This window comes from Salmo trutta, chromosome 33 (assembly GCF_901001165.1).
Source record: "Salmo trutta chromosome 33, fSalTru1.1, whole genome shotgun sequence".
Classification (NCBI taxonomy): domain Eukaryota; kingdom Metazoa; phylum Chordata; class Actinopteri; order Salmoniformes; family Salmonidae; genus Salmo; species Salmo trutta.
The window spans coordinates 29,551,145-29,612,092 of NC_042989.1; the positions used below are offsets into that span (position 1 = coordinate 29,551,145).

The 60,948-nt window shown below is 45.3% G+C and overlaps 1 protein-coding gene across 6 annotated transcripts; it reads left to right on the plus strand.

Moving 5' to 3' along the window:
* Positions 1 to 13,154: 13,154 nt before the first annotated feature.
* Positions 13,155 to 46,016, plus strand: LOC115172803 (phosphatidate phosphatase LPIN1). 6 transcript variants are annotated; one of them, XM_029730567.1, is made up of 21 exons: positions 13,155 to 13,858; positions 19,127 to 19,327; positions 20,061 to 20,156; positions 31,873 to 32,186; positions 32,876 to 32,992; positions 33,774 to 33,866; positions 34,210 to 34,324; positions 34,729 to 35,119; positions 36,480 to 36,573; positions 38,498 to 38,685; positions 39,044 to 39,137; positions 39,410 to 39,479; positions 41,221 to 41,313; positions 41,518 to 41,585; positions 42,858 to 42,996; positions 43,156 to 43,304; positions 43,476 to 43,562; positions 44,146 to 44,298; positions 44,498 to 44,612; positions 44,838 to 44,941; positions 45,104 to 46,016. In XM_029730567.1, the coding sequence occupies exons 2-21, from the start codon at positions 19,136 to 19,138 to the stop codon at positions 45,363 to 45,365; spliced, it is 2,934 nt and encodes a 977-aa protein (XP_029586427.1). In that variant the 5' UTR covers positions 13,155 to 13,858; positions 19,127 to 19,135; the 3' UTR covers positions 45,366 to 46,016. The 6 variants fall into 6 exon arrangements, with proteins under 6 accessions (XP_029586427.1, XP_029586429.1, XP_029586430.1 ...); XM_029730569.1 differs by having other exon boundaries at positions 33,810 to 33,866; XM_029730570.1 differs by having other exon boundaries at positions 33,810 to 33,866; positions 34,213 to 34,324.
* The last annotated feature ends 14,932 nt before the right edge of the window (positions 46,017 to 60,948 follow it).

The following is a 60,948-nucleotide window of genomic DNA, read 5'->3' on the forward strand; positions in this document are numbered from 1 at the left end:
TTTGTTATGCTGTACATCCGTCCAGGTTGGTGCTCTTCTGAATGATGTTTTTTACCATCAGGTCCTAGAGAGCCACTCGGAGTGCAGGCTTTCATTCCAGCCCAGCACTAACACACCTGTTTCAAATAATCAACTAATCACAGGCTGTAGTCTGGACCAGGAATAGTTGATGCAGGGCTGGAACAAAAGTTTATGCACCCATTTGCTGTCCATCGTGCTGGAGTCATAAAACCCTGCTCTAAACATTGACTCACTGCACTTCACACATCTCTCACTGCAACTCTTGTTTCCCACCACTAGGGGGTGGTGTCTCCCTCTTTATTCCCCCCTTGGAATTATTTTTTGTGACACATAGGAGACTCGACACTATCTGTGGCCAGCAGAGGGCAGCACACACTATACATTTAAACTGACAGTCAACGGAAGCTATTGCCACTGGGCTCAAGTTGAGGACAGATAAGAACAATAAATCAAGTCCAATTGAAATGTGCCTTACTGACACCTAACAGTGTTACCTTACACCTACGTTTTCCTCTTAGCGAATCACTAAGAGAATCTGTCATTATGTAAGAGTCTTGTGGCCTACTGTAGTTATACAGTATTATACAACGGGTGGGTCTAATCCTGAATGCTGATAGGTTAAAACCGCATTCCAGCCGGTGTCTATTCCACAAATTGCCACTGGCTAAATCTATGACTTTAAAATGCCTTTTTACTCTGTTCCATCTGACTGCGCAATCCATTGTCTCATCAACCCAGCCAAGCAATTTATGAACTTTATTTCCAGTACAAAAAGCATCTAGACATTATCTCACATTTCTTTTAGACTAACATTTAGTTTTCAACACCAGAGATTTGTATAAACCTTGCTGTCTGTCTCTCTGACATTTGCAACATTGTTTCAATATTCAAATACGATATCCTGCTGTCCCATAGTAATGAACGTGTTGGGAGTCAGGATGAGACAGACAGGCAGGCAGTGTTTCTCAACCAGTCAAAATCATGAATCAGCTGGCATCATTTTTATGAATATAAATATATATATATATACACAAAAATATAAATTGAAAAAAGGTCAAATGAAACGCAACTAATTTCCAGTCTTTCCAACCTCAGGTTGAAGTGATTGTGTTACTGTAGTTGTCTTGTTGGCTAGCTCCTATGAACAACAGTGTCCATACCTAAGTTTTTCCTCTTAGCGAATCACTAAGAGAATCTGTCATTATGTAAGAGTCTTGTGTCCTACTGTAGCTATACAGTAGTGTACCCCTGCAGTAGATAGTGGTGAGACATGGTGCAGTTCTGTACTAGCTAGGGCAGGAGGGGGGGGGGGGTGGACAGGGGTTCCAAGGGTGCAGATAGGGACATCTATGGCCATTCAATTGAGCTGTGTATCCTGGATTGGAGGGACATGTTGAGTTGACCTACCCGTCTAGCAGCCTTTGATCCAGGGGGCATAGAGCAGGGATTGAGCAGCCAGGTCACCTGTGGTACAAGATCGTATTAGACGTCTATCCAAGTTAGAGGATGTTGGGAGATGACATGGAAACCGACCAATAGGGGCAACATTTATTGCTGTTGCCTTCAAGTAAGTTTCAGTTTTAAACATCTGCCTCTGGTGCTAAAAGTTGCATGTTCGAATCCAGCTGTCAAGGCGGGTGCTCAAGGAAGCAGGAGGGGTCAAGTCAGGCGCAGGAGACAAATGTCCGTGAACACACGTTTAATGAGCGTAATCCTCAAACAGCCAAAAACAGGCAAGGCAGGGCAGCAATACAAAATACACAGTATGAGCCCGAAAACAAAGTAGGGGCGCAGCCCAAAACTCATCAGCCTTACACAGGCACAGGCAGAGGAAAAACACCGAACCCCAGCCTAACCAACCTGACGAAAACAATCACGCACAAAAAACAAACGTAAACAGAAAGCCTAAATAACCCCCCCACTAATGAACTAATACAACACAGGTGCAAACCTAAACTAGACCTAACAAAAGGAAAAAAGGAAAAAGAACAGTTAGTAGGCCTGCGACGACGACGGCCGCCCGAACGGGGAGAAGCGCCACACCTTCAGTCGACGTTGTGACAGTACCCCCCCCCCCGCACGGCTCCTGCAGCGTGCCGAAGCCCGCCTCGAGGACGACCTGGAGGGCGAGGCGCAGGGCGATCCGGGTGGAGGCGGTGGAACTCCCGCAAGATGTCCTCCACCGGTACCCAGCACCTCTCCTCCGGACCGTACCCCTCCCAGTCCACGAGGTACTGCAGGCCCCTCAACCGGCGCCTGGAGTCCAAGATGGACCGGACTGTGTACGCCGGGGCCCCCCCGATGTCCAGGGGGGGCGGAGGGACCTCCTGTACCCTAGCGTCTTGCAGTGGACCAGCTACCACCGGCCTGAGGAGAGACACATGAAACGAGGGGTTAATACGATAATAAGAGGGAAGCTGTAACCTGTAACACACCTCGTTTATTCTCCTCAGGTCTTTAAATGGCCCCACAAACCACGGACCCAGCTTCCGGCTGGGCAGGCGGAGGGCAGGTTCCGGGTTGAGAGCCAGACTCTCTTCCCCGGGGTAAACACGGGGGCCTCACTGCGGCGGCGGTCAGCGCTCTCCTTTTGTCGTCCCCTGGCCTGTTCAAGGGATTCCTTAACGGCGTACCAGGTCTCTTTGGAGCACTGGACCCAGTCCTCCACCGCAGGGGCCTCCGTCTGGCTCTGATGCCAGGGCACCAGGACCGGCTGGTAACCCAACACACACTGGAAAGGCGACAGGTTGTTAGAGGAGTGGCGGAGAGAGTTCTGCGCCATCTCGGCCCATGGCACGAACCTCGCCCACTCCCCTGGCCGGTCCCGGCAATAGGACCGCAAGAATCTGCCCACATCCTGATTAATCCTCTCTACCTGCCCATTACTCTCGGGGTGAAAACCTGAGGTCAAACTGACCGAAACCCCCAGCCGCTCCATAAACGCCCGCCACACCCTGGACGTGAACTGGGGGCCTCGATCAGAGACGATGTCCTCAGGCACCCCGTAGTGCCGAAAAACGTGGGTGAACAGGGCCTCTGCGGTCTGCAGGGCCATAGGAAGACCGGGTAAAGGGAGCAGACGGCAGGACTTAGAGAACCGATCCACAACGACCAGGATCGTGGTGTTCCCCTGAGACGGCGGGAGGTCTGTGAGGAAATCCACCGACAGTTGGGACCATGGTCGCTGTGGAACGGGGAGGGGCTGTAATTTCTCTCTAGGCAGGTGCCTAGGAGCCTTACACTGGGCGTACACCGAACAGGAGGAGACATAACGCCTCACATCCTTCACCAAGGTGGGCCACCAGTATTTCCCACTAAGACCCCGCACCATCCGCTCAATCCCAGGATGACCCGAGGAGGGTAGCGTGTGCGCCCACCGAATCAACCGAATCAACCGGACGTACTTACGACCCACGAGACATTGAGGGGGAGTAGGTTCCGCCTGTAGTGCCCGCTCGATGTCCGCATCCACCTCCCAGACCACCGGTGCCACCAGGCAGGAGGCTGTAAGTATGGGAGTGGGATCGGTGGACCGTTCCTCGGTGTCATGGAGATGAGACAGTGCGTCGGCCTTAGTGTTCCGGAAACCTGGGATGTACGAGATTGTGAACTGAAATCTCATAAAGAACATCGCCCTACCTGGCCTGACGAGAGTTTAGTCTCCTCGCCGCCCGGATGTACTCCAGATTACGGTGGTCAGTCCAGATGAGAAAAGGGTGTCGCGCCCCCTCAAGCCAATGTCTCCACACCTTCAGGGCTCTTACCACAGCCAGCAACTCCCTGTTCCCCACATCATAGTTGCGCTCCGCCGGACTCAGCTTCCTAGAGAAGAAAGCACAGGGGCGAAGCTTCGGGGGCGCGCCCGAGCGCTGTGAGAGCACGGCTCCCACCCCAGCCTCGGATGCGTCCACCTCCACTATGAATGGCAAAGAGGGATCTGGATGCGCCAGCACTGGAGCATCGGTAAACAGAGCCTTCAGCCGACTAAAAGCCCGGTCCGCCGACCACCGCAACCGCACCGGCCCCCCCTTCATCAGTGAGGTAATGGGAGCCGCCACCTGCCCAAAGCCCCGGATAAACCTCCAGTAGTAATTGGCAAACCACAAGAACCTCTGCACCTCCTTCACCGTGGTGGGAGTCGGCCAATTACGCACGGCCGAAATGCGGTCACATTCCATCACCACCCCGGATGTGGAAATGCGATACCCCAGAAAAGAGACGGCTTGTTTGGAGAACTCACATCTCTCAGCCTTGACGTACAGGTCATTCTCCAACAGTCGGCCAAGCACTTTGCACACCAGAGACACATGCGCGGCGCATGTGGCGGAGTATATCAGAATATCGTCGATGTACACTACCACACCCTGACCGAGCAGGTCCCAGAAAATCTCGTCCACAAAGGATTGGAAGACTGCGGGAGCATTCTTTAACCCATACGGCATGACGAGGTACTCATAATGGCCAGATGTGGTACTAAATGCAGTTTTCCACTCGTCCCCCTCTCGGATACGCACCAAATTGTACGCGCTCCTGAGATCCAGTTTTGTGAAGAAGCGCGCCCCGTGAAATGACTCCACCGCCGTGGCGATGAGAGGTAGCGGGTAAGTGAAACCCACCGTGATGGAATTAAGACCTCTATAGTCAACGCACGGGCGCAAACCCCTCTCCTTCTTCTTCACAAAAAAGAAGCTCGAGGAGACAGGTGATTTGGATAGCCGAATGTATCCCTGCCTCAAGGACTCAGTGACGTATGTTTCCATAGCCACTGTCTCCTCCTGAGACAGGGGATACACGTGACTCCGGGGAAGTGCAGCGCCAACCTGGAGGTTTATCGCACAGTCTCCTCGTCGATGAGGTGGTAATTGAGTCGCCTTCATTTTACTGAAGGCGATAGCCAAATCAGCATACTCTGAGGGAATGTGCACGGTAGAGACTTGGTCTGGACTCCCCACCGTAGTTGCACCGATGGAAACACCTATACATCTGCCCGCGCACTCCTTCGACCACCCCTTGAGAGCCCTCTGTCTCCACGTAATCTTAGGGTTATGATTGGCTAGCCAGGGGATCCCTAGTACCACTGGAAATGCCGGGGAATCAATAAGAAAGAGACTAATCCTCTCCTCATGACCCCCCCTCGCATTACAATGACCAGTGGCACAGTGATCTCCCTGACCAGCCCTGACCCTAGTGGTCGACTGTCTAAGGCGTGCATAGGGAAGGGTTGGTCCAACTGAGCCAGGGGAATCCCTAACTTAGTGGCGACCCCACGGTCCATAAAACTCCCCGCCGCGCCTGAATCGACTAGCGCCTTAAGCCGGGAGTGAGGGGAAAAGTTAGGAAAGGAAACTAACACATGCATATGGCCGACAGGGGGCTCTGGGTGAGGCTGGTGCGGACTCACCTGAGATGTCGAAGGAGTGCTCTGCCTGCCCTCTGGACTCCCGGGCGAGCTCCTCCAGCACCGGTCGGCAGTGTGCCCTCTTCGACCACAGTGGGTGCAGGAGAAGGCTCCCCCTCCAGTCTTCCTGGCTGCAGCCCCCCCCTATCTCCATGGGCGTTGGAGCAGGAGGGCTGGGAGGTGGAATGATCAGGGCCCGGTTCAGACGCCCGTGGGCGGCCAGCAGGTTGTCCATTCGGATGGACAGATCAGCTGGTCCAGGGTGATGGTGGTGTCCCGACAAGCTAACTCCCGGCGGACGTCCTCCCTCAGACTACAACGGTAGTGATCTATCAGGGCCCTCTCATTCCACCCCACTCCAGCGGCCAGGGTCCGGAACTCTAATGCAAAGTCCTCCGCGCTTCTCGTTTCCTGTCTCAGGTGAAATAATCGCTCAACCGCCGCTCTACCCTGAGGTGGATGATCGAATACCGCCCGGAAGCGGCGGGTGAACTCCGGGTAGTGATCCCTGGCCGAGTCCGGACTGTCCCAAACGGCGTTGGCCCATTCCAGAGCTCTACCCGTGAGACACGAGACGAGGACGCTGACGCTCTCCTCTCCCGAGGGAGGGGGACGGACGGTCACCAGCTATAGCTCCAGCTGGAGTAGGAACCCCTTACACCCAGCGGCCGCCCCATCGTACTCCCTCGGGGGCGCGAGCTGAACCCCACTGGTACTGGGTGCTGACGGTGCTGGTAGAGGCGCAGGTGGTTGGACAGCCGCGTTAGCGGGGGAGGGAGCGCTTCTGTCCCAGCTCTCCAGGCGCGCCAACACCTGGTCCATGGTGGTGCCCAGACGATGGAGGATGGTGGAGTGTTGGGCAACTCTTTCCTCCATGGACAGGGTTGGCGCTGCAGCTCCTGCTGACTCCATCATTCAGGTGCGTGATTCTGTCAAGGCGAGTAGTCAAGGAAGCAGGAGGGGTGAAGTCAGGCGCAGGAGACAAATGTCAGTGAACACACGTTTAATGAGCGTAATCCTCAAACAGCCAAAAACAGGCAAGGCAGGGCAGCAATATAAAATACACAGTATGAGCCCGAAAACAAAATAGGGGCGCAGCCCAAAACTCAACAGCCTTACACAGGCACAGGCAGAGTAAAAACACCGAACCCCAGCCTAACCAACCTGACGAAAACAATCACGCACAAAAAACAAACCTAAACAGAAAGCCTAAATAACCCCCCCACTAATGAACTAATACAACACAGGTGCAAACCTAAACTAGACCTAACAAAAGGAAAAAGAACAGAGGATCGGTGGCAGCTAGTAGGCCGGCGACGACGACCGCCGAGCGCCGCCCGAACGGGTGGAGGCGCTACCTTCAGTCGACATTGTGACACCAGCAATAGAAAGTTGTTTTTGAGATTTTTATTGTAAGCCGATCCCAAACCTTAACCCTTACCTTAACCATTCTTAGTTCATGCCTAACCTTAGTATTACAGAGTTGATGCCTAAACTTAACCCTAACCGATTGACATTTGAGAAACATGGATAAGCGTCTAATTGTGGCGTGAGACTGTGAGATCTTGTAGGATATAGGAGGGGGTGTAGAGCAGAGGGCAGCACTTAGGGGACCGGGTCTCTCTCCCAAGTGGCTCTGATGATGTCACTGAGAGAGCTGAGAGTTAGGTAGCAAACCAGTTCCAGGAGTTACTGCCCCAATAGATGTCTCACTCATGACGGGCCTGTGTGTGTGTTTGTGTGTGTGTTTGTGTGTGTGTGTACTTGCATGTGTGTGCTTGTGTGTGTGTGCTGTCCTAGCCTTTTCAAGGAGCTGGGATAAGATCTGGTGGGTCCTTTAAAGTTTAGCTTTGGAACGCGGTTCTCAGAACACGCTGGGTAAAATTAGTCCCACAACATCTCCAGAAACACTATATAGACAGTTTGACAAGTGAGAAGGAACACAGTATTACAGTCTTACACAGAATTGCTGGGATCACTACGTGCTTTAAATGTTTTTATTTTTTTTATTTAACCTTTATTTAACTAATGTCTGAACACACTTGTCCGTCTGAACACACTTCTACCGTCTGAACACACTTGTCTGTCGGATCACCAAGTATCTAAAACACACACTTCAGTCGGATCACCCAGTTTTTAACACAGAAAAACACCTTTTGGATCGTATACCTGAGTGGGGATCAAGCCGTGTCATGGAATCATGACCCCAGAGGAACATCTGGAAAAATTCTGCAACAACGCCAGTCCCAACTGGTCCTGGGTACGGTGGCCTGTCTGTCTGCCTGTCTGTACGTCTGTATCTGTCTGCCTGTCTGTGTATGTCTGCCTGTCTGTCTGTCTTCAGTCACTCACTCTCTCTCTCTCTCTCTCTTTCTGTTTCTCTCCCTCTCATCTCTCTCTATCATATCATGGACAGACGGTCATATAATGACCTAATACAGTTGTTAACCAACCATACTCTCTCTGAGTATGTCACAATCTGAGATAGACTACTACTATAACCTTTGTCTAGACAGACTGTTCTGTTGCTGAATATCCGTCTGTAGACAGCCAGTGGCGGCAGTTGAGACTATGTGATTCTGAGAAAGTGAGGGAGAGGCAGGGAGAGAGGGAGAGAGAGAGGGAGAGAGTGGGATGAGGGAGGAGAGAGGAGGGCTGTTGGAACATCTCAAATTGCACTGTGCACTCAAAAGGCTTCCTTGGCCACAAATAACAATATGGGCGGCGATGACGTGGACGATGTCGATTAAGGCAGTCCCCCAGCTCTCTGTTTTAGAGGGCTGGGTTAAATGACAAATACACATTTCAGTTGAACGCATTCAGTTGTGCAACTGACTAGGTATCCCCTTTCCCTATACTGATGGTACTGAAAGTATAACTCTGGGTATGAACCCAAGTCATCTGTGTACCACAAGATTGTGGTAACCCAGTGTGCCAAAGTCTAGGCTTTAGCTGGGGGAGCAAATGCCAGTCCGATTGGCCAACCTGACGTGTACCATGCTGGCTCAGATATCTTCTTTCCAACATGGTTCCAGCAACTATGGTGGATGCGTAACCAGGCCAGCCCAGTTCAGCTTGGTTCAGTTTGGCCCTATAGTGTGAATCAGTCCTCAGGTTTCAGGCAAGGTGACTCATGCCCTATCCCATCTGGACAAAAGGAATACCTATGTAAGAATGCTGTTCATTGACTACAGCTCAGCATTCAACATGATAGTACCCTCCAAGCTCATCATCAAGCTGGAGGCCCTGGGTCTCAACCCTGCCCTGTGCAATTGGGTCCTGGACTTTCTGATGGGCCGCCCCCAGGTTGTGAAGGTAGGAAACAACATCTTAACTTTGCTGACCCTCAACACTGGGGCCCCACAAGGGTGCCCCCTCTGGTACTCCCTGTTCAACCACGACTGTGTGGCCATGCACGCCTCCAACTCAATCATCAAGTTTGCAGACGGCACAACAGTAGTGGGCTTGATTACCAACAACAACGAGACGGCCTACAGAGAGGAGGTGAGGGTACTCAGAGTGTGGTGTCAGGAAAACAACCACTCACTCAACGTCAACAAAACAAAGGAGATGATCGTGGACTTCAGGAAACAGCAGAGGGAGCATCCCCCCTATCCACATCGAAGGGACACCAGTGGAGAAAGTGGAAAGTTTTAAGTTCCTCAGCGTACAGATCACAGACAAACTGAAATGTTCCACCCACACAAACAGTGTGGTGAAGAAGGCGCAGCAGCGCCTCTTCAACCTCAGGAGGCTGAAGAAATTTGGCTTGTCACCCAAAACCCTGACAAACATTTACAGATGCACAATTGAGAGAATCCTGTCAGGCTGTATCACAGCCTGGTACGGCAACTGCACCACCCTCAACTGCAAGGCTCTCCAAAGGGTGGTGCGGTCTGCACAACACATCACCGGGTGCAAACTACCTGCCCTCCATGACACCTACAACACCCGATGTCACAGGAAGGCCAAAAAGATCATCAAGGACATCAACCACCCGAGCCACTGCCTGTTCACACCGCTACCATCCAGAAGGCGAGGTCAGTACAGGTGCATCAAAGCAGGGACCGAGAGACTTGAAAAACAGCTTCTATCTCAAGGCCATCAGACTGCTAAACAGCAATCACTAACTCAGAGAGGCTGCTGCCTACATTGAGACTCAATCACTGGCCACTTTAATAAATGGATCACTAGACACTTTATTAAAAGCCACACTATATAATGCCACTTTAATGTTTACATATCTTACATTACTCATACCACATGTATATACTGTATTTTATACCATCTACTGCGCCTTGCCTATGCCGCTCAGCCATCGCTCATCCATATACTTACATGTAAATATTCTCATTCACCCATTTACACTTGTGTGTGTAAGGTAGTTGTTGGGGAATTTTTAGATTACTTGTTAGATATTACTGCACTGTCGGAACTAGAAGCACAAGCATTTCGCTACACTCGCATTAACATCTGCTAACCATGTGTACGTGACAAATAATCACTGAACACTCTAATAGTTCCTAGAAACACTGAACATGAGTATTACTGTCTGTTCCAGGCCGTGTCCCATGGGCTGCTTATGTACCTAGGTGAATGAAATAACTGTTACGAAATTAGGAGTCAAGAGGCTGGGGGTGTGTGTGTGTATGTCTGTGTGCGTGTATGTGCGCGTGTGTCTGTGTGTCTGTGTGTCTGTGTGCGTGTGTACCCAGAACGTCTGTACAGACAGGGACGCATTTGGCAAGAGAGGCACACACACAGCCCTCCGCTGAGTTATCTGTTTACATTGGGCCCCTATTCCTGGAGAAACAACATTCCTACAGTGGCCTCTGCTACTACTTCTGTAACAGCAGTCACATGCTGCAATAGATACTGTTCTCACTCTGCTGCTTTCTATATTTCCCTCTGGCAGCCCAGCCCTCACGACGCCCAGGGTGACTCCAGGACGCAATGGGTGGAAAACGTTCTGTAATATCATAATGAGTGGAATTCTGGGGCTGTTCTTGGAATTCTTGAGCAATAACAAACAGTTTGCTGAATTTGGACAGGATGTGCAGAAATCAATCTGTGTGTGAAATCAATGTGTGGTATGCCAAGAGAGAGAGAGTGTGTGTGTGTGTGACCATAGATAACAGTGACCTGCACTTCAAGGTGTCCCGGGACCGTTACAGCGCGTCATCCCTCACAATACATTTTACACTTATTTTAATGTACATTCCCTTATGTCTAAGCTTCTAAGGTCAATCAGGCTTGACAAATTATTGTGAAGAAGTGTATCAGTGAAGTGTATTCTGTAATTAGCTACAAAACAATAGAAATACAGTTGTGTATTGCTGCAGTTTGTCTGATATCCAGCAGTGCATGATCAGCTCTGTTGACCATAAGAGCATTTTGCAGAGAAAGTGGGGTGAAGCATACTATTTAGGCTGGAATGACATTGTTTACCTGGTCATCAATGACATGTGGCCCATTGTTTACCTGGTCATCAATGACATGTGGCCCATTGTTTACCTGGTAATCAATGGCATGTGGCCCATTGTTTACCTGGTCATCAATGACATGTGGCCCATTGTTTACCTGGTCATCAATGACATGTGGCCCATTGTTTACCTGGTCATCAATAACATGTGGCCCATAGTTTACCTGGTCATCAATGACATGTGGCCCATTGTTTACCTGGTCATCAATGACATGTGGCCCATTGTTTACCTGGTCATCAATGACATGTGGCCCATTGTTTACCTGGTCATCGATGGCATGTGGCCCATTGTTTACCTGGTCATCAATGACATGTGGCCCATTGTTTACCTGGTCATCAATGACATGTGGCCCATTGTTTACCTGAACATCAATGTCATGTGGCCCATTGTTTACCTGAACATCAATGACATGTGGCCCATTGTTTACCTGGTCATCAATGACATGTGGCCCATTGTTTACCTGGTCATCAATGGCATGTGGCCCATTGTTTACCTGGTCATCAATGACATGTGGCTCATTGTTTACCTGAACATCAATGACGTGTGGCCCATTGTTTACCTGGTCATCAATGACATGTGGCCCATTGTTTACCTGGTCATCAATAACATGTGGCCCATTGTTTACCTGGTCATCAATGACATGTGGCCCATTGTTTACCTGAACATCAATGACATGTGGCCCATTGTTTACCTGAACATCAATAACATGTGGCCCATTGTTTACCTGGTCATCAATGACATGTGGCCCATTGTTTACCTGGTCATCGATGGCATGTGGCCCATTGTTTACCTGAACATCAATGACATGTGGCTCATTGTTTACCTGGTCATCAATGACATGTGGCCCATTGTTTACCTGGTCATCAATGACATGTGGCCCATTGTTTACCTGGTCATCAATGGCATGTGGCCCATTGTTTACCTGGTCATCAATGACATGTGGCCCATTGTTTACCTGGTCATCAATGACATGTGGCCCATTGTTTACCTAGTCATCAATGACATGTGGCCCATTGTTTACCTGGTCATCAATGACATGTGACCCATTGTTTACCTGGTCATCAATGACATGTGACCCATTGTTTACCTTGTTACCTGGCAACGACCACAAGGGTGTTTAAAAGAGCTGTCAGTCAAGGTGAACTCATGGATATAAGCTCCCTGTCCCACTGGGTCTGTTCTTTCAGGATTTCTGATAGTTAGAGATGAGAGAAGGTACAATTTATTAAATTCTGAGCAGTTTAATAGAGTAAAAATGTTATGGATGATGTTTTGGTCATACTGTATCATACCAATTTGAATGTCTCGGATTTGCATTCATGTTATTTCTAGTCTATGAGACTCCCCATCACCACATCTCTACCATTCTGAAAATATGTGTTTACTGTTATAAATTAAGAAATGTTTTGAGCTTTAAAGGTGCACTATGGAGAAATCGGTCTGGCATTTCCTGGTTGCTAAAATTCGAATAGTTTGCCTAATTTTAGTTTATGTGACAAAACAAGCAATGAAGATCATTGTACCATCTAACCCGCTGTGAAATGTATTTGCAATACCAAAAATATTGTATTTTAAGCTGTTTGAAGCTGGTGTACAAAACTGAAAGTAAAAGATACAAAAACAAAACTTAAGAACGGGAAGCATAGAAATATTGCACATAGAACAGATTTTTTCGCTTCTTGGACTTGCTTTCAATGAGTGACATATCCATAACTCATATTTCGATGTGAATTTGGTTGGGTGGGTCTTTCAAAAATGTACATATTGCAGCTTTAAAAGGTCAGTAAATGTTTTACTTTGTAACCAGCTAGTGGGCTGCTACTGCTATTGATAGTGTGCAACTGCAGCCCGCAAGTCAGGGCATTCCTGCATAAAGTATTATCTGGGTTTAATCGACACCGCCTACTATAGGCTGTAGCAAAAACTAGACAAATAGCCATTTTACTGGTTGAAGTTGAAGTGTTTTTTTTTTTTTTACGTATAATGCAGTTGATTTGCGATGATGACACAAACATTAAGCAGGACATTCATACGAGCCTTAAAATCGAATTATAATGCAAAAGTAGTGTGAAATGCGTTCATAAGCAGCATGTGAACAGAGGCTTCTTTCTGCAGTTCTATAACGCCCCCTTGTTCTGTCACCAATTTGCCCGCATCGCCCTCGTGCGGCAATGTTCGCAAACACAGTAGGGGCCTAAACCAGAGTCCTCTAAACTAGCTCGTGAGATTGACACCGGTAGACAGTGTGCTTCGCCCCCGCCTGCCGAACACCTGCCCTCACTATCGTTAACAGAACTGCGAGAAAACAATGCCCGTCAGGCGGGTGCGAAGGACACAGTCTACCGGTCGCCCCCGCTAGTACAGCACACCGTAGTTAGCTAACACACGGTGTCCCTCCCGCCTGCTGGGATAAACTGCCCGTCAGGCGGGGATGAAGGACACGCTGTCTACTGGTCGTCCCCGCCACTCGTTGCTAACTAGATATTTGTTATGTAGGGTTTATCTGCAGTTATGATTACCGCCATCCACTGTAGTGGAGCGCCGCTACATTCCGCCGATGTACTGGAGTCATAGTTTACAGAATGACAATAGAAATATAAAGACGGGTTCCTGCAGATGCAGGAAAGTCCACATGCAGGAACACCCCGAATTGCGGACTGCAGTTGTACTCTTCTCACTGTTATGGGTGGTCTGGTCTCTCATTGGTCCTGGTGAGGGTTTATAACGTGATATGTCACCAGCCGAGTGAGTGTAGGGGGTTTTATTCTCTCTTCAGTGACAGGATTATCATCTCAGCGCTTTAACACACCGCCAAACCGCAGATCAAATGTCGGGAAAGGTTCTGTTCGCTATTGCAATGTAATAGTGAATTGGAATAAAAAAACAGCTTTACCTATACAACGGAAGATATTTGTATGACGACAAGACCCTGAAGTGACAATTCATCGTCAATAATGTATGTATGAATATGTTTGTGAATTTTAGGCTATCTATCAATATGATATTCTTAATATTTCTGTGGTCTATAATTTGTTATCAACGGATCGCTGCACCCAGATCATTGCTTGGATTGTGATTAGCCTAGTTTGTTTTTGAAGCAATTGTCAGGCATTATGCTAAGGGATGCATGTTGAGATTACAGTTATATTCATATGATACAATGGAGACTGAAATAGGCTATGGACATAAACACAACAACAGATCGTTTTCACAAAGTCGTTATTTAGGCGTTGTAAACTGGTCAGAATGTGAAAGATTCTGCCTGTGCGGTGTTTGAAACAGCAATTTATATCAGGTCATGCCTGTCTTCTGCTGCAGAACAGGGGGTGTATTATGCATCAGCATAGCTAACAATTATTCCAGTGGCATATAATGAAAATATATCTGAAACATATTTAGAATACATGCCGTTGATGAGGGGCCGTGTTGGACAAATGTGACCACCTGAATGTGTTCTCACTGCCCATTCATTTGGCAGCGTTATGTCATAACCCAATGGGCAGTCATCAATTCAACATCTATTCCATGTTGGTTCTACATCATTTCATTTAAATGACGTGGAAACAATGTTGATTCAACCAGTGTGTGTATACTTCTAGTATATCAATAAGATCCTCAGCAAATGGGAATGCTGTTGTGTGTGTGCATGTGTGTGTATGTTTATATGTGTGTGTGCATGCTTCTGTGCGTGTGTGGTGTCTGTTAGGTGAGATAAGATGATAAACTAGGTACAGTTAATGCAGTTATTGACTAATCCTATGAAAGGAGTGACTGTATTAAAGGTTACCTGGCTGTCAGTGAACGGCACCTAATCCTCACCTCTAACCTGAGTGTCTCTAGGATGTAATGGTACTACTGTGACATGTGTCTGACATTGTGGAGTAGGATTAAGTTACGCCTGATCTAGGGTTTGTGCAGTTTTCTTTTATTAACCCTAACCCTGGGCCTATATTGTGATTGGTTGTAAACCAGGAAGTATGTTTATGTCCTTGAGGGGGGAGTGGAGGAAACTTTTCATCTGAATGAGTTCCTTTAACAAGTGGCCTTGTGTTTGTATTAGTGGGCATGGCAGAATGTGTCGGGAGTGCGGCAGCGGGGGGCGGGGTAATTATGTAATTGTTCTGAAATGCCACGGCTCTGTAGTGTTGTCACATTGAGGGAGAGAGAGGTGGAGCATGAGGAAAGAGAGGTGGGGTATGAGAAGAGAGAGGTGGGGCATGAGGAGAGAGGGAGAGAGAGGCGGGGCATGAGAAAAGAGAGGTGGGGTATGAGAAGAGAGAGGTGGGGCATGAGGAGAGAGAGGTGGGGCATGACGAGAGAGAGGTGGGGCATGACGAGAGAGAACAAGAGAGAGAGAGGTGGGGAATTAGGAGAGAACGAGAGAGAGGGGCATGAGGAGAGAGAACGAGAGAGAGGTGGGGCATGACAAGAGAGAACGAGAGAGAGGGGCATGAGGAGAGAGAACGAGAGAGAGGTGGGGCATGACGAGAGAGAACGAGAGAGAGAGAGGCGGGGCATGAGGAGAGAGAGGTGGAGCATGAGGAGAGAGAGGGAGAGAGAGGTGGGGCATGGGGAGAGAGAGGTGAGGCAAGAGGAGAGAGAGGTGGGGCATGAGGAGAGAGAGGGCGACAGGGGTGGGGCATGAGGATAGAGAGGTGGGGCATGAGGAGAGAGAGGTGGGGCATGAGGAGAGAGAGGTGGAGCATGAGGAGAGAGAGGGAGAGAGAGGTGGGGCATGGGGAGAGAGAGGTGAGGCAAGAGGAGAGAGAGGTGGGGCATGAGGAGAGAGAGGGCGACAGGGGTGGGGCATGAGGATAGAGAGGTGGGGCATGAGGAGAGAGAGGTGGGGCATGAGGAGAGAAAGAGAGAGAGGTGGGGCATGAGGAGAGAGAGGTCGGGCATGAGGAGAGAGAGGTGGGGCATGAGGAGAGAAAGAGAGAGAGGTGGGGCATGAGGAGAGAGAGGTCGGGCATGAGGAGAGAGAGGTCGGGCATGAGGAGAGAGAGGGAGAGAGAGGTGGGGCATGGGGAGAGAGAGGGAGAGAGAGGTGGGGCATGAGGAGAGAGAGGTCGGGCATGAGGAGAGAGAGGTGGGGCGTGATGGGAGAGAGAGGTGGGGCATGAGGAGAGAGAGGGAGAGAAAGGTGGGGCATGAGGAGAGAGAGGTGGGGCATGACGAGAGAGAGGTGGGGCGTCATGAGAGAGAGAGGTGGCGTGATGGGAGAGAGAGGTGGGGCATGACGAGAGAGAGGTGGGGCAAGACGAGAGAGGGAGAGAGAGGTGGGGCATGATGAGAGAGAGGTGGGGCATGAGGAGAGAGAGGTGGTGCATGAGGAGAGAGAGGTGGGGTATGAGGAGAGAGAGGGAAAGAGAGGTGGGGCATGAGGAGAGAGAGGTGGTGCATGAGGAGAGAGAGGGAGAGAGAGGTGGGGCATGATGGGAGAGAGAAGTGGGGCATGATGAGAGAGAGGGAGAAGGAGAGAGAGAGATTTGGGGCGTGAGGAGAGAGAGGGAGAGAGAGGTGGGGCGTGAGGAGAGAGAGGTGGGGCATGATGGGAGAGAGGGAGAGAGAGGTGGGGCGTGAGGAGAGAGAGGGAGAGAGAGGTGGGGCATGATGGGAGAGAGGGCAAGAAAGAGAGAGAGGGAGAGAGAGACTTTATGCTTCCATTGTTTGCATACTGTTTAAGTATGTTAGTCAGGTATGTACTGTGTAATCAAGTGCAAAGATTAAACTGGTTATTTTCAGAATGGAATACAATATGAGAAAATACATCTGAAAATGACAACATGAAAAACAGGATTCATAGATTCAAACATCCATACTTTACCTCAATTTATTCTTTTGTCTATTCCTCCTTGAACATATACAGTAGGACTGGGAGATATGGCCACAATCTCATATCCTGATATAGGTCATTTCATATCCCGATAACGGTACATATCACGATATAGCACATTTTCTGTAAATTCAATGAATAAATAGTTTATATAAAATGACCACATGTCAAGGCATATTTCTTATTACATTTTGAATTATACTCAACAAATAAAAATGTAATTACTCATATTTGATTATTTATTTTATTTAGAACCTGTGCAAATTTTCAATTAAGCATGTAACAAAATATAAAATATGAATGTATAAAATCTAAAAAGGTAAATAGAAAACACTTCAACTATAGTTGCAAACAAAATAAATATAGGCCTAAAATATATATATATATATTTGGGGGCTTGCCTGTTTTGCATATTATTTTGGAATTAATACATGTCACATATCAATTTACATTTGGTACCTTGGCTCGAGTGTTAGCACCAACTCACGAAACCCCCGTTTCTCCACCGTGTAAATTGGGGCCATGTCTTTCCAGATGTAAGTCGTAACTGCAGCTGTTATCTCCTTCCATCTTTGAGGTTTGCAACGTCTGAGTAGGGGGTTTGTTTTGAGCACTCGACTGTACTTTTTGGGGTCTCATCTGTAGACTCTCTCTGTACTGTTTCACATGATTTTTGCGTAGGTGGTAAAAGAGGTTAGTGGTGTTTGAGCCTGTTGTTGGGACCGGCCTGCGGCATATTTTGCAGTGGACGGTTTTCTGGTCCGTGTCAGACTTTTCATACCCAAACCACGTCCATGCGACCGAAGTTGCCCCTCTTTTAGGTACGAACTCTGTGTCTCCGTCCTCTGTGTCCCGTTCACTCTCTTCCATGTTTGTTTGTGTTACAAATTTCCTTCCACACGGTACATGTGCAAGAACGCAAAGCGTCGTTCAATTGCCAAAAAATATTGCCGGAAAGAGTACGGTTTGCGACACAACAAAATAAACGATAGAGCATAATATAAAACGATAGACGTTTTTCTATCGTCACACGATATATATCGTCATATCGCCCAGCCCTAATATACAGTAGTATCAGGTGTCCAGGTGGAGGAAACGATCAGTAGGTCTGTCTCTCTGTGGGTGAATATGTCAGTACATTCCAGTAGATAGCCCTCTCTGAACCGGGTAACTGATGGGGGTTAAGAAATAACGATCATGAGTCAGGAGAACTAACATCTTGTTAGCAGGTTATTAAGCCATCTGTCTTCTAGGCACGTGTGTGTGTGTGTGTGTGTGTGTGTGTGTGTGTGTGTGTGTGTGTGTGTGTGTCTGACTCAGCAGAAACGGGGGGATATCAAGAGGAGAGTTTACAGCCAACAAAGCAAGCCTTCTTCTTCCTCTCACTGTGTTGCATTGTTAGGGCCAAATCCTATCTTGAAAACTGCTGACTTTCACCTAAATCATGCATAGTCAATGGGAGATTTTACCAAAAATAATTGTAGGGTTGTGGTTAAGACTTTGCAATACAGGATAGTGCACATTTTGTCTCTGTCTTTTGTACTGTTACTGAATAGTTAGGTCTGAATCGTAACTTTGTTCACATTGGGCTTCCAGTGAAAGGGTTTCCTCTCCCTCCCCTGGGCCCTGTTGGTTCTAGTCAGAAGGTGTTAGTGGTGCTGCCTTCTCTGTGACTGAGAGACTGGCATGGCATGTAGATTCATCCCCATTCAGATGCCAGCGCAGTAGAGCGCACTGGGCACCAAGCGTGTTCGTGCATGTGTCTGTGTGTCTGTGTGTGTGTGTATATATGTGTGTGTGTGATATGCAGAGAGCAGGCATGTGTTTGAATGTCAGTGTGTTTATTGCAGGCACCGTATTATGCAATTCCAGCCCTATTCCTTTGTTTCTGCTGCACAGAGCAGTGGGGCTTCGGAGGCCCGGTTGGTTGCTGTTCAGCACTATGTGACTAATGTATGAGTAAAAAGCCTTATAAAGACGTGATGTGCGGGGATTGAGGACAGGCGATCAGAGAGGAATGTTAATCACAGTTAGAGAGTCAGAGAGAAATCTCGGCTGATCCATCCAGGCAATAACATCAGTCTGGTGTATCGTAATGTCATCTAGATTCTATTGATATGACCATGCCCTCATCACTCCACAGGATCATCAAGAGTCATCATCAGATTGCCTCTCAAGCGTTTGGGAAATTAAATATTTAGTTTCTTTCTCTCTCTCTTTCTCTCTCTCTCCCTCCTATCCCTCTCCCCCTCATCCCTCCCCCTTCCTTTCCCCCTCTCCTCACCCCATCCCTCTCCCCTCATCCCTCTCCTCCCTCCCCTCATCCCTGTCCCCAACTCTCTCCCCTCATCCCTGTCCCCTGTCCCCTCCACCCTGTAACCCCCTCAGTCTCAGACCATGAACTACGTGGGCCAGTTGGCAGGCCAGGTGTTTGTGCAGGTGAAGGAGCTGTACCGGGGCCTGAACCCGGCCACCCTGTCGGGCTGTATCGATGTCATCGTGGTGCGTCAGCCCGACGGCACCCTGCAGTGCTCGCCCTTCCACGTTCGCTTCGGCAAGATGGGCGTGCTGCGCTCCCGTGAGAAAGTGGTGAGAGGACACAGGGAGGCTGTGTGCGGTGGGGGGGTCTGGGTAAAGGAGCATTGTGTAGAAGAGGGTGCTTACAGTACTGGAAGGAGGGAGGGTCATCATGGCTCAGTTTATATGGAAATTACCACACAGAAAGAGAGAGGGAGAAAAGGTGATGAAGGGAGAGAGATAAATGAATCATTCATTTTTCTGCCACGTATACCTGTAGCTGTCCTTGACCTGAGCTGACACAGACAGAATGGACAATGAGTTGCTGAGAGAAATATTTATTGTAGAGAGAAGAGAGAAAAATGGAAAGAAAAAAATAGAGGAGGGGTGGATGGGAGAGACAGATGATGGTAGATTGGAGGGATGGAGATGGAGATAACGTAGTACGAATACAAAGAGGGATAGAGGGTAGAGCAGAGGAAAGAGAGAGAGGGATAGAGGGTAGAGCAGAGGAAAGAGAGAGAGGGATGAGGGTAGAGCAGAGGAAAGAGAGAGAGGGATGGAGGGTAGAGCAGAGGAAAGAGAGAGAGGGATAGAGGGTAGAGCAGAGGAAAGAGAGAGAGGGATGAGGGTAGAGCAGAGGAAAGAGAGAGAGGGATGAGGGTAGAGCAGAGGAAAGAGAGAGAGGGATGGAGGGTAGAGCAGAGGAAAGAGAGAGAGGGATGAGGGTAGAGCAGAGGAAAGAGAGAGAGGGATGGAGTGAGATTGGAAGGTATAGTGACGGTTGGTGTCATCGGTGTCTCAGGTGGACATAGAGATCAATGGAGAGCCTGTGAGTCTCCAAATGAAGCTGGGGGAGAACGGAGAGGCCTTTTTCGTCAAGGAGACAGAGAACACACTGGTATGTACACACACAACCACAAACGCATGCACACACCAACACACACACACACACACACTCAACCATGGCCCCTGAAACCATATTGTTCACAGGACAACATGCTGAATGTCACACAAAACAGAGAGAGAACAGATGTCAAAAGAGACAGAGAGAGAACAGAGAGAGAACAGAGAGAGAACAGAGAGAACAGAGAGAGAAAACAGAGAGAGAACAGAGAGTGTGAACAGAGAGAGAACAGAGAGAGAAAACAGAGAGAAAACAGAGAGAGAAAACAGAGAGAAAACAGAGAGAGAACAGAGAGTGTGAACAGAGAGAGAGAGAACAGAGAGAAAACAGAGAGAGAACAGAGAGTGTGAACAGAGAGAACAGAGAGAGAAAACAGAGAGAGAACAGAGAGTGTGAACAGAGAGAGAACAGAGAGAAAACAGAGAGAGAAGAGAGAGAACAGAGAGAGAACAGAGAGAAAACAGAGAGAGAACAGAGAGAACAGAGAGAAAACAGAGAGAGAACAGAGAGAGAACAGAGAGAACAGAGAGAAAACAGAGAAAGAAAACAGAGAGAGAAAACAGAGAGTGTGAACAGAGAGAGAACAGAGAGAGAACAGAGAGTGTGAACAGAGAGAGAAAACAGAGAGAGAAAACAGAGAGTGTGAACAGAGAGTGTGAACAGAGAGAGAACAGAGAGTGTGAACAGAGAGAGAACAGAGAGAGAAAACAGAGAGTGTGAACAGAGAGAGAACAGAGAGAGAACAGAGAGAGAACAGAGAGAGAACAGAGAGAGAACAGAGAGAGAACAGAGAGTGTGAACAGAGAGAGAACAGAGAGAGAACAGAGAGTGTGAACAGAGAGAGAACAGAGAGAGAACAGAGAGTGTGAACAGAGAGAGAACAGAGAGAGAACAGAGAGTGTGAACAGAGAGAGAGAGAACAGAGAGAGAACAGAGAGAAAACAGAGAGAGAACAGAGAGAGAACAGAGAGAGAACAGAGAGAGAAACAGAGAGAGAAAACAGAGAGAGAAAACAGTGAGAAAACAGAGAGAGAACAGAGAGTGTGAACAGAGAGAGAGAGAACAGAGAGAGAACAGAGAGAAAACAGAGAGAGAACAGAGAGAGAACAGAGAGAAAACAGAGTGTGAACAGAGAGAGAGAACAGAGAGTGTGAACAGAGAGTGTGAACAGAGAGAGAGAAGAGAGAGAGAACAGAGAGAAAACAGAGTGTGAACAGAGAGTGTGAACAGAGAGAGAGAACAGAGAGTGTGAACAGAGAGTGTGAACAGAGAGAGAGAAGAGAGAGAGAACAGAGAGAGAACAGAGAGAAAACAGAGAGACAAGATGTGCTTTGGCTGTCAAGAGGTCTATGTGTAGCTGGTGTATAGGAGTCAGGCGCAGGACAGCAGAAACTTATTTTACTCAATAATTAATAATTCCAATACAAAAACAGCCCGCAATAACGGACCTACCTACATAGAAACAATCACTCACAAACAAACATGGGGAAACAGAGGGTTAAATAATGAACAGGTAATTGGGGGAGTGAAACCAGGTGTGTAAGACAAAGACAAACAAATGGAAAATGAAAAGTGGATCGGCGATGGCTAGAAGGCCGGTGACGTCGACCGCCGAACGCCGCTCGAACAAGGAGAGGGACCGACTTCGGGGGAAGTCGTGACATTGGCAATGTAAACGTATGTTTCCCATGCCAGTAAAGCCCTTTGCATTGAATTGAATTGACATTTTATTGAATTGAATTGAGAGAGAGAGAGAGAGAGAGAGAGAGAGTAGAAAAAGTACACGCTTCGGCTGTCCCCATAAGAGTACCCTTTTTGGATCCAGGTAGAACCCTTTTTGGTTCCAGGTAGAACAATTTTGGGTTCCATGTAGAACCCTCTGTGTAAAGGGTTCTACCTAGAACCAAAAATGATTTTTCAAAGGGTTCTCCTATGGGGACAGCCAAAGAGACATTTTAGGTATAAATAGAACCTTTTTTTTCTAAGACTGTAGCCTAGTGAACTGACTTGGTGCATGTTCAGTAATGTGAGCGGTGTTCCCTGGAAACAAACAATGAGGACACATGCTGTAACTGGATCCTGGACAGGATGGGAACAGAGTGGACTCCATGTCCAAACAAGGCCACACACACACACACACACACACACACACACACACACACACACACACACACACACACACAGCCTGGCCAAGAACCAGGAAGAATCAATCAGGGGTCATGGCCAAAAGATTGAAGATAGAAACTCAATCCCAGTGATGTGATCTCACACTGCTTAGTATGAAGTGATGCACCCGCTATGCATACACCTAAGCCATGCATACTAAATAGTGTGCTAGTGTGAACTTTGAGATACCCTTTTAGGCGACAGGAGGCGAGAAAGAATCCTGTAATAGATCTCATAGATTCTATAATAGAGTCCTATAAATAATCCTATGATAATGACATTTACTAGGATCAGCAAATGTAAACTCAATTCATAACCATTACTAAGGGGAAATGCCCAATTGAACAGTTATGTTTGAAGTAAAGTCTACAGATTGTGTTTTTATAAGTTAACTACCTCACTCTTAGTGTCACTCTATTATTCATCTAGTATGTGGCTCTCTGAGCTCTCAGAATAACTGCTACACCGAGCTCTCAGGCCTTAGTAATAACATCACACAGGAGAGGCGAGGAGAGGAGAGGAGAGGAGAGGAGAAGATTGGAGAGGAGAAGAGAAGATAGGAGAGGAGAGGAGAGGAGAAGAGAGGAGAGGAGAAGATTGGAGAGGAGAGGAGAGGAGAGGAGAGGAGAGGAGAGGAGAGGAGAGGAGAGGAGAGGAGAAGATTGGAGAAGAGAAGATAGGAGAGGAGAAGATGGGAGAGGAGAAGAGAGGAGAGGAGAAGAGAGGAGAGGAGAGGAGAGGAGAAGATTGGAGAGGAGAGGAGAGGAGAGGAGAGGAGAAGATTGGAGAAGAGGAGAGGAGAGGAGAGGAGAGGAGAGGAGAGGAGAGGAGAGGAGAAGATTGGAGAAGAGAAGAGAGGAGAAGAGAAGATGGGAGAGGAGAAGAGAAGATGGGAAAGGAGAGGAGAAGAGAGAGAGAAGAGAGAATGAATAATGGTGAGGTAGAAGAAGGAGAAGAATGATGATAAAGGGATAGAGGGATGATGATTGGTCTTTTATCCAGTGAGGGATTAAACCAGAGCTGTTAGAATCTGGAGTTTAGATTAACTGGGCTGTCGTGACTGTCTGAGTCGGACTCCCATTCCTCCCTCCACCCCACTTTCCTGCTACATCCTTTCACCTCTCCTCTTCTCTCCTCTCCTCTCCACCCTGCTACAACCTCCCCTTTCCTTTCTTCTCATGTCTCCTCTTTCCTTACTCCCCCCTCTTCTCTCACCCTCCCCTCCCCTCCTCTCCTCCACCCTGTCCTAGTCTATTCCCCTCTAACAACCGAGGGATTTCATGCAGAAACATGTTCTAAGTATCCCTATTGAGCTGTTCCTGACAGTGGCTGTATATCTTTTCCACGTCCAGTGAGTTCTTCAGTTTACAGTGTGTGTTTTGGTTGTACTGTGAGATCTTGTTTCTCCTCTGGGATTAATCCTCCTCTTTGACCCAGCCAAAAATAACAACCCTATTTATGGACAGAAAATTCCCTTTTCTACATTCTGCTGCACAGCATACACACACACACACACACACACACAAACACACACACACACACACACACACACACACACATACACACCACAAACACACACTTTCAGGGTTATGTCCTCTCCCTGATTCACGTGAGTTATAAACCCATGTGAACTGGGCATCATGAATATACATGACATTATAATGATGATGTAGGTTTCAGGATGTTAAGATGAGTGATGTGACCTGACATCTTGTGTCCAGAGCGCTGGCTGCTAATACGTCTGTCCGTACAGCCATTTATTTGGTCTGCTATTAGCTTTTCTGTGGGCATGTGCATATGACTGCATGTGGCCTTGTGTGTATACATGTGTGTGTCAGTGTGTTGTGCAGTTTGATAGTCATTGCAGTATGCCTCAGGTTCTAAAATTGTGAGCGCATTCGGAAGGTGTTCAGACCCCTTCCCGTTTTCCACATTTGGTTACACTACAGCCTTATTTTAAAATTGATTAAATACAATTAATTTCTCATCAATGTACACACAATACCCCATAATGACAAAACAAAAACAAGTTTTAAGAACATTTTGCAAATTTATAAAAACAGAAATACCTTATTTACATAAGTATTCAGCCCCTTTGCTCTGAGACTCGAAATTGAGCTCAGGTGCATCCTGTTTCCATTGATCATCCTTGAGATTTTTCTACAACTTGATTGTAGCCCACCTGTGGTAAATTCAATTGATTGGACATGATTTGGAAAGGCACACACCTGTCTATGTAAAGTCCCACAGTTGACAGTGCATGTCAGAGCAAAACCAAGCCATGAGGTCGAAGGAATTGTCCGTAGAGCTCAGAGACAGGATTGTGTCGAGGCACAGATCTGGGGAAGGGTACCAAAACATTTCTGCAGCATTGAAGGTCCCCAAGAACACAGTGGCCTCCATCATTCTTAAGTGCACCTGTGTAATGATCATGCTGTTTAATCAGCTTCTTGATATGCCACACCTGTCAGGTGGATGAATGCTCACTAACAGGGATGTAAACACATTTCTGCACATTTTATGGAAATAAGCTTTTTGTGCATATGGAACATTTCTGGGATCTTTTATTTCAGCTCATCAAACATGGGACCAACACTTTACATGTTGCGTTTATATTTTTGTTCAGTATATATAGATATAGAGAATGTTGAGGGTGAAAACGAGTTTAATTCAGAGAATCTGTTCATGTATTCACAGACTGTATGTCTCAATGTAATCAAGGGATGAACTTATTGTTATTTTCCAATAAAATCTCTTCTGGGGCTTAGTTGTGGTCAGTTGCAGTGTACACATTTGTATAATTATGTTCCTGCCCCTCAACCATCCGCTCTGACAAAAATCGTCCCGCGGTTGAATCTAGTTGCCCGCCCCTGACATACACAGTTTTATTGTCACGAACACCAGATAGGTGCAGTGAAGTGTGTTGTTTTACAGGGTCAGCCATAGATAGGTGCAGTGAAGTGTGTTGTTTTACAGGGTCAGCCATAGATAGGTGCAGTGAAGTGTGTTGTTTTACAGGGTCAGCCATAGATAGGTGCAGTGAAGTGTGTTGTTTTACAGGATCAGCCATAGATAGGTGCAGTGAAGTGTGATGTTTTACAGGGTCAGCCATAGATAGGTGCAGTGAAGTGTGTTGTTTTACAGGGTCAGCCATAGATAGGTGCAGTGAAGTGTGTTGTTTTACAGGATCAGCCATAGATAGGTGCAGTGAAGTGTGTTGTTTTACAGGGTCAGCCATAGTAGTACTGCTCCCCTGGAGATAATTAGGGTTAAGTGCCTTTCTAAAGGGCACATCAACAGATGTTTCACCTTGTCAGCGTGGGTATTCAAACCAGCAACCTTTCTGTTACTGGCTGCTAGGCTCCCTGCTACCACACACACGCGCACGCACGCACGCACACACACACACACACACACACACGTTCCTAGTGTATTTCCTTAGCAGAGGAAATCTTTACCACCTGTGTGTGTTCCTAAACCCCTAGATCCCTCACAGGGATAGACCTCCTATTCAGACAGTATTGGAGGGTGCTGCAGCGGCAGCCTAGCTTACTACACATCCAATCAAATCACATTTTATTGGTCACATACACGTATTTAACAGATGTTATTGCAGGTGTAGTGAAATGCTTGTGTTTGTAGCTCTGACAGTGCAGTAATATCTAACATGTAATATCTAACAGTTTCACAACATATACCCACAATACACACAAATCTAAGTAGGAATGGATTAAGAATATATATACATATATGTCAGAGCGTCATTGGACTAAGATACAGTGGCATAGTATAGAGTACAGTATATACATATGAGATGGGTGATGCAATATTTACAAACAATTAAAGTGACTAAGATACTGTAGAGTAGTATAGAGTACAGTTTATACATGAGATGAGTAATGCTGGATACGGAGACATTATTAAAGTGTCTAGTGTTTCATTTCCTTAAAGTGGTCAGTGATTCCTAATCTCTGTCTATAGGCAGCAGCCTCTGATGTGCTGGAGATGGCTGTTTAACAATCAGTGGTGTAGTATAGAATACAATACAGTATATACATATAAAATGGGTGATGCAATATGTAAACACAATTTAAAAGTGACTAAGATACCATAGAATAGTGTGGAGTGCAGTTTCTACATATGAGATGAGTAATGCTGGATACGGAACATTATTAAAGTGGCTAGCGATCCATTTCTAAAAGTGGCCAGTGATTCCTAATCCATGTCTATAGGCAGCAGCCTCTAATGTGCTAGTGATGGCTGTTTAACAGTATGATGGCCTTGAGATAGAAGCTGTTTTTCAGTCTCTCAGTCCCAGCTTTGATGCACCTGTACTGACCTCGCCTTCTGGATGTTAGTGGGGTGAACAGGCAGTGGCTCGGGTGGTTGATTTCCTTGATGATCTTTTTGGCCTTCCTATGGCATTGTGTGCTATAGGTGTCCAAGAGGGTGGGAAGTTTGCCCCCGGTAATCCGTTGGGCAGACCGCACCACCCTCTGGTGAGCTTTGCGTTTGTGGGTGGTTCAGTTGCCGTACCAGGCGGTGATACAGCCCGACAGGATGCTCTCAATTGTGCATCTAAAATTTTGTGAGGGTTTTAGGTGTTAACCTGTCTGGGCTAGCGTAGCACCCTAGTCAACAGCCAGTGGAATCGCGTGGAGCGAAATACAAATACCTCAAAAATGCTATAACTTCAATTTCTCAAACATATGACTATTTTACACCATTTTAAAGACAAGACTCTCGTTAATCTAACCACATTGTCCGATTTCAAAAAGGCTTTACAGCGAAAGCAAAACATTAGATTATGTCAAGAGAGTACCCTGTCAAAAATATTCACACAGCCATTTTCAAAGCAAGCATATATGTCACAAAAACCAAAACCACAGCTAAATGCAGCACTAACCTTTGATGATCTTCATCAGATGACACTCCAAGGACATTATGTTATACAATACATGCATGTTTTGTTCAATCAAGTTCATATTTATATAAAAAAAAAGCTTTTTACATTAGCATGTGATGTTCAGAACTAGCATACCCACTGAAAACTTCCGGTGAATTTATTAAATTACTCATGATAAACGTTCACAAAATACACAACAATTATTTTAAGAATTATAGATACAGAACTCCTTTATGCAATCGCGGTGTCAGATTTTAAAATAGCTTTTCGGCGAAAGCACATTTTGCAATATTCTGAGTACATAGCCCGGCCATCACAGCTAGCTATTTTGACACCCACCAAGTTTGGGGCTCACTAAACTCAGAATTACTATTAGAAAAATTGGATTACCTTTGCTGTTCTTTGTCAGAATGCACTCCCAGGACTTCTACTTCAACAACAAATGTTGTTTTGGTTCCAAATAATCCATAGTTATATTCAAATAGCTCCGTTTTGTTCGTGCGTTCAGGTCACTATCCGAAGGGTGACGCGCGAGCGCATTTCGTGACAAAACATTTCAAAATATTTCATTACCGTACTTAGAAGCATGTCAAATGCTGTTTAAAATCAATTTGTATGCTATTTTTCTCGTAAAATAGCGATAATATTCCAACCGGGCAACGTTGTATTCATTCAAAGGCTGAAAGAAAAAATGGAGTAGTCTCGTGAACGCGCATCTCAGTCTCACTGTCCCCAGGCTGACCACTTACAAACTCTCCTGCTGTTCTTTGCCCAGAGACAGCAGACACCCCATTCCACTTTCTGGCGGCTTTAGAGAGCCAATGGAAGCCTTAGAAAATGTCACGTTACAGCACAGATGCTGTATTTTCGATAGAGATGCAACAGAAGGACAACAAATTGTCAGACAGGGCCCTTCCTGTATGGAATCTTCTCAGGTTTTGGCCTGCCATATGAGTTCTGTTATACTCACAGACACCATTCAAACAGTTTTAGAAACTTTAGAGTGTTTTCTATCCAAATCTAATATATGCATATTCTCGTTTCTGGGCAAGAGTAGTAACCAGTTTAAATCGGGTACGTTTTTTATCCGACCGTGCAAATACTGCCCCCTAGCACCAACAGGTTAAGCCACATTTCGTTAGCCTCCTGAGGTTGAAGAGGCACTGTTGTGCCTTCTTCACCACACTGTCTGTGAGGGTGGACCATTTCCGTTTGTCAGTGATGTGTATGCTGAGGAACTTGAAGCTTTCCACCTTCTCCACTGTGGTACCGTCGATGTCGATAGGGGGGGTGATCCCTCTGCTGTTTCCTGAAGTCCACGATCATCTCCTTTGTTTTGTTGACGTTGAGTGAGAGGTTATTTTCCTGGTACCACACTCCCAGAGCCCTCACCTCCTCCCTGTAGGCTGTCTCATCGTTGCTGGTAATCAAGCCCACTACTGTTGTTTCGTCTGCAAACTTGATGATTGAGTTGGAGGCGTGCATGGCCACGCAGTCGAGTGTGAACAGGGTGTACAGGAGGGGGCTGAGCACACACCCTTGTGGGGCCCCAGTGTTGAGGATCAGTGAAGAGGAGGTGTTGTTTCCTACCTTCACCACCTGTGGGCGACCCGTCAGGAAGTCCAGGACCCAGTTGCACAAGGCGGGGTTCGCGATTGCATCGTCTGTGGATCTATTGGGGCGGTAAGCAAATTGAAGTGGGTCTAGGGTATTCTTCTATATTCCCAGTCTTCTTGCCCTGGTTAAATGCGGTGGTTTACGCTTTCAGTTTTGCGCGAATATTCCAATCTATCCATGGTTTCTGGTTGGGGTAGGTTTTAATAGTCACAGTGGGTACAACATCTCCTATACACTTCCTGATTAACTCATTCACCGTATCAGTATATGTGTCGATATTATTATCTGAAGCTACTCTGAACATATCCCAGTCCGCGTGATCAAAACAATCTTGAAGCATAGATTCCGATTGGCCAGACCAGTATTGAATAGTCCTCACCACGGGTGCTTCCTGTTTGTGTTTCTGCCTATAGGGGAGGAGCAAGATGGAATCGTGGTCCGATTTGCCGAATGGAGGGTGGGGGAGGGCCTTATATGCATTCTGGAAGGTAGTATAGCAACGGTCGAGGGTTTAGCAGCACGATTACAGCTATCAATATGTTGATCGATTTTTGGGAGCCTTTTCCTCTTGGAGGGGATATAGACCGCTGTGGCTATTATTGATGAACATTCTCTCGGGAGATAGTACGGTCGGCATTTGATTGTGAGATATTCTAGGTCGGGTGAACAGAAGGACTTGAGTTCCTGTATGTTATCACAGTTACACCATAAGTCGTTAATCATAAAACATATACCTCCACCCTTCTGCTTCCCGGAGACATATTTGTTCCTTTCGGCGCGATGTACTGAGAAACCAACTGGCTTTATAGAGTCAGACAGTATATCTCAAGAGAGCCATGTTTCCGTGAAGCTGAGCATGTTACAATCCCTGGTGTCTCTCTGAAAAGCAACTCTCGTCTTGAGATCATCAATTTTATTATCCAGGGATTGGACATTAGCGAGTAAAATACTCGGGAGCAGTGGGTGGTGTGCACGCTTCCTAAGTCGGACCAGAAGACCGCCCCGAGTACCTCTCCTGCGCCGGTGTTGTTTTGGATCAGCCTCTGGAATAAGTTAAATTGCTCTGGGGAGAGCAAACAAAGGATCCGCTCCAGGGAAGTCGTAATCCTGGTTGTAATGCTGGTAGTTCTGGTAAGTTGATGTCGCTCTAATATCCAATAGGTCTTCCCGGCTGTATGTAATGATTCAAAAAAACAATTCCTGAGCAAATAACGTAAATAATTGTACATAAACAAACAAAATACTGCAGAGTTGCTTAACCTCTTACATCTAGACGTTCCACTAGCAGAACACCTGCTCCAATAGCCAATGATGGGCGTGGCGTGAATTACAAATTCCTCAAAAATACAAAAACTTCCATTTTTCAAACATATGACTATTTTGCACCATTTTAAAGACAAGACTCTCCTTTATCTAACCACACTGTCCGATTTCAAAAAGGCTTTACAACGAAAGCAAAACATTAGATTATGTCAGCAGAGTACCCAGCCAGAAATAATCAGACACCCATTTTTCAAGCTAGCATATAATGTCACATAAATCCAAACCACAGCTAAATGCAGCACTAACCTTTGATGATCTTCATCAGATGACACCCCTAGGACATTATGTTATACAATACATGCATGTTTTGTTCAATCAAGTTCATATTTATATCAAAAACCAGCTTTTTACATTAGCATGTGACGTTCAGAACTAGCATACCCCCCGCAAACTTCCGGTGAATTTACTAAATTACTCACGATAAACGTTCACAAAAAACATAACAATTATTTTAAGAATTATAGATACAGAACTCCTCTATGCACTCGCTATGTCCGATTTTAAAATAGCTTTTCGGTGAAAGCACATTTTGCAATATTCTCAGTAGATAGCCCAGCCATCACGGCTAGCTATTTTGACACCCAGCAAGTTTAGCACTCACCAAAGTCAGATTTACTATAAGAAAAATGTTATTACCTTTGCTGTTCTTCATCCGAATGCACTCCCAGGACTTCTACTTCCATAACAAATGTTGGTTTGGTCCCAAATAATCCATAGTTATATCCAAACAGCGGCGTTTTGTTCGTGCGTTCAAGACACTATCCGAATGGTAAAGAAGGGTGACGAGCACGACGCATTTCGTGACAAAAAAATTCAAAATATTCCATTACCGTACTTCGAAGCATGTCAACCGCTGTTTAAAATCAATTTTTATGCCATTTTTCTCGTAAAAAAGCAATAATATTCTGACCGGGAAAGCGTGTATTCGTTCAAAGAGAGAGAAAGTAAAAGCATGGGATCCCCTCGTGCACGAGCCTCAGACTGATGGCCCTCTGATCGACCACCATCCAAACGCGCTAAAGTTTTTCAGCCAGCGGCTGGAATTACATCATTCAGCTTTTTCCCGGGTTCTGAGAGCCTATGGGAGCCGTAGGAAGTGTCACGTTACAGTAAAGATCCTACATTTTCTTTAAACAGAGCCAAGAAGCTCAAGGAATGGTCAGAGAGGGTACTTCCTGTTTGGAATCTTCTCAGGTTTTTGCCTGCCATATGAGTTGTGTTATACTCACAGACACCATTCAAACAGTTTTAGAAACTTTAGGGTGTTTTCTATCCAAAGCCAATAATTATATGCATATTCTAGTTTCTGGGCAGGAGTAATAATCAGATTAAATCGGGTACGTTTTTTATCCGGCCGTGAAAATACTGCCCCCAAGCCATAACAGGTTAAGAGCTAGTCGCGATGCTGCCGTCTCCGTCGGCGCCATCATGTATCTGCAGGTCAGGACTATTCAACTGCAGGCCTGGAGGGCTCACATGCTACTACTTATCGGAATCTGATAGTTCATTAGCTGATTCATGTTACTGATTGGCCAGTCAAGCTACTCACCTGGTGTACCTTGAAGATTAGAAGAGCTGAATATGTTATACTATCTTATAATATTTGGTCAAAATGTACTTCCATGGCTGATTACTTAACAAGTTGTTCATATTTCATCATGACCTCACTTCCTGTTTTCTATTTCCTGTCCCCAAAAGGAAGGGATTCCATCCTACCTGGCAACATCACCTATTGTGTCCCAGGGGGCGGGGCTAATGGAAGCCCAGCTGGGGAAGGGCATGTCTCGCCTCTCTGACCCCACCTCCCTCTCGGTCCAGACCCTGAGCTCCCAGCAGACCATAGGAGGAGGAGGAGGGATGATGATGAAGAAGAGGAGGAAGAGGAGGAAGAAGGCGCGGGAGAGCGGAGGAGGGAGGCGGGAGGAGAGTGGGGAGCACTCAGAGGATGAGGACATGTTCACCATCGATATGAGCACTGATGAGGAGCAAGAGCACGATAACAACGCCAGCAGGTGATTACAGTTCATATAGTCTTTACATCAACACTATTTACACTCATGTACAACGCGCGCGCATGTGTGTGTGTGTGTGTGTGTGTGTGTGTGTGTGTGTGTGTGTGTGTGTGTGTGTGTGTGTGTGTGTGTGTGTGTGTGAAAAAAACAGCAAGAGACCTTTTTTCGGGGTATCCCCCCGCGCATGCATCCCTGTGCTAGTTGGGTGCTGGCTGAGACTGGGTAAACAAGCCTGAAGTAACCAGTGTCTGTCTAATGTGTGTGTGTGTGTGTGTGTGTGTGTGTGTGTGTGTGTGTGTGTGTGTGTGTGTGTGTGTGTGTGTGTGTGTGTGTGTGTGTGTGTGAGTGCGTGCGTGCGTGTGTGTGTGAACCTGTATGTGTGTGTGAATGCCAGCTCTGTGTCCTCCGTATTGGAAACGCTCCAGTAACTCATCTTTTCCCACAATGCTCTCTTTCTCTGTGGAGTAATGTCCGTGGTGAACGGGGCCTATCAGTCGCACCCTCCTTATTCTCTCTCATTCATCTGATGTGTGTGTTGTTGTTGTTAATGTCTCTCTCTCTTGCTTTGTCTTTCTCTCTCTCTCTTTGTCGCTCTCTCTCACTTTGTCTTTCTCTCCTCTCTCTCTCTCTCTGTCTCCCTCTCTATCTTTGTCTCTCTCTCTATATATATTTTTGTCTTTCTGTCTCAGGGCCTCTACTCCAGAGCTCTATGAAGAGCAGGGGCCTAAGGCCAGTGTGTTGAGCAGCACCTACACCCAGAACACAACATACACACGCCCTGACGTAGACTGGGCACACTCGCAGAGGTAGATACACATGAGCCAACCCACACACATGCGCACACACACACAAACACACACACACACACATGCACCCACAAGATCGAACAGAACAGAATAATAAACAGTTTGGTTGTTGTATTCATGCAGGATCTTGTCGGATGCCTTTGTAGAATGAAAGAACAGCGTATGGCTTACAGTTGTTCTCTCTGTATCTGTCTCTCCCCCATCCCCATCTCTCTCTCCCTCCCTCCCCCCATCTCTCTCTCCCCATCCCCATCTCTCGCTCCCTCCCTACCCCCATCTCTCTCTCCCTCCCCATCTCTCTCTCCCTCCCTACCCCCATCTCTCTCTCCCTCCCCATCCCCATCTCTCTCTCCCTCCCCATCCCCATCTCTCTCTCCCCATCTCTCTCTCCCTCCCTACCCCCATCTCTCTCTCCCCATCCCCATCTCTCTCTCCCTCCCTACCCCATCTCTCTCTCCCTCCCACCCCCATCTCTCTCTCCACCATCCCCATCTCTCTCTCCCTCCCTACCCCCATCTCTCTCTCCCCATCCCCATCTCTCTCTCCCTCCCTACCACCATCTCTCCCTCCCTACCCCCATCTCTCTCTCTCCATCCCCATCTCTCCCTCCCTACCCCATCCCCATCTCTCTCTCCCATCCCCATCTCTCTCCCCATCCCCATCTCTCCCTCCCTCATCTCACTGCCTCCCTACCCCCATCTCTCTCTCCCTCCCCATCCCCATCTCTCTCTCCCTCCCTACCCGCATCTCTCTCTCCATCCCCATCTCTCTCTCCCTCCAGTCCTCTGACAGAACATACTCTGTTTATCCCTCCTAGCGGTGGTCTGTCCATCTCCTGTCCACAGCAGACTTCTCTCTTCCCTTCTCCGATCAGGTAAGTTATACTATTTTATTTTGTATTATTATTGTTTAAACTCTGCATCGTTGGGAAAGGTTTGGAAGCAAGCATTTCACTGTAAAGTCTACACCTGTTGTATTCGGCGCATGTGATAAAAATCGAATCAAATTGAATTGTATTTATCTCACCATCCAATCTCACTTATTAGTATAGCTTCATTAAGGCTTAAAAGTGATCCTTTGTTTAATTTTAGACCAACTACATTATAGTCTAAAACCATGCGAACCAGCAGAGACTTTGTACTGTATTGTTGATGTCCATGAATCAGTGTAGTACTGGCTCAACCAATCACATCTCTCTATGTGACTTGTTTACCAAGCAGCCCAGGCGGCTCCAGCCCCTCCACTCCAAAGAGTGACTCAGAGCTGACCAATCAGAGCAAAGACAACCCTGAGATGATGTGGGCCTGGGGAGAGCTGCCACAAGCTGCCAAGGTACAGAGAGAGGGAGGGAGGTGGGGAGGGACGGAGTGAGGGGTTGAAGGGTGGGAGGGAGAGGGAAGGAGAGAGAGAGGGAAGGAAGGGAGGGAGGGATATAGGGAGGGGAGACAGATTCAGAGAGACAGAACAAGAAAGAAAGGACACAAAAAGGGAGGCATTATGTCCACACATGGATCCAGAAATCAGGACTGATGTTTGCCGACTTTAATCTCTTTAATCATCTTCCATGAGAGCTGCTGAGGACACGCTAATACACTTGCACTCACGCTAACCACACATCTCTCCTCTATCTCTCTCTCTCTTCTCCCATCTTCACCCTACCTCCCCTCCCTTGCTCTGTCCTGCTCTCTCTCTTCTTGCTCCTCTCTCTCTTTCCCTCTCTCTCTCTCTTCCTCTAGCCCTCCTTCTTCCCTCCGTTCCAGATGCAAGATTCTTTGAGGATGTCCCCTGTCACCATCCCTGTGTGTGACAGCACACACTTCAGAACCATCACTGGAGACGGTGGCCCCTCTGATCAGAACCAGTCCCAGAGCCAAAAAAAGAGCGTCCCCCCGTCCCTCACCGTGTTCGTTCCCCAGCCCGAGGACAACACAGCTGGGGCTGGGTCTGGGGCCGGGTCTGGGGCCGGGTCTGGGGCCGGGTCTTGGCCTGGAGGAGACATGGAGGCAGTATGGGCAGCCTGTAGAGAGGTGGAGGGACTGGTGGCCTCCAGAATGCTGTCAGAACTGGATGAGGGGGGCCATAGGGACAACACGGTCAGACACACAGACTCCCCATCTAAGAAGAAAGGTACGCAGCTTACAAGTCTGCTTCTGTAATGATCTGGTTTATTTCAGTGTCACATTCAGGGTTAGGGTGTCCTGTATGACTCAGTTGGTAGAGCATGGAGCTCAGTTGGTAGAGCATGGAGCTCAGTTGGTAGAGCATGGAGCTCAGTTGGTAGAGCGTGGAGCTCAGGTGGTAGAGCGTGGAGCTCAGTTGGTAGAGCGTGGAGCTCAGTTGGTAGAGCGTGGAGCTCAGTTGGTAGAGCATGGAGCTCAGTTGGTAGAGCATGGAGCTCAGGTGGTAGAGCATGGAGCTCAGTTGGTAGAGCATGGAGCTCAATTGGTAGAGTATGGCACTCAGTTGGTAGAGCATGGCGATTGCAATGCCAGGGTTGTGGGTTTGATTCCCCGGGCCACCCATACGTAAAATGTGTGCACACATGACTGTAAGTCGCTTTGGATAAAAGCGTCTACTGAACGGCATATGTTATATGTTATTGTAATCAGTGTTCATGGACAGGCATGTTTGAGTAGCTGAAACATTACCTGGAAGGAGAGGACAGACAGAATATATATGTATATATAGTTTCACGTCTGTAGATATGAATGTCTCAGCCATTAGTTTCACGTCTGTAGATATGAATGTCTCAGCCATTAGTTTCACGTCTGTAGATATGAATGTCTCAGCCATTAGTTTCACGTCTGTAGATATGAATGCCTCAGCCATTAGTTTCACGTCTGTAGATATGAATGTCTCAGCCTTTAGTTTCACGTCTGTAGATATGAATGTCTCAGCCATTAGTTTCACGTCTGTAGATATGAATGTCTCAGCCATTAGTTTCACGTCTGTAGATATGAATGCCTCAGCCATTAGTTTCACGTCTGTAGATATGAATGTCTCAGCCATTAGTTTCACGTCTGTAGATATGAATGTTTCAGCCATTAGTTTCACGTCTGTAGATATGAATGTCTCAGCCATTAGTTTCACGTCTGTAGATATGAATGTCTCAGCCATTAGTTTCACGTCTGTAGATATGAATGTCTCAGCCATTAGTTTCACGTCTGTAGATATGAATGTCTCAGCCATTAGTTTCACGTCTGTAGATATGAATGCCTCAGCCATTAGTTTCACGTCTGTAGATATGAATGTCTCAGCCTTTAGTTTCACGTCTGTAGATATGAATGTCTCAGCCATTAGTTTCACGTCTGTAGATATGAATGCCTCAGCCATTAGTTTCACGTCTGTAGATATGAATGCCTCAGCCATTAGTTTCACGTCTGTTGATATGAATGCCTCAGCCATTAGTTTCGTATCAACTTAATGAATGAAAGTAATGCCTTGTCAGTCATTGTATCCATGGTAACGTGTGACGCTGTACCTGTAGACAAGAGGAGCCACCACCTGGGCTCTGATGGAATCTACCTGGATGACATCACTGAGCTGGAGCCAGATGTGGCTGCTCTCTACTTCCCCAAAAGGTAACACAACTGTAACTTACACACACACTCACACTTACATGCACACCTGTCTCACACACATACAGTGCATTCGGAAAGTATTCAGACCCCTTCCCTTTTTCCACATTTTGTTACGTTACAGCCTTGTTCTACAAAAAATCTTTTTTTTAATCCCTTATCAATCTACACACAATATTCCATAATGACAAAGTCAAAATGGGTTTTTAGACATTTTTGCAAATGTATAAAAATTTCTAAACAGAGATATTCAGACCCTTTGCTATGAGACATGAAATTGAGTTCAGGTGCATTCTGTTTTCATTGATCATCCTTGAGATGTTTCTACAACTTGATTGGAGTCCACCTGTGGTAAATTCAATTGATTGGACATGATTTGGAAAGGCACACACCTGTCTATATAAGGTCAAACAGTTGACAGTGCATGTCACAGAAAAAACCAAGCCATGATGTTGAAGGAATTGTCCGTAGAGCTCAGAGACAGGATTGTGTCAAGGCACAGATCTGGGGAAGGGTACCAAAAAATGTTTGTCTCCAAGAACACAGTGGCCTCTATCATTCCTAAATGGAAAAAGTTTGGAACCACCAAGACTCTTCCTAGAGGAGTCTCTTCCTAGAGGAGTCAAAATGAGCAATCGGGGGAGGAGGGCCTTGGTCAGGGAGGTGACCAAAAACCTGATGGTCTCTCTGACAGAGGTCCAGAGTTCTTCTGTGGAGATGGGAGAAACTTCCAGAAGGACAACCATCTGTGCAGCACTCTACCAATCAGGCCTTTATGGTAGAGTGGCCAGACGGAAGCCACACCTCAGTAAAAGGCACATGACAGTCCACTTGGAGTTTGCCAAAAGGCACCTAAAGGACTCTCAGACCATGAGAAACAAGATTCTCTTGTCTGATGAAACCAAGATTGAACTTTTGGCCTGAATGCCAAGCGTCACGTCTGGAGGAAACCTGGCACCATCCCTACGGTGAAGCATGGTGGTGGCAGCATCATGCTATGGGGATGTTTTTCAGCAGCAGGGACTGGGAGACTAGTCAGGATCAAGGGAAAGATGAACAGAGCAAAGTACAGAGAGATCCTTGATGAAAACCTGCTCCAGAGCGCTCAGGACCTCAGAATGGGGCAAAGGTTCACCTTCCAACATGACAACGACCCTAAGCACACAGCCAAGACAACGCAGGAGTGGCTTCGGGACAAGTCTCTGAATGTCCTTGAGTGGCCCAGCCAGAGCCCGGACTTGAACCCGATCGAACATCTATGGAGAGACCTGGAAATAGCTGTGCAGCGACTCTCCCATCCAACCTGACAGAGCTTGAGAGGATCTGCAGAGAAGAATGGGAGAAACTCCCCAAATACAGGTGTCCCAAGCTTGTAGCATCATACCCAAGAAGACTCGAGGCTGTAATTTCTTTCAAAGGTGCTTCAACAAAGTACTGAGTAAAGGGTCTGAATACTTATGTAAATGTGATTTTTATTTTCTAAAAATCTGTTTTTGCTTTGTCATTATGGGGTATTGTGTGTAGATTGATGATTGAAAAAACGATTTAATACATTTTAGAATAAGGCTGTAACATAACAAAATGTGGAAAAAGTCAAGGGGTCTAAATACTTTCTGAATGCGCTGTACACACCAATTACACACACACATCAGAGGAGGCTGGTGGGAGGAGCTATAGGAGGACGGGCTCATTGTTATGGCTGGATGGAATTAATGGAATGGTATCAAACACATCAAACATATGAAAACCACATATTTTTACTCCATTCCAGCCATTCGATTGAGCCGGTCTCCAATGACACCCACTCATCACACACACACCAGTAACAAACACATACCTGTGTACGCACACACATACACACACTCACCTATCCTGTCCTACACACAGAGTTGTCCTACACTCCTGACCCTATGACCCTGTTCCTTAGTGACGGGGCCGGTTCGGTGAGAGGAGGCTTGGAAACGGGAGTGTGGAGTGCCAACCAATCCCCTCAGTCGGTGGGCAGCAGTGGGATGGACAGCGGCGTGGACAGCTACTCTGACCAGCTGGGAGACATGCCCAACATCGCCATCTCCCTGTGTGGAGGTCTCACTGACAACAGAGAGATCACAAGAGGTAGGGGCTGCATCTCAATACTGTACAAATTGTAGCTACATCTATTTGCTGCTCAGATCCACTAATTGGTGTGAGATCAGATGGAAGGGAACAACTTTCTGTGTCTCTACAGAACAGTTATATTAACCCTCTCCTGTCTGTGTGTCTCTACAGAACAGTTATATTAACCCTCTCCTGTCTGTGTGTCTCTACAGAACAGTTATATTAACCCTCTCCTGTCTGTGTGTCTCTACAGAACAGTTATATTAACCCTCTCCTGTCTGTGTGTCTCTACAGAACAGTTATATTAACCCTCTCCTGTCTGTGTGTCTCTACAGAACAGTTATATTAACACTTTCCTGTCTGTGTGTCTCAATAGAACAGTTTGAGGAGAGAGCCATCTCTTACCAGCAGTTCACTGAGAACCCCTCCATCATTGACGATCCCAACCTGGTGGTCAAGATAGGAACCAAGTATGTAAAATACCTCTAACTCTGCATCATAGCAGTGAAGATGGCAGGGATGTGATTAATCAGGACACACTATCCTCCATTCATATATCTTATCTATTCCATAGACAAAATCCCGATTTTATATGTTGTCCTGACCACATCCCTGACAGGAAAGTATGTAATGTACAGAACATACCACTGAACACCCTTCGTGTGCTGTCAAATATAGTACTTCTGATAAGAAATGTAGAAACGAGATTCAACAGTGATCATATGTCTGTTTTCTCCTCCAGGTACTATAACTGGACGACCGCAGCCCCTCTGATGCTGGCTATGCAGGTGTATCAGAAGCCCCTGCCAATGGTAAGACCTCCACAACATTAGCAACATTCCGTTAGCATAGCATCTGGGCTACACGGCTGGTAGACGAGAATTGTGGTGGCTAATTTCCGCATTACCAAATGAGGAGTTACAAACACACCAGTCCGAGTTAAACTACATCTTTAATATTTAAGATACTTTTGCAAAAGTTCTTGACCCCCAATAATGCACTCTCTCGAATGAATCATTGAATGAGGTGATTACCCAATGGCTACAGGGATCTTTTATACCAACGATACACCCCCTTCAACGTACATTGACAAACCACAGATACTTAGTAACAGTTCACAAAGGTTAAATTTTGTATGACAGATATCAATAAAACACATCAGACAGTAACTGCTATGTCAACAGGATTAATGGTATAGCCCAGTATCTGGTCTCCTTAGAACCGTCCCTCCCTGGTACGGTATTGAACAGAACTATTTCATCCAATGGCATATATCAATTGTTAACTCTAGATACTCCCATCTCAAGCAAACCCCCTCTTGACCCCACTCCTGGAGGACAGGCTCACTGGGGAGTGAGCCTCTAGGCCATATATTATCACAGGATAAGTGTGAGATCTAAGAGACCATGGTCCCAGACACTGCCATAAACCTCCCCACAATAAGGAAAAGGAGGGTGTGACTTGCTCACAGACATTGTGGAGACAAGTCATTGGTTCCCCATTAATCACGCCATCCCTTCACATGGTTTAAGAATAGGTAAAGAGACATTCCCATGACGACAAGTCTGACCTCTCCCCTCTCTGGGCCCCAAGTGTCTGAGCCCCAGCTAAGGTAGACGTGCAACTGAAAAGACACCAGAGTCCAATGGACACTTTCTAATGACAAGTACCTCAAATAAGCATATTATACTAATAAAACATCTTAATTATCTATGTTACCCAACTAATTCTGATTCGTCCACGACAGAATATATGCTGATCTCAAATATAGTGCACTGTACCTGAGTGGTTTTACCTGAGGTTGATCATATGTCACATTAATCGAATGGCAATGTAAAACAAGCAGTCCAAATGTAACCCATGTACCTGATAAATCTGGGACCCAGTTCTGGGGGCCTTGTTTTGTTTTTGTATGAATTCCGACATCCTCTGTCTCGTTTGAACTTCCTGCACACTGAAAAGCATTCTCCTTAACCACATCGTCCTCACACTCAAGTCTTTTTCCCCTTTGTTGTTCCATTTGTTCTCCCTCCATCTCACCTCCCATCCGGCCCCTATGTGTCTTCAGTACTCCTGTCTGAGTTATGTGTCCTCTGCCTTTGGCCTCTTCTCCTACTGTTTACCCAGTCTGTTCAGCTCCAGCCCTGTGGGTCCCTTCAGTTTTGTCTGTCTGTCTGTCTGTCTGTCTGTCTGTCTGTCTGTCTGTCTGTCTGTCTGTCTGTCTGTCTGTCTGTCTGTCTGTCTGTCTGTCTGTCTGTCTGTTGGGTATAGTATGTCTGTACGTCTCTTTGTGTGTTTTTCCTTCTCTCTCTCTCTCTCTCTCTCTGTCTCTGTCTCTCTGTCTCTCTGTCTCTGTCTCCCTCCCTTTGTCGCTGCCTCGCTTCCTTAGATCGCCATCATCCAGTCATATGACACTAGCTTCACGTTTTTGCATTTGGATTTTTGTATCTCTTGTGTTTTTGCATTTGGATTTTTGTATCTCTTGTGTTTTTGCATTTCAGTGGTTTTGTTGAGTTGTGGTTTTTGGTCAGGAATTGTGTGCATTTGCTTCAGGCCTCAGTGGAGAACATCATGAAGGAGAAGATGCCCAAGAAAGGAGGCCGCTGGTGGTTCTCATGGCGCAGCAGGAACAGCGACTCCAAATCGGTACACACCTCAGCTCAAATACACACACCTCTGTAACACACGCACCTCTGTAACACACACCTCCTGAACAAACTTCTATAACATAACTATAACTAGGAAACTTCTGCAGAATTTACAGTATTGGAGGCCTAGTTGACTGGGGTATTATATTTATTAGAATATCCTGGTTGTTGTATGAGTGTGTGACTGGTTGTTTGTCCCCAGGACTCAGTGTCTGAGACAGGAGTTGGAGATGAGGGTGAGACCTCTCTCAGCATGGCTTCAGTCAACGGGTAACTACACTTCTCTAACACCAGAAAAGCTTATAATGTGCAATATAATTACATTATTTTGAATACACGTTTATATACCGTAGTTTACAGATCCTCATATATGTTATACAGAAAGGGTCGGTTTCATGAACCGATTCTCCTTTGAGTTAGTTTTTTTGTGAAGGACTAGGTTTAAAATGTGTCCGGGAAACCACCCCTAAAAATGTATACTACATGTTTTATATTGTGTTTATATTGTAGTTATAAAGTCATGTTTTATATTGTGTTTATATTGTAGTTATAAAGTCATATTTTATATTGTGTTTATATTCTGGTTATAAAGTCATGTATACTACATGTTTTATATTGTGTTTATATTGTAGTTATAAAGTCATGTATACTACATGTTTTATATTGTGTTTATATTGTAGTTATAAAGTCATGTATACTACATGTTTTATATTGTGTTTATATTCTGGTTATAAAGTCATGTATACTACATGTTTTATATTGTGTTTATATTGTAGTTATAAAGTCATGTATACTACATGTTTTATATTGTGTTTATATTCTGGTTATAAAGTAATGTATTCTACATGTTTTATATTGTGTTTATATTGTAGTTATAAAGTCATGTATACTACATGTTTTATATTGTGTTTATATTGTAGTTATAAAGTCATGTATACTACATGTTTTATATTGTGTTTATATTGTAGTTATAAAGTCATGTATACTACATGTCTTATATTGTGTTTATATTCTGGTTATAAAGTCATGTATACTACATGTCTTATATTGTGTTTATATTCTGGTTATAAAGTCATGTATACTACATGTTTTATATTGTGTTTATATTGTAGTTATAAAGTCATGTATACTACATGTCTTATATTGTGTTTATATTCTGGTTATAAAGTCATGTATACTACATGTTTTATATTGTGTTTATATTGTAGTTATAAAGTCATGTATACTACATGTTTTATATTGTGTTTATATTGTAGTTATAAAGTCATGTATACTACATGTTTTATATTGTGTTTATATTGTAGTTATAAAGTCATGTATACTACATGTTTTATATTGTGTTTATATTCTGGTTATAAAGTCATGTATTCTACATGTTTTATATTGTGTTTATATTCTGGTTATAAAGTCATGTATTCTACACGTTTTATATTGTGTTTATATTCTGGTTATAAAGTCATGTATACTACATGTTTTATATTGTGTTTATATTCTGGTTATAAAGTAAAAAATGTATTTATAGCTGAACTGTTGTCATGACAGAATGAAGGAGGAGTCTTCCTCCAGCGATGAGGACCACAGATTGTCCAATCAGGGCTCGGAATCCTGCAAGGCCGAGCCCCTTCTCACACCCGGTAGTGTGTGCTACAGGAAGACCCTCAGACTGACCCCAGAGCAGCTGGTGAGAAACAATACTTCCCATCTCTTTATCTGGCGACGTTGTGTTCAGTGTGTCTGGCTAATGTAGTCCTCAGGCCAGTCTGCAGTTGAACCACTCAGTAGCAGGGTTAGAGTTAGAGGGTGTATGGGTGTATGGGTAATGTAGTCTTTGTGTCCTCAGGCCAGTCTGCAGTTGAAGGTGGGTCCTAATGAGGTGGTGTTCAGTGTGACCACTCAGTACCAGGGCACCTGCCGCTGCCAGGGCACCATCTACCTCTGGAGCTGGGACGACAAGATCATCATCTCAGACATTGATGGCACCATCACCAGGTGTGTGTGTGTGTGTGCATGAGTTTTATTGGCAATTTTGTGTGGTCATGTTATATCACTGTTAATGGTAGTCTAATGAGTTTGTGTGTGTGTGTGTGTGTGTGTGTGTGTGTGTGTGTGTGTGTGTGTGTGTGTGTGTGTGTGTGTGTGTGTGTGTGTCCTCTCCTTCAGGTCGGACACCCTGGGCCACATTCTTCCCACGCTGGGTAAAGACTGGACCCATCAGGGCATTGCCCGCCTCTACCACCGAGTCAGCCAGTGAGTTCCCACAAGAGTAATTCAATAACTATAGATGAGCATTACAGTAGTGAAACCTAGGTCACATTTAGAATAGGGCTCAATGTAAGATCAATGAATCATATCAACTTTATTCATGGTGTTTCAATCTTCAAGGTTTAGTACGTTGCACCCTCATGAAGGCAGCCCTGTCCCTGACGCTCATTAGTTAAACTACCGTTCCCTCCATCGCTCTTAGAAAACACTGAGACAGTAGAATAATTCAATCTCATTCTCTTGCTCTACCTATCCTTCTATCTTTCATTTCAATTCAAAGGGCTTTATTGGCATGGGAAACATATGTCATATTATGTCTATATACAGTGTTGTAACGATGTGCAAATAGTTAAAGTACAAAAGGGAAAATAAATAAACATAAATATGGGTTGTATATTGTTTGTTCTTCACTGGTTGCCCTTTTCTTGTGGCAAAAATCTTGGTCACAAATCTTGCTGCTGTGATGTCACACTTTGGTATTTCACCCAGTAGATATGGGAGTTTATCAAAATACGATTTGTTTCTCTCTCTATCCCTCTCTCTCTATCCCTCTCTCTCTCTCTTTCAGGAATGGTTATAAGTTTATGTACTGCTCAGCGAGGGCCATAGGTATGGCTGATATGACAAGGGGGTATCTACACTGGGTCAACGAGAGAGGAACCATGCTGCCTATTGGACCTGTCCTACTCAGCCCCAGCAGTCTGTTCTCAGCTCTGCACAGGTGAGGAACACATACACTCACACACCATCGTTCATCACCATCATCATCGTAAAAATAAACAGAGCAGAATCAAAGAGTCAAACACAAAAGTGAACAATCATATGTAACGATGTACAGCCGCTGATGTAATAGAACTAGCTATCCCTGTATTGTATAACGATGATGCCATCCCATCCATCCTGTCCCGTCCTTCCTGTAGGGAGGTGATAGAGAAGAAGCCTGAGAGGTTTAAGATCCAGTGTCTGACTGACATCAAGCAGCTGTTCTACCCCAACACTGAGCCTTTCTACGCAGCCTTTGGCAACAGAGCCACGGTGAGAGCCTTGTTCCCTCCATCACCTCACACATTACCTTAGGCTACTTTTTAGATTCATTTGACTGGAACCATGCACAGTAATTAACCGATCTGTAAATGGGACAGATTCAGCCAAAAGGCTATTTGCAACCTGAATATTCTGTTTGCTACTGTTGCAGTTGGTGTTGTATGCGTGTTTTTGGATAGTATGTCGGTTGTTGTTAAAGTCGTTGTTGTTGTTTAGGATGTGTATTCCTATAAGGAGGTGGGCGTTCCCCTAAACAGGATCTTCACAGTCAACCCCAAGGGAGAGCTGATACAGGAACACGCTAAGACCAACATCTCATCGTAAGTCAGACATCTCTCTTTCTTTTCATCCCTCTATCTTTCTCCCTCGTATCTTTCTTCATCTGTGTTTGTCTGTCTCTGTTTCTCTCTCTTCCTCTCTCTGTCTTTGTGTCTGTCTATGAACAATGAAGTGAATTATGTTTCTGTTTGTGTCCCTGCCAGGTATGGTGGTCTGTGTGAGGTGGTGGACCACGTCTTTCCCCTGTTGATCAGAGGCCACGTCTCTGACGTCTCCTGCCCTGACACCTTCAGCCAGTTCACCTACTGGAGAGAACAGCTGCCCCAGGTCCACAGCCCAGACCAGCCCCAAGTCCACATCCCTGACCAGGTCCACAGCCCAGACCACCCACAGGTCCACAGCCCCAAGTCCACTGCCCCGACCAGCCAAGTCCACAGCGCCGACCAGCCCCTGGACAACAGCTGAGGAGACCCCACACCACATCAGACCACCCCAGGAGTGAGCTGTGTGCAATCATGGAAGGGAAGGGAGAGACAACGCTCAAACTCATGATGATGCAGGCATGCAAATGCAAGAAGCATGTATCTGCTCTAATGCCACACACACACACACAGCTATGCAGAGGCAGACCTTGCACTAGTCAAAGTGTACTTGCTACAACAGGCATGTTAGCACTGAGGGGTATTTATATGTAGTCATCATTTATATTTATGTTTTACTCTTCAGTGTTGTTTTCTCTGCATTACCTAGTCTACTCTTACACGGCCTACTGTTCATCAGGTGAAATAGGTACAATACCTAGCCTACTCAGACACGGCCTACTGTTCATCAGGTGAAATAGGTACAATACCTAGTCTAGTCATACACAGCTTACTGTTCATCAGGTGAAATAGGTACAATACCTAGCCTACTCATACACGGCCTACTGTTCATCAGGTGAAATAGGTACAATACCTAGCCTACTCATACACGGCCTACTGTTCATCAGGTGAAATAGGTACAATACCTAGCCTACTCATACACAGCTTACTGTTCATCAGGTGAAATAGGTACAATACCTAGCCTACTCAGACACGGCCTACTGTTCATCAGGTGAAATAGGTACAATACCTAGCCTACTCATACACGGCTTACTGTTCATCAGGTGAAATAGGTACAATACCTAGTCTAGTCATACAGAGCTTACTGTTCATCAGGTGAAATACAGTGCCTTGCAAATGTATTCACCCCCCTTGGCGTTTTTCCTATTTTGTTGCATTACAACCGGTAATTTGAATAGATTTTTTATTTGGATTTCATGTAATGGACATACAAATTGGTGAAGTGAAATGAAAAAAAATACTTGTTTCAAAACATATATATTTTTTTTTAAACAGAAACGTGTGCTATGAAGCCCCTAAATAAGATCTGGCGCAACCAATTACCTTCAGAAGTCACATAATTAGTTAAATAAAGTCCACCTGTGTGCAATCTAAGTGTCACATGATCTGTCACATGATCTCAGTATATATACACCTGTTCTGAAAGGCCCCAGAGTCTGCAACACCACTAAGCAAGGGGCACCACCAAGCAAGCGGCACCATGAAGACCAAGGAGCTCTCCAAACAGGTCAGGGACGAAGTTGTGGAGAAGTACAGATTAGGGTTGGGTTATAAAAAAATATCCGAAATTTTGAACATCCCACGGAGCACCATTAAATCCATTATTAAAGAATGGAAAGGATATGGCACCACAACAAACCTGCCAAGAGAGGGCCGCCAACCAAAACTCACGGGCCAGGCAAGCAGGGCATTAATCAGAAAGGCAACAAAGAGACCAAAGATAACCCTGAAGGAGCTGCAAAGCTCCATAGCGGAGATTGGAGTATCTGTCCATAGAACCACTTTAAGCCATACACTCCACAGAGCTGGGTTTGACAGAAGAGTGGCCAGAAAAAAAGCCATTGCTTAAAAAAAAATAAGCAAACATGTTTGCTGTTCGCCAAAAGGCATGTGGGAGACTCCCCAAACATATGAAAGAAGGTACTCTGGTCAGATGAGACTAAAATTGCGCTCTTTGGCCATCAAGGAAAACACTATGTCTGGGGCAAACCCAACATCTCGCATCACCCCGAGAATATCATCCCCACAGTGAAGCATAGTAGTGGCAGCATCATGCTGTGAGGATGTTTTTAATCTGCAGGGACTGGGAAACTGGTCAGAATTGAAGGAATGATGGATAGCGCTAAATACAGGGAAATTCTTGAGGGACACCTGTTTCAGTCTTCCAGAGATTTGAGACTGGGACTGAGGTTCACCTTCCAGCAGGACAATGACCCTAAGCATACTGCTTAGGGTGAATAGTTATGCACGCTCAAGTTTTTTTGTCTTATTTCTTGTTTGTTTCACAATGAAAAATATTTGGCATCTTCAAAGTGGTAGGCATGTTGTGTAAATCAAATGATACAAACCCCCCAAAAATCTATTTTAATTCCAGGTTGTATGGCAACAAAATAGGATTAATGCCAAGGGGGGTGATTACTTTCGCAAGCCACTGTAGGTACTACTTTTAGATAAAAGAAGCACTGATTCAGTTGCCTGACGACTCAAACTGAATTCTTCCTCTGCTCTATGTTCGCTACATACTTCAGTCTGAGACTGCCATCGTTGAAATCATTTGTGGTGACGTCAAAATGAGGGGTGTTGTACAAAACAAAGTAATCAGCGATTGGATCATCTCTAAACAATCAGAGTATCAAAGCCAATGACTCATTTTTAAAACACCGCTTTACCCACGTGTGTTCTGGCTCTGACCCAACCCATCGGTTTCTGGGACCAATCAGAATGGTTAAAATGTGATTGAGTTCTAGAAATTGTCAGGAAGGTACTCAGATCCAGACTCATTGCAGAGAAGAAACTAACGGCGTTGCGTAGTGTTTAGCCAGAGCAAGGAGTTTGGGTAACCAGACAACTGATAAAAGTACAGCCTACTAGGAAAAATCACTGAAGTACAGTCTACCTGGAAAAATCACTGTGATGTACAGACTACCTGGAAAAATCACTGTGAAGTAGTCTACCTGGAAAAATCACTGTGAAGTACAGACTACCTGGAAAAATCACTGTGAAGTAGTCTACCTGGAAAAAACCTGTGAAGTACAGTCTACCTGGAAAAATCACTGTGAAGTAGAGCCTATCATTGAAACAGCTGAGTTTCACCCAGATAACGTTGTCTGATTAATGTCATTACTTTTGATTGAATCTCCTACATTTTCAGATCTAATGTTTTCCTACATTTTCAGATCTGTTTTCCTACATTTTCAGATCTAATGTTTTCCTACATTTTCAGATCTAATGTTTTCCTACATTTTCAGATCTAATGTTCTCCTACATTTTCAGATGTAATGTTTTCATACATTTTCAGATCTAATGTTCTCCTACATTTTCAGATCTAATGTTTTCGTACATTTTCAGATCTAATGTTCTCCTACATTTTCAGGTCTAATGTTCACATACATTTTAAGCGCTAATGTAATAAATGCTCAGCAATACAATATTATTATTAACTATCAAGGAAAATATTATAGCACATGACGATAATGCAGTTCACCTGTGAGCTCCAAACTTGTCATTATAATTAAGCAATAAAGGGTGTGGTATATAGCCAATATACCACGGCTAAGGGCTGTTCTTATGCACTAAGCAACGCGGAGAGCTCGGATACAGCCCTTACACGTGGTTTATTGGCCATATACCACAAACCCCCGAGCTGCCTTATTGCTGTTATAAACTGGTTACCAACGTAATTAGAGCAGTACAAATAAAATGTTTTGTCATACCCGTGGTATACGGTCTGATATACCACGGCTGTCAGCCAATCAGCATTCAGGGCTCAAACCACCCAGTTTATAAGAAGTTTTAAATCATGTTTCCTTTTGGGTTCCATGTAGAACCCTTTCCACAGAGGGTTGTACCTGAAACCAAAAATGGTTCTATCTGGAACCAAAAGGGGTTCTTCAAAGGGTTCTCCTATGGGGACAGCCGAAGAACCCTTTTTGGTTCTAGATAGCACCTTTTTCCTAAGATTGTAGTAGCATTCCATATTAGGGTTTTATTCTTCAGTTTCTTGTCATGTTCTATGTTAGGTAAATATGTTACTGATCAGCTGAACTAAACCAGGTAACCAGTGTAGCTCTTCACTTCAGTTTATTAACAAGGCACAGAGGGGGGTTTCCTCTCTCATTGATGTCTCTCACCCATAGTCATCAATAGTCCTTTAATGCTAATTTAACACTTCAGAATAGACATCTAAAACTGGCATTACTCTGATAATAAGCAACGCAAGGAAACTCAGGTTGTTTCACTCTGTTTCTATGGACAATGACACATATAACATATCATATTCTCACTGCGTGCGCTGTGCAGAGAGATTGTCTACCGTTATGGTCACTGAACAGCCTTCTCGTCCTGTCACATCAGTCAGGTGTGTGACTGAGCTCTTTTTTGGGGGGGTATTATGTTGCAGACAATAGAAAACGTATTCTGTCATTTGCTTTGGTTGTCCATCATCTTAAACTCTGTAACTGCGAGATAAGAGAAACCTACTAATTTATGAACTATTTCATTTATCTATCATTTTTAAGAAGCAGCTTTGTCCTTTGATTTGGCCTTTGATTTTATTTCATTGTATATATTGTTTACATGATTGAATATGAACAGAGTATTGGTGTTTATTCTCACTTTTGTATATAATGCAATGTTTTTTAGTGATCTAATTCAGAAACATTGATTTTGTCAGTAATTGACTGGCTTCTGGACTACAGTAGTTTGATCTAAAATGGCTAACAACATTTTGCATTGACTATAGTGTCCACTGAAGCAAAGCCATTGAGGAGTTCTACAACAGTAAAAATGCAATATTCTACTGAATTCTAGAATCTATTACTAAGATACAAATAACTTATATAAATTACAACACTGATGTTCCTTGTAATTTCAGCCATTAGAATGCCCAATATCCTTGAATATTCTAAACCTCCTCAAAGGGTTAAAAGCAAAAAGCACCGTCAGTCAGTGCGTCAGTCAGTCCATCTTATCTCTGTTGTTATCAGAACAGGTGGCAGTAAGTTTCTAGGAGTGGCAGCCATGTAATGTGTATCTAATGTGTACATGGGGCAATTTCCAATGTTCTCCTTTATATAGTATGGATGAGTTCAACACCCAAAATGCAAGACGTCCTGTACTATCTGAATGAATAGTAACACTGTGGTATTTCTCTCTTTTTTGTTTGATCATATTGATGACCAATACAAACCTGATCACATCACTGTGAAGGACATAATGTTCTCACTGTCCCTATGGACCATATTGATTTCAATACGTTTGAATTTATTGGCTAGATGTCTTTCATGGGCTGGTTAAAACATCCATTGCCATTCCTCTGGTCATGGGTCAGGTTTCTAGGATTAAATGAAATAGAGGTATTTCAGAATATTGAGACATAGAGACTAACGTGAGCTGTTGGACTCGCCATCGACCTAAGAGGTGTCTTGGTATTTGGAGGAGCCGTAACGGATTGATGGAAGCATGGATGGATGGATGGGTGGAAGGATGAGTGAAAGGAGGCATATGATGTTGTCTTTGGTTCCTTTTGTCTCCTTACTGTATTGGCACACAATTTGGTCCAAGTATGTTGAATTACTACTGTGTATTCTGGTTAAGCAGACTGACTGTGTTCTTTCTGTGAAAGATCCATATGAACAAAGAGAATGTTGTCTTATGTCTTGGTTGTCTGTCCTCTTTAGTTTGTTTCTGAGATGTACAGTCCATTACTCTAGCACTGTGTCATGTTGTATAGGTAAACAATCTGGTTTAAAAATAACTGTATATTGAAAATAATTATTTCAATAAATGTTAAGATGATTGTTGATGGATGTGCATGTGTCTCATATCTCCTCCCTGAAGTGAACATGTCATGATGTGAAACCAGAATAGTATTTCCTTAGTTTCAGAGTTTTTCCTGACCACATGACTAAAAAGTAACATGACTCCACTCTGCAGAGCAGAACTAACCACCATACTGCCCATGTATACCATGGCAACAGAACTAACACCCATAATGCCCATGTATACCATGGTATCAGAACTAACCCCCATTACTGTGCATGTATACCATGATAACAGAACTAACACCCATACTGCCCATGTATACCATGATAACAGAACTAACACCCATACTGCCCATGTATACCATGGTAACAGAACTAACACCCATACTGCCCATGTATACCATGGTATCAGAACTAACCCCCATTACTGTCCATGTATACCATGATAACAGAACTAACACCCATACTGCCCATGTATACCATGGTATCAGAACTAACACCCATACTGCCCATGTATACCATGGTATCAGAACTAACACCCATACTGCCCATGTATACCATGATATCAGAACTAACACCCATACTGCCCATGTATACCATGATAACAGAACTAACACCCATACTGTCCATGTATACCATGGTAACAGAACTAACACCCATACTGTCCATGTATACCATGGTATCAGAACTAACACCCATACTGCCCATGTATACCATGGTATCAGAACTAACACCCATTACTGCCCATGTATACCATGATAACAGAACTAACACCTATTACTGCCCATGTATACCATGGTATCAGAACTAACACCCATACTGCCCATGTATACCATGGTAACAGAACTAACACCCATACTGCCCATGTATACCATGGTAACAGAACTAACCCCCATACTGCCCATGTATACCATGGCAACAGAACTAACACCTATTACTGCCCATGTATACCATGGCAACAGAACTAACACCTATTACTGCCCATGTATACCATGGTAACAGAACTAACCCCCATACTGCCCATGTATACCATGGTATCAGAACTAAATCAAATCAAATCAAATTTATTTATATAGCCCTTCGTACATCAGCTGAAATCTCAAAGTGCTGTACAGAAACCCAGCCTAATACCCCAAACAGCAAGCAATGCATGTGAAAGAAGCACGGTGGCTAGGAAAAACTCCCTAGGAAAAACTCCCTAGAAAGGCCAAAAACCTAGGAAGAAACCTAGAGAGGAACCAGGCTATGAGGGGTGGCCAGTCCTCTTCTGGCTGTGCCGGGTGGATATTATAACAGAACATGGTCAAGATGTTAAAATGTTCATAAATGACCAGCATGGTCAAACAATAATAATCATAGTAGTTGTCGAGGGTGCAACAAGCACGTCCGGTGAACAGGTCAGGGTTCCATAGCCGCAGGCAGAACAGTTGAAACTGGAGCAGCAGCATGGCCAGGTGGACTGGGGACAGCAAGGAGTCATCATGCCAGGTAGTCCTGAGGCATGGTCCTAGGGCTCAGGTCCTCCGAGAGAAAGAAAGAAAGAAAGAAAGAAAGAAAGAAAGAAAGAAAGAAAGAAAGAAAGAAAGAAAGAAAGAAAGAGAGAAAGAGAGAATTAGAGAGAGCATATATAAATTCACACAGGACACCGGATAAGACAAGAGAAATACTCCAGATGTAACAGACTGACCCTAGCCCCCGACACATAAACTACTGCAGCATAAATACTGGAGGCTGAGACTAACACCCATACTGCCCATGTATACCATGGTATCAGAACTAACACCTATTACTGCCCATGTATACCATGATAACAGAACTAACCCCCATACTGCCAATGTATACCATGATAACAGAACTAACACCCATCCTGCCCATGTATACCATGATAACAGAACTAACACCCATACTGCCCATGTATACCATGATAACAGAACTAACACCCATACTGTCCATGTATACCATGGTATCAGAACTAACACCCATACTGCCCATGTATACCATGGTATCAGAACTAACACCCATTACTGCCCATGTATACCATGATAACAGAACTAACACCTATTACTGCCCATGTATACCATGGTATCAGAACTAACACCCATACTGCCCATGTATACCATGGTAACAGAACTAACACCCATACTGCCCATGTATACCATGGTAACAGAACTAACCCCCATACTGCCCATGTATACCATGGCAACAGAACTAACACCTATTACTGCCCATGTATACCATGGTAACAGAACAAACCTCATACTGCCCATGTATACCATGGCAACAGAACTAACACCTATTACTGCCCATGTATACCATGGTAACAGAACTAACCTCCATACTGCCCATGTATACCATGGTATCAGAACTAAATCAAATCAAATCAAATTTATTTATATAGCCCTTCGTACATCAGCTGAAATCTCAAAGTGCTGTACAGAAACCCAGCCTAATACCCCAAACAGCAAGCAATGCATGTGAAAGAAGCAAGGTGGCTAGGAAAAACTCCCTAGGAAAAACTCCCTAGAAAGGCCAAAAACCTAGGAAGAAACCTAGAGAGGAACCAGGCTATGAGGGGTGGCCAGTCCTCTTCTGGCTGTGCCGGGTGGATATTATAACAGAACATGGTCAAGATGTTAAAATGTTCATAAATGACCAGCATGGTCAAACAATAATAATCATAGTAGTTGTCGAGGGTGCAACAAGCACGTCCGGTGAACAGGTCAGGGTTCCATAGCCGCAGGCAGAACAGTTGAAACTGGAGCAGCAGCATGGCCAGGTGGACTGGGGACAGCAAGGAGTCATCATGCCAGGTAGTCCTGAGGCATGGTCCTAGGGCTCAGGTCCTCCGAGAGAAAGAAAGAAAGAAAGAAAGAAAGAAAGAAAGAAAGAAAGAAAGAGAGAATTAGAGAGAGCATATATAAATTCACACAGGACACCGGATAAGACAAGAGAAATACTCCAGATGTAACAGACTGACCCTAGCCCCCGACACATAAACTACTGCAGCATAAATACTGGAGGCTGAGACTAACACCCATACTGCCCATGTATACCATGGTATCAGAACTAACACCTATTACTGCCCATGTATACCATGATAACAGAACTAACCCCCATACTGCCAATGTATACCATGATAACAGAACTAACACCCATCCTGCCCATGTATACCATGATAACAGAACTAACACCCATACTGCCCATGTATACCATGATAACAGAACTAACACCCATACTGTCCATGTATACCATGGTAACAGAACTAACACCCATACTGTCCATGTATACCATGGTATCAGAACTAACACCCATACTGCCCATGTATACCATGGTATCAGAACTAACACCCATTACTGCCCATGTATACCATGATAACAGAACTAACACCTATTACTGCCCATGTATACCATGGTATCAGAACTAACACCCATACTGCCCATGTATACCATGGTAACAGAACTAACACCCATACTGCCCATGTATACCATGGTAACAGAACTAACCCCCATACTGCCCATGTATACCATGGCAACAGAACTAACAACTATTACTGCCCATGTATACCATGGTAACAGAACAAACCTCATACTGCCCATGTATACCATGGCAACAGAACTAACACCTATTACTGCCCATGTATACCATGGTAACAGAACTAACCCCCATACTGCCCATGTATACCATGGTATCAGAACTAAATCAAATCAAATCAAATTTATTTATATAGCCCTTCGTACATCAGCTGAAATCTCAAAGTGCTGTACAGAAACCCAGCCTAATACCCCAAACAGCAAGCAATGCATGTGAAAGAAGCACGGTGGCTAGGAAAAACTCCCTAGGAAAAACTCCCTAGAAAGGCCAAAAACCTAGGAAGAAACCTAGAGAGGAACCAGGCTATGAGGGGTGGCCAGTCCTCTTCTGGCTGTGCCGGGTGGATATTATAACAGAACATGGTCAAGATGTTAAAATGTTCATAAATGACCAGCATGGTCAAACAATAATAATCATAGTAGTTGTCGAGGGTGCAACAAGCACGTCCGGTGAACAGGTCAGGGTTCCATAGCCGCAGGCAGAACAGTTGAAACTGGAGCAGCAGCATGGCCAGGTGGACTGGGGACAGCAAGGAGTCATCATGCCAGGTAGTCCTGAGGCATGGTCCTAGGGCTCAGGTCCTCCGAGAGAAAGAAAGAAAGAAAGAAAGAAAGAAAGAAAGAAAGAAAGAAAGAGAGAAAGAGAGAATTAGAGAGAGCATATATAAATTCACACAGGACACCGGATAAGACAAGAGAAATACTCCAGATGTAACAGACTGACCCTAGCCCCCGACACATAAACTACTGCAGCATAAATACTGGAGGCTGAGACTAACACCCATACTGCCCATGTATACCATGGTATCAGAACTAACACCTATTACTGCCCATGTATACCATGATAACAGAACTAACCCCCATACTGCCAATGTATACCATGATAACAGAACTAACACCCATCCTGCCCATGTATACCATGATAACAGAACTAACACCCATACTGCCCATGTATACCATGGTATCAGAACTAACCCCCATACTGCCCATGTATACCATGGTATCAGTACTAACCCCCATTACTGTCCATGTATACCATGGTATCAGAACTAACCCCCATACTGTCCATGCATACCATGGTAACAGAACTAACACCCATACTGCCCATGTATACCATGGTATCAGAACTAACCCCCATTACTGTCCATGTATACCATGGTATCAGAACTAACCCCCATTACTGCCCATGTATACCATGGTATCAGAACTAACCCCCATTACTGCCCATGTATACCATGGTAGGTATTAGAACTAACCCCCCATTACTGTCCATGTATACCATGGTAGGTATTAGAACTAACCCCCATTACTGCCCATGTATACCATGGTAGGTATTAGAACTAACCCCCCATTACTGCCCATGTATAGTGGGGGAAAAAAGTATTTGATCCCGTGCTGATTTTGTACATTTGCCCACTTACAAAGAAATTATCAGTCTATAATTTTAATAGTACATTTTAGTCATTTAGCAGACGCTCTTATCCAGAGCGACTTACAGTAGGGAATCCATTTTTTTTTTGCATTGGCCCCCCGTGGGAATCGAACCCACAACCCTGGCGTTGCACACACCATGCTGGCGTTGCAAACTCCATGCTCTACCAACTGAGCCACAGGGAAGACCTCGTAGGTTTATTTGAACAGTGAGAGACAGAATAACAACAAAATCCAGAAAAACGCATGTCAAAAATGTTATAACATGATTTGCATTTTAATGAGGGAAATAAGTATTTGACCCCTCTGCAAAACATGACTTAGTACTTGGTGGCAAAACCCTTGTTGGCAATCACAGACGTCAGACGTTTCTTGTAGTTGGCCACCAGGCTTGCGCACATCTCAGGAGGGATTTTGTCCCACTCCTCTTTGTAGATCTTCTCCAAGTCATTAAGGTTGAGGCTGACGTTTGGCAACTCGAACCTTCAGCTCCCTCCACAGATTTTCTATGGGATTAAAGTCTGAAGACTGGCTAGGCCATTCCAGGACCTTCATGTGCTTCTTCTTGAGCCACTCCTTTGTTGCCTTGGCCGTGTGTTTTGGGTCATTGTCATGCTGGAATACCCATCCACGACCCATTTTCAATGCCCTGGCTGAGGGAAGGAGGTTCTCACCCAAGATTTGACGGTACATGGCCCCGTCCATCGTCCCTTTGATGCGGTGAAGTTGTCCTGTCCCCTTAGCAGAAAAACACCCCCAAAGCATAATGTTTCCACCTCCATGTTTGACGGTGGAGATGATGTTCTTGGGGTCATAGGCAGCATTCCTCCTCCTCCAAACATGGCGAGTTGAGTTGATGTCAAAGAGCTCCATTTTGGTCTCATCTGACCACAACACTTTCACCAGGTGTCCTCTGAGTCATTCAGATGTTCATTGGCAAACTTCAGACGGGCATGTATATGTATTCTTGAGCAGGGGGACCTTGCGGGCGCTGCAGGATTTCAGTCCTTCACAGCGTAGTGTGTTACCAATTGTTTTCTTGGTGACTATGGTCCCAGCTGCCTTGAGATCATTGACAAGATCCTCCCGTGTAGTTCTGGGCTGATTCCTCACCGTTCTCATGATCATTGCAACTCCACGAGGTGTGATCTTGCATGGAGCCCCAGGCTGAGGGATATCGACAGTTCTTCTGTGTTTCTTCCGTTTGCGAATAATCGCACCAAATGTTGTCACCTTCTCACCAAGCTGCTTGACGATGGTCTTGTAGCCCATTCCAGCCTTGTATAGGTCTACAATCTTGTCCCTGACATCCTTGGAGAGCTCTTTGGTCTTGGCCATGGTGGAGAGTTTGGAATCTGAGTGATTGATTGCTTCTGTGGACAGGTGTCTTTTATACAGGTAACAAAATGAGATTAGGAGCACTCCTTTTACGAGTGTGCTCCTAATCTCAGCTCGTTACCTGTATAAAAGACACCTGGGAGCCAGAAATCTAACATTTTTGACATGCGTTTTTCTGGATATTTTTGTTGTTATTCTGTCTCTCACTGTTCAAATAAACCTACCATTAAAATTATAAACTGATCCTTTCTTTGTCAGTGGGCAAATGTACAAAATCAGCAGGGGATCAAATACTATGTTATACAGTGGGGGGAAAAAGTATCAGAACACCCATTACTGCCCATGTATACCATAGTATCAGAACACCCATTACTGCCCATGTACAGTATACCATGGTATTGCTCCATGGCTTTGTGCAGGCTTGGTACCTACTGCCATCTAATGTAGGATATACTTATAACACATAAACTCAGAAAAACAGAGGACCCTGTCTTTCAAAGATAATTCGTAAAAATCCAAATAACTTCACAGATATTCATTGTAAAGGGTTTCAACACTGTTTCCCATGCTGTTCAATGACCCATAAACAATTAATGAACATGCACCCGTGGAACGGTTGATAAGACACTAACAGCTTACAAACGGTAGGCAATTAAGGTCACAGTTATGAAAACTTAGGGCACTAAAGAGCCCTTTCTACTGACTCGGAAAAACACCAAAAGAAAGATGGCCAGGGTCCCTGCTCATCTGCGTGAACATGCTTAGGCATGCTGCAAGGAGGCATGAGGACTGCAGATGTGGCCAGGGAAATAAATTGCAATGTCCGTACTGTGAGACGCCTAAGACAGCGTTACAGGGAGACAGGACGGACAGCTGATTGTCCTCGCAGTGGCAGGCCACGTGTAACAACACCTGCACAGGATCGGTACATCTGAACATCACACCTGCGGGACAGGCACAGGTTGGCAACAACAACTGCCTGAGTTACACCAGGAACGCACAATCCCTCCATCAGTGCTCAGACTGTCCGCAATAGGCTGAGAGGCTGGACTGAGGGCTTGTAGGCCTGTTGTAAGGCAGGTTCTCACCAGACATCACCGGCAACAATGTTGCCTATGGGCACAAACCCACCGTCGCTGGATCAGACAGGACGGGCAAAAAGTGCTCTTCACTGACGAGTTGCAGTTTTGTCTCACCAGGGGTGATGGTCGAATTTTGCGTTTATCGTTGAAGGAATGAGCTTTACACCGAGGCCTGTGCTCTGGAGCAGGATTGATTTGTAGGTGGTCATGGTCTGGGGCGGTATGTCACAGCATCATCGGACTGAGCTTGTTGTCATTGCAGGCAATCTCAACGCTGGGCATTACAGGGAAGACATCTTTCTCCATCATGTGGTACCCTTCCTGCAGGCTCATCCTGACAAGACCCTCCAGCATGACAATGCCACCAGCCATACTGCTCATTCTGTGTGTGATTTCCTGCAAGACAGGAATGTCAGTGTTCTGCCATGGCCAGCGAAAAGCCCGGATCTCAATCCCATTGAGCACGTCAGGGACCTGTTGGATCGGAGGGTGAGGGCTAGGGCCATTCCCCCCAGAAATGTCCTGGAACTTGCAGGCGCCTTGGTGGAAGAGTGGGGTAACATCTCACAGCAAGAACTGGCAAATCTGGTGCAACATCTCACAGCAAGAACTGGCAACTCTGGTGCAGTCCATGAGGAGTTGCACTGCAGTACTTAGTGCAGCTGGTGGCCACATCAGATACTGACTGATACTTTTGATTTGACCCCCCCTTTGTTCAGGGACACATTGTTCAATTTCTGCTAGTCACATGTCTGTGCAACTTGTTCAGTTTATGTCTCAGTTGTTGAATCTTGTTATGTTCATACAAATATTATTTTACACATGTTAAGTTTGCTGAAAATAAACGCAGTTGACAGTGAGAGGACGTTTCTTTTTTTCTGAGTTTATAAAGCCCATGTAAAGAAATTAGCTCACTGACAGTTGGCACTTACTTACATGCGACTTCTGCTATTAGAATACAAAGTTCGCATTGAAAAGACGGGTACAGACGCACAAAAGACGCTTTGTGGTCTGATTGTGTTCACGTGTGCGGATTTCGCATCAGTCTGGACGCAATCAGGCTACCGAAAGCGCATAGTGGGCGAAGTCATTAACACTACTCCCACAAGTCTATGGAAGGCCAAGAGTTTCCAATCGTCTTGATTTGAACGCCTGTTATGGCCATTTTTACACACGTTCATTACATCTGTTCAGTGTGCATTTACAGGTGATTAGAACATTTTGAATATTGTACTTTCAGACGCATGAAATTGTGTCACTGCACACGTTCTGAATGCCTGTGTAGTAACGGGTACATTTCATGGGTCTGAAAGTACCACATTGTAGTCCCTCCCACCTCAATTTCTGTGAGTTTGACTTTGTTTGACTTCTGGCCAGTATTGCCAACTTAGCGACTTAGTCGCTATATTTAGCGAGTATTCAGACCCCTCTAGCGACACATTTAAAAAAAAATTGACTACTGACAAATCTAGCGACTTTTTCTGGTGTTATTGGAGACTTTTGGAGACTGACGTGAAAGCACGTATCGTTCATACTCTTCTCAAGGAGCAGCGGGTGCTGCCGTGGGCCCCACCCCTGTCCCAAAGCGCTCACAGGCGGCCCAGTCCTCACAGCTTCAGTCACTTACCTTGTCCACTGTGTGTGTGTGTGCCTCTGTGACATAAGCTAAACATCTAGCTGGCTAGCTCATCATGTCTCAGTCTAAACTGTACACTCAAAAATACAGAAAGTAGTGGGAATCAAACCCTGAATTCAAAGGCTGGTTGAAGCCGTTTATTGGAGATGATACACGGGCATACTGCCTGTATTGTAAGGCTGATTTCTACGCCAAACTTAGTGATGTAAAAAAACACATGACAACTCAAAAACACTCATAACAGTTCCACCCAAAACAAACTGCCATTTATGCTTAAAAAAATTTACTCTGCAAAAAAGGCTGAGGCCACCATGGCATTAGCTATCGCTGAACACTGTTCCATGCTGGCATGTGATCACATTGGAGAAGCATGTAGAGCTGCTTTCTCAGACTCCACTGCTGCTACCCACTTCAAAATGCACAGGACAAAGTGCACAGAAATGATTAATGGTCTTCTAGCACCATACTTTCTGAAACAGTTGGTCGCAGATGTGGGTGACCAGCGTTTCAGTTTCCTCCTCGATGAGTCCACAGATGTAAGTGTTTCTAAGTACCTGGAGGTTGTGATAAGGTACTTTAGTGACACCAAGCAGACAATTGTATCAACATTTCTGGGGCTTGTTGAGATGGAGGGAGGAGATGCCAAATCTATAGCCCGTGCTGTTGTGGCTTTCCTCAAGAAGTGTTGTATTAAAAAAGAGAAACTCCTGAGGATAGGGACTGACAATGCCTCTTATGACGGGGATTAACAATGGGGTCCATAAAGTGCTGAAGGAGGAGTATGGCCTCAAATATCTGGTTCTTACTCGCTGTGTGTGCCACAATCTCCAGCTTGCTGTAAGTCATGCTTCCAATGACACCATCCCCCGTAGTGTGGAGTACTTGGTACGAACTGGTTTTCAGTGTCTCCAAAGCGCAGGGATGCCTACAAGGCCATATATGAGACCATCAACTGTGGGGAGAAACCTTTACAGATAACCAAGGTGTGTGCCACACGTTGGCTCTCCATTGAACCTGCGGTTTTACGCATTTTGGACCAGTGGGAGGAGCTTAGGCTGCATTTCACAGTCACCAAGTTCAGTGAACACAGCTACATTGCTGAGGTTTT

Bases quoted from the DNA above. Each gene is read 5' to 3' on its own strand.
- LOC115172803 (XM_029730567.1), top strand. From the start codon at position 19,136: ATGAACTACGTGGGCCAGTTGGCAGGCCAGGTGTTTGTGCAGGTGAAG. The intron at 43,563-44,145 runs GTGAGTTCCCAC...TCTCTCTTTCAG, and splicing joins CTCTACCACCGAGTCAGCCA to GAATGGTTATAAGTTTATGT. The intron at 44,299-44,497 runs GTGAGGAACACA...TCCTTCCTGTAG, and splicing joins CTGTTCTCAGCTCTGCACAG to GGAGGTGATAGAGAAGAAGC.